Source organism: Olea europaea, unplaced genomic scaffold, assembly GCF_002742605.1.
Source record: "Olea europaea var. sylvestris unplaced genomic scaffold, O_europaea_v1 scaffold927, whole genome shotgun sequence".
Lineage (NCBI taxonomy): Eukaryota > Viridiplantae > Streptophyta > Magnoliopsida > Lamiales > Oleaceae > Olea > Olea europaea.
Genome location: NW_019267756.1, coordinates 110,674 through 182,762, shown reverse-complemented (window position 1 = coordinate 182,762; position 72,089 = coordinate 110,674). Strand labels below are relative to the sequence as shown.

General features: G+C 33.1%; 5 protein-coding genes across 8 annotated transcripts; 4 read left to right on the top strand and 1 right to left on the bottom strand.

Annotated features, from left to right (window-relative positions):
* Positions 1 to 9,916: 9,916 nt before the first annotated feature.
* On the bottom strand, positions 9,917 to 14,187 carry LOC111392394 (uncharacterized protein At5g41620-like). Its single transcript, XM_023017732.1, has 3 exons — positions 13,533 to 14,187; positions 12,736 to 12,861; positions 9,917 to 11,611 (listed from the first exon to the last, which is right to left on the bottom strand). The coding sequence occupies exons 1-3, from the start codon at positions 13,938 to 13,940 to the stop codon at positions 10,121 to 10,123; spliced, it is 2,025 nt and encodes a 674-aa protein (XP_022873500.1). The 5' UTR covers positions 13,941 to 14,187; the 3' UTR covers positions 9,917 to 10,120.
* A 16,193-nt stretch (positions 14,188 to 30,380) lies between these two features.
* Positions 30,381 to 35,672, top strand: LOC111392397 (cation/H(+) antiporter 18-like). 4 transcript variants are annotated; one of them, XM_023017737.1, is made up of 6 exons: positions 30,381 to 30,566; positions 31,131 to 31,268; positions 31,357 to 31,730; positions 32,521 to 32,746; positions 33,205 to 34,206; positions 34,302 to 35,672. In XM_023017737.1, the coding sequence occupies exons 4-6, from the start codon at positions 32,552 to 32,554 to the stop codon at positions 35,511 to 35,513; spliced, it is 2,409 nt and encodes an 802-aa protein (XP_022873505.1). In that variant the 5' UTR covers positions 30,381 to 30,566; positions 31,131 to 31,268; positions 31,357 to 31,730; positions 32,521 to 32,551; the 3' UTR covers positions 35,514 to 35,672. The 4 variants fall into 4 exon arrangements, with proteins under 4 accessions (XP_022873505.1, XP_022873507.1, XP_022873506.1 ...); XM_023017739.1 differs by lacking the exon at positions 31,131 to 31,268; XM_023017738.1 differs by lacking the exon at positions 31,357 to 31,730.
* A 16,969-nt stretch (positions 35,673 to 52,641) lies between these two features.
* LOC111392390 (cation/H(+) antiporter 18-like) lies at positions 52,642 to 55,979 on the top strand. The gene is given in 3 exon segments (XM_023017726.1): positions 52,642 to 53,001; positions 53,593 to 54,594; positions 54,685 to 55,979. Coding segments are annotated over 3 exon segments (2,400 nt in total). The 5' UTR covers positions 52,642 to 52,800; the 3' UTR covers positions 55,882 to 55,979.
* A 3,515-nt stretch (positions 55,980 to 59,494) lies between these two features.
* Positions 59,495 to 60,141, top strand: LOC111392399 (dirigent protein 5-like). Its single transcript, XM_023017740.1, has one exon. It carries the CDS (start codon positions 59,495 to 59,497, stop codon positions 60,041 to 60,043), a length of 549 nt encoding a protein of 182 aa, XP_022873508.1. The 3' UTR covers positions 60,044 to 60,141.
* Positions 60,142 to 62,980: 2,839 nt separating this feature from the next.
* Positions 62,981 to 63,853, top strand: LOC111392405 (disease resistance response protein 206-like). The gene has a single exon (XM_023017745.1). The coding sequence runs from the start codon at positions 63,051 to 63,053 to the stop codon at positions 63,609 to 63,611; it is 561 nt and encodes a 186-aa protein (XP_022873513.1). The 5' UTR covers positions 62,981 to 63,050; the 3' UTR covers positions 63,612 to 63,853.
* The last annotated feature ends 8,236 nt before the right edge of the window (positions 63,854 to 72,089 follow it).

Here is a 72,089-nt window from a genome sequence, read left to right as displayed (position 1 = left end):
CCAATACAATGCATCTCATATTGAAAAGCGTTTAAACAAAAAATAAAAAAATGAAGTGCATATGTGGGATACACTTACTTTGACGACGCTTTCCCATCAGAAGTAGACTTTTTTCATTTTTCGGGTGTAGATTATTCATAATTTTTCTTCCTCTTCCCCTCATCTTTTCTTTTTCGAAGTTTTCTATATCAGTCGAATGAGCATCCGTATTGACACTTCGAGTTAACACCATTTTCTTCAACAATATTTTGTGAATGTTACTTAATCAAAAATTTTAATGCTGTGAAGTTTCAATGGAAGTTTGACTGAAAGCACTGTAGATAGAGAAAGGTGATAATGTAGTTTCAATGGAAGTTTCGGGAAAGGTATTGTTGCAGTTTCAATTGAAGATTCGATGGAGGTTGGGGATGAAAAGCAAAGGTAGAGGGAGAAAGTAATGGAGCGGTTTAAAGGAAATTAGGCCTTCATTCACATTATTTGGAAAAAATACTTTTTTAAATAGTAATTTGATATTATTTCAATCACTCATTCTTCAATAAAATAATATTACACACAAATTCAAATTTTTTTCTTATTTTTTAACCATACAATTTCTATTTTCTATTTTGAAAAAAAAAATGATTTTCTCACTTTGGTTTGAATATTGAAGATAATCTCTAGAAAAACTAATTACATATTAATTATCCTTATTTATTTTATATTATCATAAATTTATTAATATATTAATGATATTAAAATATAAATTAACACATGCTTTATTAAAATATAAGTTTTCTTGTAAATGATAAGTTTATTAGTGAATGATAATTGTACTCTTACAGTTCTAGAAATTATTATCGTTGTATCCCTCATCTTACTTATAAATATAGAGATTTTGTTCTTAATAAAACACACAAAAATTTATTGACTTTCATTTTCTTTTTCTTTTTCTTTTTCTTTTTCTCTCTTTCTATAACACATTATCAGTACGAAAGCTTAATTTTTCAAAGTTTAATGAAGGTATTAATTTTTTTTAAGCATAACTATCTATCACATGTACCAAAGTTAATTTGGTAATATGTGATTTTTTTTCATACAACACATTAATTTGTGTGCATCTAAATTTTTTAACATAATATTTGTGTACAATCATACATGTAACTAACTTCTTGAAGCTATAACCATCTGCTGCAATCAATTTGGGTTTATCAATTTATGTGCATCATCATATGTTTCTTATATTCATTATTTTCTACTGCCACTGAAATCACTCTCATTTTGATTTTTGCTTGCAATTTACTTATACCTTTAATTATTACTTTTTAAGTTAGTTTTTTTATTCATGTCTAATTATGTCTGCATGCCGTTTGCTTGTATCAATTAATTAATTATGTTTGCGTTTAATCTTGCTACAACCAATTACATTTGCTTCTAGAAATCAATTTATGTTTGAACTCTCTTTTGCATGTTTGGTAATTAATAAATTTATATTATGTCTCTGTGGCAATTAATATTTTTAATCTTGTTAAATATTTTTAGATGTTCTTATATAAATTTTAAGTTGAAAATCTATCATATTGTTGTATAATTAATATTCTTAAAGAATATTGTTTGTCACTGCAGAGCATAAATTATAATTTTCAATATTTCAAAAGAATATTAACATATTGCTCTTAAAGAAGCAATAGTAAAATACAACATGCTCCCAAAGTAACATATATTTTGAAAAATATATTACTTTAAATTAGTGTTTATCCATGAAGGAAAATACGTAACTTATATCATGTTGATATTACTTGATTAACCATTATGTGATATTTAATCACATTATTCAAAATTAATTGTATTTTATTTATTGTGTAGTTAATAAAATGGCAAACATTACAAAACTTGAATTTACTGCAATTGACGTATCTAATAAAAACTAACTATCATAGGTGCTCGATGTTGACACTCATCTTGTCTCAAAAGGTTTGGGAGGGACAATAAATGAAGGAAACAAAGATTTCCTACAGAATCGTGCAAAAGCACTCATCTTTCTTCGTCGTCATCTTCACGATAAATTGAAAATTGAATATCTCACCGAGAAAGATTCATAGCTTCTTTGAAAAAAATTAACTGAAAGATTTGATCATTGGAGGACTATAGTCCTCCCTAGAGTCTGCTATGAGTGGATGTAATTTTGTTTGCAAGACTTTAACACTGTTAGTGAGTACCATTTTAAACTGTTCAAAATATGTTCAAAATTAACTCTATGTGGAGAAAAATCACCAATAAAGATATGTAGAAGAAAACTTTTTCCACTTTTTCATGCATCTAATGTGCTCCTGCAACAGCAATATCGTCAGCATGGCTTCAAAAGGTACTCGGAACTCATATATTGCCTGCTTATGACTTAAAAAAACAATGAACTGCTGATGAAAAATCATGTATTACGTTTAAGTGGTTCTGTACCGTTGTTTGAAGTAAATGGTATTACGCTGCCTGAAGCAAATGCAATATCAAGGCAAAGACGTGTGGACATATTATAAATCATGGACGAACTAATCAACAAAGTTATCAGCAACAAGGAAATCATTTCAAAAAAGTACAAAATAAACGAAAGCGGTGAATCCAAAAAAGAACACGAAGACGGTTGCTTTGGATGTTGAATGAAAAAGGCATTGGACATGTACCTGTTGTACGACAAAACATATTGTGGATTTTTTTACCAAAAATCATTCAAGCGAAGCGGAAAAGTGGAAATAAATTTTGCTGATTATGATGGCCCAGTCAATGTGACTCATTTAGATGTTTCTGATTTCTTTGTTGATCCAAATGAGAATATTGACCATTTGATTGTGGGTGGTGTCATGAAAGATATATATTAACTTATTTTTCTATGTATATAGTATTTTCCTTTATTTTAGAAATTTAGTTTAAAATATATTTTTACTTGTCATTAATTTTACAATATTGAATTATGTTTACCCTTTTAGATTTAAATTCAAGATTTTTTAAATATATCTATTTAATTATATTGTTAGATTCATGATGGATTGTCAAGATATTTTCTTGATTTATAATACATCAACACATACCGTTCTTCAAAACAAAATTTTTTTTGACTTAATATAATATCAAGTACATTGAATATCGTTGAAAGCTCTGAAAGAGCTTATATTATTTTACCAAATGATTCAAAATTAGATATTGACTGTGTACTTTATTCTAGCAAATTCAAAATAAATTTTCTTAGTTTTAAAAATATCTGCTGCAATGGATATCACATTGAGACGATACAAGAAAATAATGCTGAATATCTATACATAACTTTTTTTTGCATCTGGTCAGAAGCAGATAAAAGAAAAAATCCATGCACTTCCATCTGAAATGTATTATACATTTATAAAAATGGTTGAATCAAATATTGTCATGAACAAGAAGTTTGCTGACTTAGACATCCAAGAGCTATAATGATACATCAAATAATAAACAACTCACATAGAAGCCTATAGGAGTTGAAATTTGTGTTGGATTTAAAGAGATCGAGATAAGGAAACTTTTAGGCATTCTATTTAATCTACAACTCTACTTTTAGAGCTTGAATAGTTCCCTGTATATATTTGACTCTTCTTTACAATGTAGTTAGGTTGTTTAATTTTATTATAAGTTAGGCAAATTAAAACACAAAATCTTTGTACTCTTTTCTCCACATTCTGCAAATTATTTTCTTATGTTTTTGTAATCTTTACTTTATATAATTGTCTTAATATCTTATCTTTTCATAATAAATTGGTATCGAAACTGTTCCACTTTCAATAAAGTGGTATCAAATCTAGTCCGATTCATAGCAGTATATGTTGGGTATAGTCACAACGTGATTGATGTAAGAACGCCATTATACGGAAGTTTAGAGAAATTTTGAATTCTGGCTCAGTTTACTTACCAAACAAACATCAATCGAGAATTGCTCCATCCACAACTATTTAACTTGGTTGCCACATGTTTTCACCCACAAAGGGTAAATTTGGTGGTGGTGATTTGCAAACCACATAGGAAAAGAACAAATGGAGGATAATTAATCTTGAAGTCACGAAGAAGAGAAAGAATTGGCAACCACTTTTCCTTCCTTGCAAACACGCAAAAGGCCATTGGAGGAAAAAATGTGGATTATATGCATTTATGTTACATCACCAATTTGGTCCTCCAACATAAGGGCAAATGTTAAGATAAATGGGCCAACCATAAAGACCACAAATAAATGGTCTTATACATATCACCTTCCAACAAATCCAACCACAATATGGGCCATCCAAAGTATGGGGCCACTCACAACATTAACTTAATTAAGCTACTTCTAGTGGCTTCAATTGTTTTCAAGTCGAGTCATTACTAAGGTATTGATATAAAATTATTCAACATTATTTTAATATCATCTCCTGAAATTCATTAGATATCAAAATCCAACAAATTTTCACCTTGATACCCAATCAACTTGTAAGCAATCAAAACATAAAATTACTACTTGCATATCAAGATAACCAAAAAAATTGGAATTACTGACCTTACCTCGTATTTCGATCCTGAAACACACATCACAGCTACTCTATGTACTCACTAGGTCTAAAGTAAAAAACCATCCAAATTTGAACAAATGATCACAGTAATCAATCAAGAGCATATCATAAAGATATAATATAGGATAATATATAAATCTTTTCAAACACGTTCATAAAGAACCTCAAAATAACACCAAGTTAATTAATCAAATGGCCAAACACACATGCAATAAATGCATAAATGACCCTAACGAAAAGATTTCACCAAACTTACTCTATCACATTCCCTGTTGCTAATACCCCGAGAACACATATCTCATCTTATTACCCATCATGCTTACTAGACTTATCACTAAACTCATGTCTAACAGATAAACCATAATAGATCCTAAGTCCATGGTATAATCCTCTATCACAACATCACATATCTCAATTTACGTGAAAAATGGGTCTCTACGTAACAAAAGTGATAGAAGTATCACTCTTATACTCCACCTATATAGGGTCTTAATAGATAGATGATTACAACATTTAATCACCTCTATTCTCGTGATCCATATGTCACTTTGCACATCCCGTGCATATCACCAAAACACCCTCTGACATCTATACTCCACATTACCAAGAAAATACTGTACACTTACTGCTAATGTATCTCAACCCATTATGGTAAATCAACACCTTTGGCGGCTACAAAGGTTATGGCTAAATTTAAATCGACCCACGTACCACAAGGTTACTCCAACACCAACTCTTAAAAAATCCACAAAGGATTTATCCTACAAAGAGAAAGATGAAGGTGATACTAACTAAGAGAATAGAAAAAAGTGTTTATTACTTCACTACACTCGCAAAAGAAACCCACGAAGAAAAAGATAACCCACACATGGATGTTACATATAATCTCACAAATCACACAGGCTTACAAGGATAAAAGAGAAAATCGCTACCTCTCTTTCTTTTCACTACCATGCTGCCTCACACCACTCATAAAGCAAAAGGAATACACCATAGATCTCAACCTACAATGTGTGCAAACACATTACACAAAGTAATGAAATCACTCTCAATTCATGCAATTACACACATCAAACAGAGTGAAAGTGTAACATATAATTATGTAACAGAATTAAGCAATCACACACATGCAGAATAGATTACAAACAGATGCTCATACAGTAACTAGGTTTACTCTTAATAAACCTGACCCGGGTCATAACTAGAACCAATGGCAACATTCATATCACTTCTCTCCTTATATTTCCTTCTTATTATCTTTTATAGAACAATCTCTTTAAACATGTCCAAAATTACAACAGTTAAAACACCTTTTACTTTTTGCTATTACTTTAGACATACATTTGCCATCAACAATTTTATAAAAACTCTTCGTTTTGCCAAATTGAAAAATCACATTTTCTCCTTAAAAAAAACCAACTCAAAAATGTGTTGCTATTTTACCAAAAATGCACAAAACATAAAAAAATGAAACCAACAACGACCACAAGCAAAGTACCGATACAATTCACATTAAATAATCAAATAAACTTTCCTAAAGTCACGTTCAATTCTAACAGTGAAGAAACAATTGACAACAAATTCACAAAGAATTTAGGATAAATAACAAACAAATAATTCCTAGGTTTAAAAACAAACAATAGTTACCTCATACGATAACCCCAAATCTAATGTCACCCCACAAGATAACTTCTAATGCGAAAGGTAAATGACTATCATTCATAATAATCTTAACTGCAATAATAAAAAGTAAAAAATACGATACCAAGCAGACCATGTCTGTGGGTCCATAGACTAGGAGAGATACGAATTCAATACTTTGGTGTTACCATTATTTGCCCTAAAGCTTCCAGCAACTGCGGTAACCAATCAACGAACTCAGCACCCAAATGTCGAAGGACAAAATAGTTCAAATTTCACAACATTGCTTCAAATAGAGAATAGACACCACTGTAGTGTCCATCTCAATGTCGGGAGAAAACTGCCTGAAGACCACTTTGTCGAAGGATGCTCCACACGTCCTCATGCACGTCTACAGGCATTGCATGGGCTTTATGCACCGACAACACACACGCCATGATGGTACCTCCAACCGATCAGTCGTTTGGCCAAAAAACACAGAAATAGGTCCAATGGTCTTGAAGAAAATCTGGACAACTTCTCATCTATTTTCTACTTGTTTTCCAGCTTCGTTTTAGACCATTTCAAACCATTTTTCACCAAAAAAAAATCATAGATTTCTCATCATCATGTACTCTAATACCAGTTTTTGCATGGAAGTTTCAAGAAATCTTGAATCCGAGCTTAGTTTACTCATCAATCGAACATCAACTGAGAATTGCTTGACCTATAACTATTCCACTTGGTTGCCACAAGTTTTCTTACCCACAAAGGTGCACCTGGTGATGGTGATTTGCAAGTCACAAAGGAAAGGAACAAATGGAGAATAATCTAATCTCAAAGTCACAAAGAGAAAAAATCAAGCAGCCACTTTTCCTTGGAAACACACACTTGGCCACTGGAAGAAAAAATGAGGATTATATGCATTTAGGTTACATCACCAATTTGGGCCTCTAACAAAGGGGCAAATTTTAGGATAAATGGCCAACCATAAAGACCACAAATAAATAAGCTTATACATATTACCATCCAACAATTCAACCACAACATGGGTCATTCAAAAGTATTGAGTGACGAGCAATATTAACTTAGTGGAAATTACATAAAACCCTAGCATTAAAATCATGAATTCTAAAATCAGGGGGAAAGTTTAATATTTCAAAAATCAAAAATTTTATTTTAATTAATATTTTTACTCACAAAAAACCCTAATTTTCTCTCTCACATTTCTCCCTTCTCCTTCAACCCCGTCGCCTCCTCTCTCTCTCTCAACCCGTCCCTGGTAAACGTCCAATGGCATTTGTAAGATTAGCGTCATCGGTAATGACCATCTCAAAAGCATCGCCTATTGCCAGATGCGGAGCCGCTACAATACCCTTGTCCCCTCCACGCATCCAAGTCGCGTTGCAACATCAGCATTGTGCCATCACCAACGATGTCAATCTCAAACGCACTGCCTATAGCCAGACACAGAGCCTATTGCTGCAATAGGTGTCGAAACCACTACCTTCCTCTCTCCGGCACCAGAACCAACAGAGGCGTCGCTGCCATGGCTCATAGTGACAACAACACTGCATGGTTGCACGACTTGCAGCGACGTCCCCACTGGGTTTTCTCGTGTAGTGACAATTGTTGGTGTTGTGGTGGTGGTGGGGTGCTACTGTGATGATGCACGGTGGTGGTGTTGTGCACGGTGGTAGTGCGGATTTTTATTTTTTTTGTTCAATTTTTGGATGACGATTTTATTGAGTTTTGGGTATTTTTTGTTGGTGATTGATGGTTTTGTGAACGTTGCGGTGGTAGTGGCGATTCAGTGGTGGGTTGTGGTGGTGTTGTTACAGGTGGTGATGGTGGTAGCACAAGCATTGGGTGACATTTCGATGGTGGCATAGGCATTGCGATGGTAATGGCAATTCGGTGGTTGGGCGATTTCTTTTTTTAATTTTTTTGGTGACGATTTTGTTGTTGTTTGGGCGACGGTTGTGATTTTGTGTGGTCTGGTGGTGCTAATAATGATAGTGATGATGATTGTGGTGGTTGTGAGATCGGATTGGATGCTTGTGACCAATTATTTGGCTCATTGTGACTAATAATTGTTAGTTTGTAATATGTGACCTAAAAATTGTGACTGTGATGTGACCAAAAAATTAATCATGACCAGTTAATCTAATAATTTGTAATAAATAAATGAGTTGTAACCGATAAAAGTTTTGATTCTGTGACAGTGTGATTCGTGATTGAAAAATAATATTTGACCTATAAAATTTTTGATTTGTGACTGAGAAATAAGTTGTGACCAACAATTTGATAAGTTGTGATTGAAAATTAATTTGTGACTAAATAATTTTCTAATTTGGGACCGATGAACAAACTATGACCTACAAATTTTTTGAATTGTGATCGTAAAATAATACGTGACATAAAATTTCTGATTTGTGACAAAAAAATAATAAATGACTAATTAAATTGTTCATTTGTGACCATATTTTATATATCTATGACCTAAATATATTTAATTAATAAAATAAATAATTAATTAAATCATACAAAAATCTTAATAAAAATCTAATCTCTGAAATTTGAAACTTGTTTTCTTGATTTTGAAATGTGTATACTTAAACTCTTACTTATGAAATTTTCACATTAACTTAATTAAGCTACTTTTTAGTGACCTCAATTATTTTTTGGTCAAGCCATCACTAAAGTATCGATATAAAATTATCCAACATCATTTTAATATAATTGTTCGAGACTTATTGGGTATCAAAACCCAACAAACACAAAGAATTGAACGTTGAAACTGCATCAAGAAATCGTTTTTCAATCTGCGAAGTGAGGACAGAAACATTCTTCCATGCTAATATATATCTTCATCTTCATGTTCAGCAGGCAGGTTTTACACAGCCCCATTTGCAAATAGCAGCAAAAGTCCAGTCTGTATACTGATGTTGAGCTTCTTTCTTTTCTTTTCATTCATTCATTCTTTCTTTAGTTTGATGATCCCAGTTTTTTCCCTTTATTATATGCATTGTTCAAACTAGGAAAATACTTCTACCATTGCTGGCCAAACTAATTTAAGCATTTTGAATTTTTCACCAATGAAGGCGCATGATGATTATTCACTGTGTAGAGAGGAAGGAGCTGCTTTGCTTCCAAAGGGATAAAAAAGTGACACTTATTTTTTTTTTTTTTAAACTCGGAAACAACAATGATGCAAAGTACCACATTTACAGGACAGGTAATTTAAGAGGAAATTTTGCTTTTCATGACATGTCCTGCGAGGTGAACTCAACAAACTGAATAATATTAAGGAAGAAAGAAAATAAAAATCTCGTTCATTGGTGTAGTGTTTTCCAAATACTTCATTTATGTTTTTTCTTGTTTTACGTATTTTTCAGGTCCATTACTTTACACCCTATGCACAGCAGTGATAGATCTAGATGAATAAACAATCTCAATCATAGAAGGGAGCCCAAAGGAAACAGAGGCCTCCTTTGTTTTCTCAATGTCTTCACAGTATTAGGTCATGGCAAAGCATTCAAAGTTGGAAGACTGGAATTTGTGTTCCAAGTACTTCATGCCTACAGCTCGTCAGATGAATTCAACTTAACTCTTTCACCATTAATACATCTCGATAGTCAATGTCAACTATCCGCAAACATGTAATCTACTCTTCTAGTTATAAGCTGAAATATAATTGGATAAGCAGCATCAGACTCAAAAAATTAAGGATACTACATGAAGATGGAATAGTTTCACTTTGAAAAATTATTTTATTGTTCGACTAGCCAAGAACGGTGCAGTAGATATATTGAATTGCCTCCCAAATTAGAGTATGAAGAAAATATCATATACCGATAGAGTAGCATTCAGGTTTGGACTTAACCTGGGATAATATTCACAAAGAAACAATATCTCAAGATGACAGGACATACATGGGATTTTCATTTCAACTGAGCAAATCATTCAACTCTAGAAGGAATAATTGAAGCTTTCAGGCGTGATCGTGATCGTTGACCCCTTGTCCTTGCCTCAAGTAGCTTTGCCTTTAAAGTGTGCTCCTTGGAGTCTGGAGGCAGTTTTGAAGATGACTCGGAAATGTCAAGATCATGAGATGGTAGTGTTGCCGTCCATTGGCGTACCGGACTAGCACGACTCCTCCAAATGGAAGCCTGACCAGTATCATTATCAGGTTGCAATTTCCCACTTTCTGACAACAAATAGTGATTTCTGATTAAATTGTCAATCATGTAGTTTGAATTCAATTCAGTTTCTCCTTCATATTTATTCTTTCTCCAAGAACTACTCTCTTCTGCTGCCTCACGTTTTCCAGACTTCTGCGAGATGCTTATTTCAACAGGATTGCCTTGTCTGGTCTTTATCGGCTCAGCATCTTCAACCTGGTCTGACATTGCTCGAGCCATCCGTTCTTCAAACTTCACTTGCAAACTGGATGGACTTGGACCTTTTGTCCTTTCAGATGACCCAATTTTTTTCTTTGCCGGCTTGTCCTTCAACGTTTCATCATATTCATTTTCTAGGGATTTTAGGTTAGATTCACTTGGTTTTGCTAGCTCAAAGCAGTTTGAATCACTACCTGCAGAGTCATCTTCATCATCCTCATCTTGAGGAGCGCTAACAGCCGCATTAAGAGGAATGGATTCCAGAGAATTTCTACGGATAGTGGGATCCCTTTGACCCAGATTACCATTAGTCTTGTTACCACTTCTTGCACGAAGAAAAGCCTCTATTTCCGCGCTCATTTTCTCCACAGTTAACTTCTTTTCCCCTGATGCACTGTCAGGTTCTAGCTTCATCTGCATCCGTTCATCAAGCCACGATTCAGAAACGTGAAGAATTAAACGATCTTGATCAGCTCTTTCTGCCCAGTCCTTGTCATATTTTTGTCTCACACTGTGCAATTCTTGTTCATAATCTCTTATTCCCAATGCAAACTCATCGCATAGATCTTCCAATAACTTACTTGATTTCCTTTCTTTCTCCAGTTCTTTGGAAGTGATATCAAGAGTTGTTTTCACCTCAGAAAGTTCCCGAGCTAACTTTCTGTGCAGACTCTCTGAACGCTTTCTCAACCTCCGTTCATTTTCCAGTTCCTCCCTCAGAGAAAGAATAGCGGCATTGATTCGATCCTGCTCCTTGTTCTTCCTAATGATAGTATCCTCTTTAATCTGCTTCATCAAATCATCCATTTCTAGTCGTTCAGTTTGCTGCTCTCGGACCAACTCTTTAATCCGAGAACGAGCATGATCTAGCTCCTTTTTTAATGCCCTGACAATTGACATATTGGACACGTGCTGTTCTTCCAGGGTCCATATACGATTCAAAACTTTTAACAGTTCTGTAGATGTTTTTAAACTCTGACTTGTCTCCCCGATCCTTCCCTTCAAATCTATGGAGCTCGTAGGGGTAACAGCAGGATTGTAAGGTGTGATCTGCAATGGAAATTATCGATAAAAACTGATATTAAAATGAGATTAGCAAAAGAAGAATGGTCCGAAGAGAAATTAAAGATGGAGTCTTGTTCCGAAGACTTTTACGAGAAGATGTGAAACCATGACGAGAAAAAGATTATCAGAAACCTTATCGTCCCTGTCTCATTTTCTTTTGATTTTTTTTCTTTTTCTTATTATAGTACATCATCAGACATAGGCAAGTAGAGCCTAAAGAACTGTGAATGAGTTCCATTTAAAAATCTTAGTTAGATTTAAATGATATTGTACATGGAAAATAAAAGAGAGGGACTATAGTACAATAATCATGCAAATGATGAAAAATCAGAATGAAAATGTAACTGAAAGAATTTCTAGGTGTTTACGTCCCAATTGAGACTTGTAATGGATGGAGGAACCCTGTATCCTATAAAGATTGTTTAGTAAATTTCAACAAGGAGATAATGACATGAGGTAGCACATATTTTTGAACTAATGATCATTAAAACCTCCGCAATCAAAATACAGAATTAATGACATAAAAACAAAACATCAACACCGTACATTGAAACATACTATATGAGAATTTTTCAGATGTTACATCAGTTGCTCCTACAAGATTGACTGATTAAATATATACTGTTAAACCAAAAACAATTTCTCTGTTTTTAAAAATCTTTTCGCTTGTGTATGTTGAGGGCAAATGAAGTTACAAGACCAACTAGGATATATATGGCCTAATGTAGCTTAAGATACATGAATGCACAATGAACAAGTAAGAGATGCCTAAGAAAATCAAGACAACAATTTTTGCAGAAGATGGACAAATGAGATCACAGAAGAAACTTTTAGGAAATTATTTCTTAAAAAATAGATTAATGGGGAAATTATATGTGGGTGGCAGATATTTTGTACGGAATTGCAGAAAAGTTTGCAGTGTAATGCTAAACGAACTTACATGCATATTCTAAGCTATTCGGCAAAGTCAAGGTTCATGTTACGACCAATTCCATCAATGAAGTTAGGAGCTTGCCGGTCAAAAACGTAGTATAGCATACACGATTACACAAGCAATCCCATCAACTAAGATGAGAAAAAACAAGAAAATTCTTAAGGCCGATAATTACCTCCATTGAACTACCATAACTTGCCGGTGAAACAGGTTGTATAGCACGATGACTCCTTTCAATTGATCGATGATGTTGCATCAGTGATGCAGCGACTTGCCTCCTCAAACTGCTAGCACTTCCTGGCTGTCATCAGTTGTAAAGAGAAAACATGAGTGAAAATTCACTTATCATTTATATTATCTGATGAATCCTCATAGACACGGGACAAGATACGAAGTTAAACAACAATTGCACGCCTCTAGCTGCACCCTCTATGCAATCCCAAGTTACAATATTCAAGCTTATTACAGTTAACCCAAATTCAGTTGAAATTCATGCTATAATGAATTATTCAAATCCAGAAATCCATTTGTAAAAGCTGACAGCTTATCAGGAGAAAAGAAACAAATAACGAATCCAATAAGCAGAAGTAAAAGATTAACACAAACAGATGTTATGAAGCTTATTATGTCCTTGAGATCAAACTAAGTACAAAAAGTATATACTGAAAACAACAAATAAATTAATAGAAAAATATTTACAAATATTGTAATTCAGATCAACGAGAACCAGTAATTGAATTGCACAATACATGACCATCGAAATAATCAAATTGTCTTTTTCTAAAAAAAAATAATATTAAATAATCTAGAACCCAGAAAAAGATCACTAAAAATAACAAAACTTTGATCAAAACTACTCATCTAAAACACACTCAAATATTAAAATTAGCATCTTTTTCTTTTTTTAAAGCAAGAATCCTTTTAACTTTATGAAAGATAAAAAAAAATAAAAAGGAATTTTTTGATCTTTACCAGGTCAGGTGAACAAGGTGAAGGATCAGGTGGTTCAAGACTGCCTTTATCCTTGTAAGGCTGGTGGTGGAGGCGGCGGAGGCGCGGAGGTGGAACACTAACACCATGGTGCATTTTAGAAAGTGGCAGCTTGTAGTGCTGCAATTCCCAAAGAGTAGCAGCAAGTTTTCTTGAAGAAACACAAGGAAGAGTAAAAGAGGTGTTCTTAAAAGTGCTATCTTGCACTTGAGCTCCACCAGTATGTGGAGGAGCAGCCTGTATTTGGAGTTGAAATTCTAATTGTTTTAGTCTCCAATAGGGTACCACTGGGGTGGTGTGTCCCCCTCTTTTACTCAATTTTCTCAACTTTTCCCCTAATTTTTCTTCCTTTTCTGCTGGCCCTTGCACACTTTTTTCTGCCCTTTTCATCTCTCTCTCCTCTCTCTAGACAACAAAAAATTGTTTCTTTTTTTCTCTTTTCCACTTACTTGCCATTCCCATCTAGCTCTTGTTGATTTTTGGTTTTCCAGTCCATTCTTGACTTATTTTTCTACTTTCTTACCTTTTTTCGATGAATACGGGTTCGGTCACAGTGTTCTTTCCAGTTTAGACTCTGGACTCATGGTTTTGAAAAGAAATGAGTGGTTGGCCGAAACTGAATCATTCCTGAGGGGCCTATTCTGTATTAGCAGTGAACATTCTACTTTCCTTGTTTGTATGCCATCTATTTACCATGGCTTGGTTAAAAATTCCTTAGACAAACCCAAAATGTAATGTTTTTATTGGGACGGTGCTAGCTAGAACTCAATCACTTGCTATCGTTCTCTTATGAGTGTGCGTGTTCAAATTAGAAGCGTGACAGATTTTTGGGTATCGTATTTTGTTATTTCCAATGGCATAACTAAATAGTTTAGAGTTTAAAGAACATTCATTATTTTCCATGTCTATAGGAACTATAGCTCATTTTTTCTTTTTAAATCACTTTTGAGAAAGGTGGAGATGTTAAGAGAAAGATATTGGAACAGAAAACACCTAGATGTTAGTTACTATTGACTCGAAGGGATTGTAGTGAATGAGATTAATGACATGATACGAAGTAATGAAAATCGCAACGATAAACAATATTTAAAAGTGAAGAAATTAACAAAGAGGGTTAATTGCAAAGGCACGACTTTTATTAATCGACAATATGGAGAGAAATACAAGAACTCAGCAATTCTTAGCTGAACAAAACTAAAAGAGAAGACCACTGGTTATAGCTACATGGCATAGCATAAAGATTGATATAATGTGGCATAATGAAATAATATATTTCCATAAAAATCACGTAAAATATAAGTAAACAAATTTTCCCACATGAAAATAAGGAAAAAATTTATTTCCAAAAAATTTTTACCCTAATTTGGGTCACAAACCCAACAATCTTCACTTTAACTCAAATTCTGATGCAACAAATGAAACTCAAAGATTTCAAATTCATCTGCATCGAAATAACCAATCTCGTCAACACAATAACTAAAACTCTCCAAACCAAACCGTTGTTCTCTACAAGGCATCCATAAACGACACCTGAACCCAAATCCTGGGTTCCCAAAATTTCACTGAGGAATTATTGTTAACCAAACAGGGTCGAAGAATATCTTATAGCAGAAATCATACCACATGTTGGATCAGAAAGGCCCCTTACTAGAACTGCTACCTCCAACATCTCCAAAAGCATCACAAACATTATTCAGTGTATCAACTGAAATTGATGGCAAAGCGGAATCACCAACGCTCTCCCTAGCAATATTCTTAACCAACTCAGAGCTTACCACGAGAGCCTATACCAAACTATATATCTACCACGGTATTGAACTTGTCCAAATATCTCTTAACTGGTTCTGCGTTCACCTGCAAGATGTACGACTGAGACATTCTCCGTCCCTCAAGTACAACCCGAATACCCATTCGGACTTTCAAAATTCCACCTTCACCAGAGAATTTATATCCTTTTACATCCAAAGTACTAATTGAAATGAGATTTCTTTTCAGGTCTACAACATGTTGAACCTGATCAATTGTTCTGATTGTCCCATCCCACAACCTTAATCTGACTCGACGATTCCTTCAATACGGTAAGACCGGTTGTTTCCCATCACAACTCCACCTTGCTTGACAGCCTCATATATCTAAAAAAATTTTGATTGGAACATATGATGTGAACATGCTGAATCGAGAATTCACTCCTCGTCAAGCCTAGATTTCATATCAGATACCACGGTTAACATCACATCTCCGCTATCTGAAAAATCTTCAACCACATTTGTTTTGTCTGAAGTCAAAGGTTGCCTCCACGATTTGCAGCTAAATCACCTTTAGCCTGCAACTTATTACAATCCTTCTGAATATGTCTCCTACGTCTACAGTAGAAGCAAAACAAATTGTTGTTATTCTTCGATCAACGCTTTCGCCAATCACCATGAGATACAAGAGCTTCCTCATCCTCTATGTAACTCCAACCAAATGCTTCAACTTCTCCTTTGAGTGCAAAGTATCATAGACGTCGTCTATAGTCAATGTATCCCGACTATATAAAATAATGTCTTGAAACAATGCATAAGAGTTAGATAGCGAACATAACAGGATCAAAGCAAGATCCTCTTCATCGTACTTAATCTCCAACGTCTTCAAATCTGCGATAATTTCCTTGAACACGGCAATATGGTCTTCCAATGACCATGCTTTCGCCATGCGATGAGAATACAGCTTCAGCTTTAGAGCCAATTTACTAGTAAGATTCTTGGTCATAAATAACTGCTCCATTTTCAACCACAAAGCAGCTGTTGTTTTCTCCTTCAAGACATCCTGCAGAATATTGTTGGATAAACGAAGATGAATTAACAACAAAGCCTTTCGATTTCTCCGTTATTTCTCTTTCGTTGTCCAATTAGCTAGCATTTTCTCAAAACCCAGCAACACATAATCCAAATCCAACGACGCCGAAATAGCTCTCATTTTTACTTGCCACAAAGAAAACCTTTATTGTGATCCAATTGCGGAATATCACACTTCAAAGCAGTCATTTCTTAAAAACCTCAGCAAATCCACAACAAAACCAATCTCTGATACCACTTTTTGGACCCGAAGGGATTGTAGTGAATAAAATTAATGACGCGATACAAAGTAATGAAGATTGCAACGAAAAACAAGATTTAAAAGTGAAGAAATTAACAAAGAGATTGGTGCATGACATAGCATAAAGATGGGATTAATGTGGAATAAGGAAATAATATATTTCTATAAAAATCAGGTGAAATATATAAGGAAACAAATTTTCCCACATAAAAATAAGGAAACAATTTATTTAAAAAAAATAATATCCTAATTTGGGTCACAAACCCAACAGTTACTCATGTCAAGTGTGCTCAAAAGATTCAAAAATTTTGGTGACTTCTCTAGAACAAGCATACACGACATTTATAATTTTCATTGATTAAAAATTTATCGTCTTCCCAATTTTTAGGTTGTATACATTCATAATACATGAGAAGACATCCCAAACTTCCCTGCTTTCTCAGAAAATGTTTGCAAAACGAGGGGAAAAAATGTAGATCTCTACGAGCAACACTTGCAATTTCTACTAGTATAATTTTATCTGTGATTTGTTAATGACAATCTTGTGCATGTTTGACACTTCAGCTGCTTCGAGTTCACTTCCAAAATCATTTTCGAGCAACATTCTAAATATGTTATTAATTAAATCTGTGAAATAAGACCTCGATAAATAGATGCCAAAATGTCTAATATATTATTGTAGAGTGGATAAAATTTTAGCTATTTTCATTTTCTAATGTTATCAAATAAATTGTGAGTGTCGAATACTTCTTTATGATATAAATTTTGATATTAACATTGTCAATTTAACGTTATAAGATTTACATTAAATTTCGAAATATATTATAACTTCAAATTAGTTACTTGACTTCATGGGTGATTTATTGAAAGAAATTTAAAAAAAAAATAAAAAAATAGAAGTTTGAAGTTAAATAAATAAAGAAAAATCCGAAAATCGTGTCTCCAGTAAAGCCCATTGGACTAACAGGTCGGGCCTTCAAGACTGACGAGGAATAATCCTACCTTGATAATTGGGTCTAAGTTGGGCCTCAGGCCCAATAAGTACTTTCGTAAACATTATCATTCTCCAGTTCTAGAAGATACCGTCGTAGTCGGAGTATCATTCGCTAGAACTTTTTAGAATTGAGAACTCTGAGTCGATGACTTCAAATTAATTTGATCTCGAGAAGTAGAATTTTATTTAAATTAAATTTTACAACATTATATAAAAATAGCTTAGCTCCTGTTTGGGCTCCATTAAAATGTGTTCTTAGGGAAAATGTATTTTGAAACAGTGATTTTTTTAAAAATGTGTGGTTAAAAAAGAAGAAAAAATTATGAAATTACGTGTAATATTATTTTATTGAAAAATGTGGTTAGAAAGAGAAAAATATATTTTGGATAAAATAGATCCCAATATTCATTATAATTGTAAATTTAACACGAAGAAATACCATCGAAGACTATATTTAATATTGTTTTTAAAAAACAAAAACAAAGAAACAATGCGTGTAGTATTGATTAATAGAAAGAAGAAATAGGCGAAGACTTAATGCGTAGAAGTCCTTATCATAGCCAAGTTGCTTATTAGAAATTAAGTGATTTCGAAGTAAGACAATTGACTAACCCAATTTCAATTTATGTATATAATAGTGTACACATTGATGACATGAAAGAGACAGAAATAGAAAGATATGACGGAAAGAAAAAAAATATATCGATTATTATAATCTCTTTCTTTTTCATGTCACCTATCTGTATATCATTTATGTACACAATGATATACAACTACTCTTTCTTTTAATATTGTTTAATTTTTCTTCTTAATTCACGGATGAGATGTAAGTGTATAGAAATTGAACGATCTATTTGGCATATAACATCTATAATGCCCCGATCCCTAGTGGACCGGAACGCTACTTACTTTATTTAACTTAACCGGTGGTTTAGTAACAAGTGTATACGTCTTAGTAGAAGCTTACATCTTTGGATAATAATTTAAATAACAATACTTCAAATACTTTAAACAAAAACACTGAATTATTTTTCAAAACAAACAAATGTAATTTATTTGAAAAAAAACATAACTTGTTCTCGCTTTCTGCGTTATTCAAAACTTTAAAAAAATAACATTGAAAAATATTTTATAAAAATAAATCCAAATCACTTATTCACCGGATTTTCATGGACTCGTTGCATCACTCTCCATCTTCCTCTCCATCCATGCCCGATGTAGAATTCCTTCAATCTGTAGAGATGGGATTAAACCTGTTTCGCGCGTGTTAATTCGCTAACAATTAAAGAGGATCAGACGATTGTGTAAGGGACGAAACCTCTTGAGACAAAGTCCCAAAAAGGGGTGTTCCTTTTATTGGCGATGAACTTTACAATTGGAAACGGAAAACAACGTGTCTTCAAGGGGCGCAAGCACACGAGTTACAGAAAATGAAGTGTTTAAGTCTAAAAGCTAAAGAAATGAAAATTACATATTCTCTGTTCGAGAGTTTTGGATTCGGTCCTTTGCTTCTATGTTCTTTCTCCCTTTTATACTTCATAGGCGATCCCTTTGTGATTAACTGCTCTAAAAAAACTGTTTGATCGCCCTATAACTACCCACTTTCTTTGTAGTGGCCATTTTGTCATGAAACTGTCATTTTAACTGCTGCCATTATCTTGCATCGTTCAACCGCTTTCGATTGAACCCCTTGAGTCGTGGAACGTGGTAAGGTTACTTTAGCAACTGCCTCAATAACTGCATTTCTTGATAATCATAATGCGTTATGTTTGTTGATACCTTGGGCGACTTGAAGATTTGGGCGAGACTCCGGGCGACCGTATGCCACTCTATTCGTTCAGACTCTGAGCGACTTGCAAACTTGGGCGATGGCGTTACCGCACTATTGGGCCCCTTATTTGGGCCTTCACTTTGATTCGTTCAATTGGATTTCGTTCTTTGGGCTATCTGATTTGGGGATCCTCCAATTGGGCTTTACTCTCTGGACTGTTCGATTTGGGCTAAATTTTTATGTGTCAACAAAACCCGTGAGTTGAAAAACTCAATAGGTGTCATAGGTGTATTCATGATCCAGCTATACATTTCAAAACATTAACTTTATAACTTTTCATATATGCCGTACCCGGAGGCACCATTTGACATGAAGGGGTATGCCGTACCCGATGGCACCATTTGATATACGAACATTTCTTCAACATAGAGGGGTATGCCGTACCGGAGTACCATTTGACATACAACCATTAACATAGAGGGATATGCCCTACCGGAGTACCATTTGACATACAAACATTAACATGAATCGAAACTTATAACTTAACACGATTAAACACATTGCACCTCTACCTACTTTGATTGATACTTTTGAAACTTTGAAAATTTGGATTGAAAACTTCGATGAAACTTGGACGTTGAAAGAAATGCACTTTTTGGATGTTTGAAAACCGTTGAGAATTGATGCTTGAAAACGCTTCTTAAACTTCTAGGAAAAATAGTTTTCCTCCCTCTCTTTTTTTTCTTGGAAACTCTGTCTCTATTTATAGGTAAATATCCCATAACTTAAAGCAAATGAAGGGTCAAATTTCATTTAAGAGAGAAAACATGGGTGCCATTTAAGTTTGAGGTTAAATGCTTCAATTTAGTGGGGTTTTTATTACCAAAAATGTGGGTGGCCCTTTGAGAAAATAATTGATGAAAATAAATATTTAAATTATAGAGAAAAACGAGAATTTTTCATTTCAGGCAGTTTCGGTCGACTGGTTGTAGTCCGGTTCACACTGCACAGCTTTCAGTGTTTCTATCATAACTTCTTCTCCCGATATCCGATTGAGGTAATTCAAAGTGCATTGGAAAGCTAAATCAAAGAGTTACAACTTTTATTTAGATATCATTTTTCAAATCGAATGTTTCCTATATCAAAAATGGGTCTCAAATGAGACTAAAAATGTGAAGTATACTTTAGTCATCCAATATTCATGTTTTAGTACCACTAAGGTATCTAGAATTATTTGGGATTCTACAACATCAACAATGTAACTCAAAAAATTATTTTTGGGTTAGAATGGAGTTCAAGAATCATTTGGACTTGTTTCGAAAGACAATTGCAAGATAAGAGTCAAGACTAAGTTTAAAATAAACGATTTTTGGTTTAATCGAATTAAAATAAATAAAAGTTATTTATTTTGAAAATAATTAACTTCATTTTACTTGTAAAAGAAGAAGGAGAGAGAAAGAGAGAGACATGTTCAAAAACGCTAGTTTACTTAAAAGTAAATTTGACTTACTTTAATTCTTAAGAAACACTAAAATACACCAAAATTTGATACAAAAAACTCTCCAATGTGGTGCCAAAGTTTGCACAATTTCGATGCAAAGTGAATAGTGCTGCATTATATGGTTTGCACCATTTTGCTCCAAAGGGTGCAAAGTCAAATTTACTCTTTTTTCCATTTGTCGAACTAATTGATGGATGGTATTTGTATCATTTGTGTTATATATTTTTTAATGCAATAAATTATTATTATTATTATTATTATTATTATTATTATTATTATTATTTGCATTTAAAAATAATTTTAAAAATTTTAAAAATAATAATTAGTGAATTAATTAAAATAAGAATACAAAAATTAAAATATAACAAACACGATTATTTAAAGTTAACATGAATTTTTTTATATTAATTGTACTATATTTTCTATATTTATTAATGAATTTAATAATTTTCATTAATTTAACTTAATTATTTATTTAGTAATTAATGTATATATAAAATAAATAAAGAAATAAATTTTCAAATAAACAAATTATTAAAAATAAAAAAGAGAAGAAAATGACTAATCAGTATTCATTTGGTGTAAGTTTTGATATAATGGTTATAGATGATTTTTAGTTTGGTACAAGATTTTGTGTAAAATAATGCAAAACTCATCTCAAATTTTGGTGTAAGACTGGAAATTGCCTTAGAAAATGTTTAATGAGCCTAACCAAAAAGTAAAATTATTTTTAAGTAACTTTTCATCTTTAAATATATTCAATAATATACATTTAGATAGATAAAAATAGCTTTATTTAAAATTATAACTATTATTTTAAGTTATGAGTAAATATGTTTTGACTTTTGAAATTAAGTTACTTTCATAATTAACCATTGTTTGAGCCCCATTTTAGGGGGAAAAAATGCATTTTGAATAATAGATTATAGAGAATGTGTGGTTAAAAATTAAGGAAAAATTTTGAATTTGAGTGTAATATTATTTTATTATGAATGTGTGGTTGAAAATGAATTTTGAAAAAATGAAATTTTAGAAGAATGAGGCTTAAACAACAACTTAATGAAATATAAAATCAAATGACTTATTTTCTACTTATCGTTTACTGACATTTAGAATTATCTAAATTGGTGTTATAATATATATGGTGCTAAGTGGCCTTACTTATTTGATAAATATATTAACAGACTCATTTTTAATGTTCCCCGTGCTCGAAAGTGATGAAATTATGATATTCCAATAAAAGAGCCTCAAATAAATTATAAAAAAGCATTACTTTAAGGTGTATATTATATTTTTTTTTCAAATATTTTAAAACAAAAGGTTTATAAAAATTTATAACTTATCATTTCTTTCCGTGGTGGAAACAACACTATTGATGTTCCAAAAGTCTCCTAATTTGTCGGTCTTTGATAACATGTTAATTGTCTCATTAAAAAATTTAGGTTGTTTAGAAACAGAAAGAAAACTAATGTTGTTATATTTTTAATTACAAAATAATTGACAAAAGATATTTAATGTGGATGTTTTTAATTTGAAATTTCCACACTGAAAAATTCCAAGCAAATATTCCTTTGGTCATGACTTGAATCCACTCATTGCACATTAGGATTTGTAATTGACAAAATTAAGATATGGATAGCATCGAGTAAAAAGTTTGGATAGTCACCAAACTTCCCCCTTTGTAACATTGTGGTCACTGAACTCACTATTGCGGCTGGAAGGTCACCGAACTCCCAAACCCACCGCCCCGTCCATCACCCGGCGTCCCAGTCGTTTGGAACCGTCCAACGTGGCTTCACGGCAGCTGACGTGGCAATCGACGGCGTCAAACTCGGCCAACATGGACGCGATTTCAAGCTGAAAAACATGATCCTTCACTCAAAAAACTTCAAAATCCCCAACCCCTACTCTAAAATCCCGAATTCGATTTGCAGAGCGTCGCCATCTTCCAAGCGACCTGGTAGCCGTCCACGCTCGGAACCACATCCCAATAGGCTTGAAGGTTCTTTGACATCACGAAAGAGGTAATGTCATCAAGTTCCACACACTATTTTGAATCTGGCTGAATCTGAGTTTGTTAATGCAATGTGGTGGTTTGAAATTAGATGTCGAAAATCATGAATTTGGGCTTACTGGTATTATCTTTTATTTACCATTATTGAATTTGTATAAATAAATTAGAATTTAACAGTTGGGAGAATTCCTCAAAAGCTTGGGAGAATTTCTTTAATCAAATTCTTTTGGTTATAGCTTACAGATTAACTTAAAACAAACTAACTAAAGACAATATCAAATTCCAAAAAGCTTAATATCCTAAATAACTCAGAAACCTGCATATAGACGCATAAGAGAAAACGCAGAACCTTTTTGTATAACATTTGTTATATTTTCAACTATGCATAGATACTGATTTACCTATGATTTATTCTGCAAAATTCTGGTTGTAGTTTCCTATACATGCTCCCCAACCGGCTTCTGAAGTCGACTTATCTAGCAATGACTTTCCAACTTCTTGTCCTCCTCTTCCTCCATGCTATCACCACCATAGATCGAGGACCCTTTGTGGTTTAACGAGCTACTTGATACACCAGCTGAGGAACTTTAATGCTTTTGTAATTGAAGCCTGTATTTCTGAAAATTACCCAAATTTTCATGCTTGATAGAGAGCATCAAATAAGGCTCAATTATAGGAAAAAAAAAGTTAATATCTATTAGTGTCCAATCCTACCCAATATTGTTTATCATAATTCTGAAAAGGATTCAACTACAATGCAAAATCAGATTGATTTTAGAATATTTAAAAATATATCCTCTGTTTAGTGTTTACGTACCATATATTTTTAAAATTTACAATTTTAATTATCCATTTTATATTATGCAGAAATTTGATTAAAGAAATTAAAAACTGTTCATTCTGCACCTCTTGCTTGCTTTCCTGCTAGAAGAGAAACATTACAAGCCTATGAAGTAGAACTAAATACGCCATTACCCTAAACATGTATCGAAACAGAAGTCATTGATGCTATTTTGATGGAAGTTGCCTGTTAAATGAAACTGCATGCACCCTCTTTTGAAGCACACACAACAAGGGCAGGGGAGAAATAAAAATAATAGGGGTGGAGGGGGTTGAGGGAAGGGACATTCTGCTTCCCACTTTTAAGGTTTAAGGTTAATTGTCCTTCTAATGTTGTTTTCTCTAGCAGCTACTTTGAATCTGATGGCTGGAAGCTGGGATGGTAATTATGATCCTGGTGGTCAATCTGATGACAGCCTCCATTTTGATAGTCTACGTATTGAACCTATTTATGATGCATTAATTTGCACTCTAACTAAACAAGTAATGCCATAAAGAGTTGGAAACTGAAAACTGAAAACTCATGAAGTTCTATGTTTTTTCATGAAGTTAATATGATGAAGTCCCAGTGTTGGTGTTGTCTTTCCCTCAATTTACTGTTATTGAATTTTTTTGGAAGTGGATGCATAAGTATGGTACAATGGTTATTGTTAATGTTGCTTGAAGAGGCTGATTACGTTGTGCACCTTCCACTCTTCGAAATTTTTGAATCTTTTATATTGAAGAGGCTGATTATATTGAATTTTTGGCCATTTTTATTAGTTTCCTGATTACATTACATTGTCACAGTTGTAGGAAGCCGGGGCACTTCTTGTATGATTGCCCGACAAAAAAACAGTGCACTTCTTGGAAAGATAAAGACAAGTCGAGAGGTGAATCAAGTGAAGGCAAGTGAATGTTACGTTCCGCAAGGGTAAAGGAGTTGCCGAGGATGAAGGAAACTAAAAGAGAATCTCCATGGATTATTTTTGCTTAATATTTTGCTTTGTTTGAAAACTTTCTTCTAGATTTAAGTTGATGTATGTATTTATGCAAGGTTTTATGTACCTTTATTTGTAATGACATTAACCTTTAACTAAGTTAATGAGGCAAGAGCTTACCTACTATTTTGGCTTAGTATTTTACTTCGTTTGTATTGTTAGGTGGCTTGCCTATATAATTGAATGAGTAATAGGAAAGGTCAGGAAATTGGTGATAGCATCCTACCATTTGATTGTCCATAGAAGTGGCTTTAGGAAGTGATATTCTAGGTTTTCAACAGGAAGCTGCAAATTGTTAACAGGAAGCTGCAAATTGTGTGCAGAATCATCCCAAGTAATTAAAAGGCAAAATTCTAGCATTTAATACATAAAGGCAGAATCATCCCATAATCTCCCAAGTAATTAAAAGTCTGCCTATATTTGCTGTGACAGAAACCGAGCACCCAATTTACAATGTTCAAAAGAAGTCCATTTCATTGATATCACTAATCAAAAGGCATGCACCCAATTTACAATGTTCATTTCCATGTACAGCCATCAATGAACTAATTCTACCACTACAAAATATATTAGAGGACATCCAATAAACAATCTAACAAAAGCACGAGGATTCCATTGACAAAAAGGCCACCATGGAGATGTCACTCCATTGACGCTGTCGATTGCCACTTCAGCTGCCGTGAAGCCACGTCGGACGATTCCAAACGGCTGGGACGCCGGGTGATGGACGGGGCGGTGGGTTTGGGAGTTCGGTGACCCTCCAGCCGCAATAATGAGTTCAGTGACCACAATGTTACAAAGGGGGAAGTTTGATGACTGTCCAAACTTTTTACTCGGATAGTATCCACTTTTACATATGTAAACATTAGCGATTTTTTATTTATTTTTAAATAATTGTTTAGATTAAATAATATCAAAAGTATTTCTTGCGTAAGTAAGTTACATTATATATATATTTTATTATTATTATTATTATTATTATTTTCCAAATAATTGAGGAACATGGTATTATTTTCTCGCATTGCCTATTAATATGTCACGAATGGATAAGTCAATTGTTTTAACGTTGATAAAATATTATTAAACTTCTTTTCACCTTAAATGAGACTAATTCAATTGCTTAAATTTGGATTTTGGAGGAAAAAAATTATTGTTCATGCGTGGCTTAGATAAGGACATTTGTCCTTAATAATTTGGAAAAAATTTGTTTGTAAAAGTATGAGGTCATAATTAATTATTGATAAAATAAAGGATAATTATATTCACAAAATAATTTTTATTTTCTACATCACATTTTAATTACGCTTAAAGTTCTTAGTCTTTACTCATTATAATATTTATGTCCCTAATGATTTTTCATGACACTCTTATCGTTAAATTTATTATTAGTTAACACATTTTATATATGATAATAGTTTATGTCCAAAAAGTTCGTTAAAATAGTGTACAAAAACTTATTTTTTTCATCATATTTTAAAAAAAAAATAAAAAAGTACGAAAAATATTTTTCCATCATTCCGAAGCATAAAAACAAAGTATTTTGACATATATTTAGGAGTGGGCTTGTATTGTATTGGGTAGATTTTTGTTCCAACCCAAACCAACCTAACATGATCAGTTTGATATGAAATTAAACGTACCCATGCAAAGGTCGAAACCCAACCCAACCAAGTTTTGGTCGGGTCGGGTCGGGTTGGTCAGCTCACCAAATATCCATAAAAAACTTAGCAACGAATCATTCCAATAATAGCTCAAAACATCGATAAAAGTAGAGCCTAAACCTCCTACATTGCAGTCAAAGTTTCAACTCACAGTCAACAATTTTCCCCAACTCCAATAGCATTATTGGTATTTAAACTCAAAAAAATAGACAGTAGGATAAAACTTTCAACGTTGCATAACACCAGCATAAAAAGAAGCAACAAGGTATGATAAAAAATCATTAAAACATATGATAATATATGTATCTTAAAATAGCACAGTTAATGGAGACTCTTAAAAAATTACGGACTTGATATCAGGAATGAACTACAGAGTCATAATTATTTGGACTGAAAATACTATTCAAGGAAATAGCAACCGATGTCGACAATTTGATCGGAAATAGAGTCGACGACGAGATTAGGTCTTTAACATTTGGCATTTGGCAAGAGAGAATGAGAGAGGCAGAGAGCGTTTAGGTTTAAGGCTTTATTGCTTCAACATTTGAGTGGATAGAATTTGAGGGAAGTACGAGATTTTACCTTTTTTATGTTTTTTTTTTTTTTCATTTTTTAAAATTTTTTCTAATTATGCAGTCCGGGTTGGGTGATTTTTGTCGGTTTTGATGGTTCAACCCATAATCCAACCCACCCCGACCCATGCAAAAAAATCGAACCCACTTAAAAAATAAGCAAAAATCAACCCAAATTGGTCGGGTTGGTTCAATTCAATTGATTTTACACGGGTTGGTTTGATTTTTGCCCACCCCTATGATATATCATAATCAAGGATGAAATGTACTAATTAATGAAAAGTTGAAAATAAGAATTCGACCAAAAAAAAAAATTAAGAAAATAATTGCAACCATTTATTTTAGGGTGATTATGTTGTTACTATAATTTTTATTAGTTAGATTATATTTTAATTGTAGTTAAGCTCGTATTCATGTGTACAATTTATAAATATGCTGGCACTAAAAACTCATTAGAGACAAAATATAATTATTAAAAGACCCTAATACCCTTTCAAATGAGTGCTACAAGATCTATTTATTATTGTACATCTTAAATTCCTCTCCGCATGTTTCGTCGTTTTTAAACAGCTTATAAAATACACGAGTGTACAGAGCTGAAAATTGCATGTATGGGGGCCCACGAAAAAAGATTGACTTTTTGATGGTATATTCTGGTGGGCTAGGCCTGATACTCGTTTATTGATCATGGATCATGGGTGCATGAACATGGGATCTGCAAGAAAATTATGCAAAGGGCACAGGGGGAATGTGATTTCTTTAGAAGGTAACTTCACCAGTTGAGGCACTTTTTATGTGAGGTTCAGAGTGAAACAGCTGTTAAAATTGACTTGACTTGCAAATTAACATGCTAACAAATTACAAAATCATAAAAAAATGGGACATGTGAATATTGACTTAGGCCATGTTCAATAGGATCAAATTCCATGAAAAATGGAAATTCTATTTTCTACCCATTTTGTGGTGTTTGATAGCAAAATTTTACATGAAATTTGGTTTTCTTACTTTTCTTGAAAATTGGAGTTTTCTTGATTTTCATTGAATATGGAAAATGTAGCATCATTAATCATAGTGTTCATGTGCTCACGCCATTCCTCACATTGAAAGGAAGATATTTCTAAATTTGGGCAAGCATAATTTAAATAATGGAGGACATTTCCCAATTAGCACAACGATAATTTAAATACTGGAGGACATTTCCCAATTAGGACAAGCATAATTTATATATTGCATATTATTTTGTACATATTATTATAATTTTTAAGCACGTGGAAAGGTTTGGCTTCAGGATCGAAAAAATAAAATTACAATAACAAGTACCTAATTTTGCCAACTCTTTCTTTTCTTTTACTTGTTGCTACTTACAATTGTTCTCAAAAAGTACAAATAAATTCCAAATAAATAATTAAAAAATGTAATTTTATTTGTACTTTTTTGAAAAATTGAGACAATTTGTTCTTTATTTTTCTTTTCTTTATTTTTGTTTCATTTAAATAGGAGTGTATTTTATCATTTTATAGCTTTTAATTAAAAAAATGAATGAAAATGATGATTTTCGGCAATGAAATGTGAAAATATATGAAAATTTCAAAAATAAAAGGTATGAATGTTTAGATAATAATATTGACAGGTAATGACTTTTTGTGCTAATTGTCTTTTTAATAATTTATTTGGACTTATTTGTAATTTTTTAAAAAGTTTGAGAGTACAATCGTAATTTTTTAATTTCTTTTTTGTTTTATTTAAATAAGAGGATATATTTGTCATTTTACATTTTTTTACTGAGAAATTGGATGACAATGGCCTTTTCCATAATGAAATATGAAAATAGAGGTGAAAATGTCAAAAAATAAAAGGTTAGGATGTTTTGCATAATAATATTGAAAGGTAAAGACCTTTTTGTACTAATTGCCCGATTTTAAAATTAATTAATACACGTTATTGGGTTTATTTTAAATTCTTTCAACCATTAGTAATCAAGATTTCGGGTTTAGGAATCATTAATGAAAATAGAATCTTCTCAATTTAAACTATAGAAATTTTAAAAATTATTGTAATGGCAAAAGATCCGAAACCAATCGTACTGAAACAAAATTGATCGGCCTGGTGAGATTCTGCTTAAAATTTAAACGATCATGGTTCCTTGAACCAAGAACCTAGAACTTGTAATCCATCTATTTTTAATTAATTAAGTTTATTTGTTATTATGGCGAATTATTTTTATAGACAATTTTTTGTATGAAGACGAAACTTTTCTTTTGCCATTGAATGAGGCTTATTGTTATGATTTTGGATGTGATTATTAACTTTTAAGACAATCATTGGTGCTTAGTTCGATTTTCATTCTTTTTGAAATCGAACCATTCGGAGGGGTAACATCACTCAACGAAGTACCAAACTCGAAACTGAGCATTTTTTTATACATACTAATGCTATGCATCACAGATTTTGTTTACGTTTCAACATAGATACCAATAAACGACATATAAAATGAGTGATATTAAATGATAGGTACAATAAATTGGTTGTTCCTATCATTTAATGTCACATGTGTGCCACAGAGAAATGAAATATATTTCATAATATTAAAGTGTCGCGTACCAAATTTGTTATTTAATTGACAGTCGATCATTCATTTTTGACACCTTGGATCATCACATGTTCCTAACAAATAAAAAGACGACACCATATTTGTTAAAGAAAAATAATGTGGTAAAGTGTGAAAAAATTATTAAAGATATAACAAATTTCACACAACAGATTTCAACTCCATTAGGCCATCTCCAACCTACACTAAATTTTGAGGTAAGTTTTGCATCAAATATTACATCAAACTAAAAATTATCTACAAACCATTACCCCAAATAAATGGTGTTTAATCATTTTTTATTTATAACAATTTATTTATCGAAAAAATTATTTATTTATTTAATTTACAACCACTTATATAATTACGTTTCATTAATGAAAATATTAAATTCGTCAACAAATTAAAAAAAGTAGTACAATTGATAAAATAGCCACAATTAAGAAATTATTAAATCATGTTATTAAAAAACAACGTATTAAAATAACACAGATAATAAATTAATTAATTAAGAATTTTAAAATTTATGTATAATATAAAATGATACAGATACTCTTAACTTTATTTGGTGCTAAATAAAAATATGGAAAAAAGGATTTTAATCAAATATGATGTAAAATGGTGTAAGTAAATATTATTGCACATTGCAATATTTGGTGTAACACAGGGAAAAATGGTGTTTTAGCGTAAGAGTTGGAAATGTCCAAGTTCATTCGTATCGGTCAAAAGTATTTCTGGTAGTCAACAAGGGCATTATAGGTATATCAAAAATATTAACTGCTCTACAAATATGTAACAATGGAAGGACCGTGTGTTCAACTCTACGAGTCACCTTCTCCCTCCCTTTCCATTCCATAATCTGTGGATCTCTTTTCTCTGTCCCCTTAAAACTTCTCTCTTTCTCTAGCGGCTAACCCTTTTACGAAGTTGAATGGAAGGGAATTTTAAAAAAATGTTGGCGGTGATGATAAACAAATCCTCGTAAATGTAAATCTTCTCTGATAGTTCACGGGTTCAGGTTTATTCTCTTTCTATCCTATGCATGTATAAATTCACGTATATATGGGTTTTGTAGTGTTCGGAATGGGGGATGAATACGCCATACATTCATGTGTTCTTTAACAAATATCTTTTTGGTTAAGTTTGTTATGGGAATTTAACGCAAACGAAATTAAAGTTTGTTTACGAGGGCTTGATAGAAAGACCCAGAATTTGAAGAATTGGAATTGGAATAGAATTGGAAGAAGATACGTCGGTTTTGTGAATTTAATGGTAGGGTAAGGCCAGGGTATTACTGACATTATCTACTTTTTTGGAACTACTGCATAATTTGATCTTGGAAATGGAAACCCAGAATTAGAAAATTTTGTCATGTTTTGGCTCGAATGAAGACACGTAATCTGCACACTGCAAGTTTTGAATTAAATTCATATGTATAAAGACGAATATGCCACTGTTTTTGTATTTTTTTTTGCATTCAAATATCTTTTCACAATTTTCATGGGATGATCGGCTATGCGACCCACATGTGGAATTACGATATGGTCAAATAATTTTTATTTTATTGTCGTCTTCTCCACAGCATCCGAAGGAACAAAAACGCGTGACTTGGTGATCATTTAGATTGCAAAATTGTTGAATAGTTTCTCCTTTTCAGACTTTTGAGGGTCTCTTTGTGATTTCCCCCCGTATCATTTAGACACTATAGAAAATGAGTTAGGTAATTGATTTTTTCCTTTTCATTCTGTGGCTTATGAGCAAGTTGATTAGTTGTTAATGAACTTTTGCGACTCTTGACGAATTGGCAGATTAGTAGGCTTGCAGCTATTAGTTATCGCCTAAAACGCACTGTGCTCCGAATGGACAAATGAGAGTTTTTCGGTGCAACAAGTGAACCAGGCAATCAGGGGCGAGCATACTTGAGGCCCAGAGGGGTCGGCCACCCTCACACGATTTTCAGATTTTCAATTGTTCTCTAGGCTATTTTAGGTTTTCAGAATTTTTTCTTAAGATATTTTGGTTTCACCTGCACTGAATTTTCCTCCTGGGTCCACCCCTGCACGCGGTCGTGGGACAGAGGGAGGCTTCATACGTGCAAGTTCTGGTTTTACTGGCCAATGATAAAGTTGAAGCAGTGTTTTAGCACATTAGACCAAGACAGGAAGTTGACAAACTGTTCAATGTAGTCCTTGTATTACTCTTATTGCAAAAGTTACATATCATACCTAGTTAAAACTATTTTTGTATCAAACAGTCGAAGCCTAATGGATGAACAGATTCTATCTTTCACCTAATAATTTAGATGGTAGTAGTATTTATGTTGAAGTTAGTTAAAGAGGGGGGGGGGGGGGGTAGTAGTAGTCAAGTCAGCCTTCCTTTAGTTAACCTTTTCTTCCCTTTTTTTAATTCTACGCATGACGAAATAATCTGAAAACTGGGAGCTCTAAGTTTTGAATTTCTGTGAAGGACGTATGCCTATAATAATAAATATGTTTTCTTGTACAACTTGAACTTGTATACGCGTTGGACTTGGAAATAGGAGCACTTTTATATGTATAAACTTGCTTTTCTCTTTTGAGGTCAATATTTAATAGTCAACTAATAAATCACCCCATAATGGTTGTTCATTACACGGTATAGAGTTAAAAATAGCATAATGTGGTATTTTGAAATTTTATCTTAGGCACCGTTGAAAAAGTGAGAATACTGTAAACGAATGCTTGTGACTTCTTAATTGTTATTCTCATTTGTCCAAGGGCAAGTCAAAATCATAGCCTCTTAATTATTAGGAATTAGGTTAGACTTTCCCATTTTTCTAACAAAAGACACTTGATTGAGTTCCATTTTGCTAAAAACTTGATTATATTTAGAATTTGGAACATAATACTTGTATCTGTGGAAATGGAATAATTTGTTAATATATTGAGGGAATTTATTTTCTGATTGTTACCTGCTAATGGTCTTCCACGCAGGCATTGAAGTGAAAATCTGCTGATTCTGGAAATGGCTTCCAATACAACAGTGAAATGTCCAGCACCCATGAAAGCCACATCTGATGGGGCTTTTCAAGGGGACAATCCTCTTGATTATGCACTTCCTCTAGTGATGTTGCAAATATGCCTGGTTGCAGTGCTATCCCGAGTGCTCGCCTATCTTCTCAGACCATTAAGACAGCCTCGTGTGATTGCTGAGATAGTTGTAATTTTCTATAACCTCCACTCATTTTCTTATGGTACAACAATTTTATAATTTTGCACCTCATTATTGTCTGATGTGATTCTTTTTTCCCTAGTCCTGATTATTATTCTTCAAGGGGAAAAAACATTTTCTCTAAGTTTTGCGATTATAGAAACTTCATTGGGAAGATATTTTTCAGTGTCAGTATTGTTGTTTTATTACACCACTGGTACTTTTAAATTCAAAAGATTCAATACTTCTATGGTCATATTAGTTTCATTGAAGTGTTGGAATTTTTTGTTCGGAAATTTTTTATGCTTAATGTTACACGAGTACCTTTGTAATTTCATTGTGCTCCTCTTGTTCTTATATTGCATCATATGTACATTTTCCACATACAAAAAGCTAATTTTGTGCAAGGCATGATTTATGTACCGCCAATTACTATGAAGATTTAACTTATGATACTGTTTGTGTAGGGAGGAGTCCTGCTTGGTCCTTCGGCTTTAGGGCGCAACCATACGTATCTTCAGGCCCTTTTTCCACCCAGAAGCCTTACAGTTTTGGATACCCTTGCCAACCTTGGTCTCCTTTTCTTTCTGTTCCTTGTTGGCCTTGAGTTGGATCCAAGGTCTCTAAAAAGTACTGGGAAAAAGGCGTTAAGCATTGCCCTTTCAGGAATCAGTGTTCCATTTATTTTAGGAATTGGGACCTCATACGTGCTTCGAGGAACTATCTCCCAAGGTGTAAGCCAGGGTCCATTTTTGGTTTTCATGGGAGTGGCACTTTCTATCACTGCCTTTCCTGTCTTGGCACGTATTTTGGCAGAACTTAAGCTTTTAACCACCACTGTTGGACAAATAGCCATGTCCGCTGCAGCAGTCAATGATGTGGCTGCTTGGATTCTACTTGCTCTGGCTATTGCCCTGTCAGGCAAAGACAGTTCTCCCCTCGTTTCATTGTGGGTCTTCTTGTGTGGGTCTGGTTTCGTAATTCTGTGCATATTTGTTGCCCCACCTATCTTCAAATGGATGGCACGACGCTGCCCTGAGGGTGAACCAGTAAATGAGATATATGTATGTGGTACACTGGTTGCTGTTTTGGCTGCTGGATTTGTGACAGATTCCATAGGAATTCATGCTCTCTTTGGGGCATTTGTTCTTGGAGTTCTTGTCCCAAAGGAGGGACCCTTTGCAGGCGCTCTTGTGGAAAAGGTTGAGGATCTTGTGTCTGGCCTATTTCTTCCATTGTATTTTGTCTCAAGTGGACTGAAGACAAATGTAGCCACCATTCAAGGCGCTCAATCATGGGGTCTTCTTGTTTTGGTCATTTTTACAGCTTGTTTCGGAAAGATTGTTGGTACTGTTGTAGTCTCAATGCTCTACAAGGTGCCTTTTAAAGAGGCGGTTACTCTAGGTTTCCTCATGAATACTAAAGGTTTAGTGGAGCTCATTGTCCTTAACATTGGGAGAGACCGAGGCGTAAGTTCATGTTCGACTATTTGAGTAACTCAAGATTGAACTGGAATTCACAATTCCATATTTGAGTTCATTTTCCTTTTTCTTTTACTTTTCAGGTTCTGAATGATCAAACGTTTGCAATCATGGTTTTAATGGCTTTATTCACGACATTTATGACAACACCTCTTGTTATATCAGTATACAAGCCGGCTCAAATGGCTACATCACAATACAAGAACCGAACTATTAAGAGGAAGGACACAAGTAGTCAACTTCGCATATTGACCTGTTTCCAGAGTACAAGAAACGTTCCCACATTGATTAATCTCATGGAGGCTTCACGTGGCATTGGAAAGAGGGAAGGACTTCGCGTCTATGCTATGCACTTGATGGAGCTTTCCGAACGATCATCTGCAATATTAATGGTCCATAAGGCGAGGAAAAATGGGATGCCATTTTGGAATAAGTGGCAAGATTCTGATCCAAATCAAATTGTCGTTGCTTTTGAGGCATTCCAGCACCTTAGCCAAGTGTCTATCCGACCAACAACTGCAATCTCAGCAATGTCCAGCATGCACGAGGACATCTGTTCGAGCGCTGAGAAGAAGAGGGTAGCAATGATAATTCTTCCCTTCCATAAGCATCAGAGACTTGATGGACATTTAGAAACAACACGAGCTGACTTGAGACATGTAAACCGAAGGGTTCTTGAGCATGCGCCGTGTTCTGTTGGTATTTTAGTTGACCGGGGGCTTGGTGGGACTTCACATGTGTCTGCAAGCAATGTTGAGTATACTGTTGCAGTCTTCTTCTTTGGAGGCAATGATGATCGTGAAGCTCTTTCGTACGGTGCACGGATGGCTGAGCACCCTGGCATCAATTTGAACGTCGTTCAATTCACTACAGACCATAAGGTAGCCGGGGAGACTGTAAGACTTGATATTAACGATCAAGATCGTCCTGAAGCTAGATCAGAGGATGAAGAATTCCTTGCAGAGGTCAAGGAGAAAGTATCAAACGACAGCTCAATCAAATTTGAAGAGAAGATGATAAAAGATGCTCAGGAAACTATTGACGTGATTCGCTCGTATAGCCGTTGCAATCTCTTCCTCGTGGGGAGAATGCCGGAGGGTCAATTAGTGGCAGCTTTTAACAGAAGGAGGGAATGCCCGGAATTGGGGCCAGTCGGGAACTTATTAATTTCCCCAGATTTTTCGACCACGGCATCAGTTCTGGTAGTGCAGCAGTACCGGAGCCAGCTTCCACTGGAATCACTGAATTCCCTGAAGGAACATGACACGACTGAGGGCGAGTATGACTCGCAGTAACTGTCTTTTCTTTACAGGATTTGAATCATGTGTAGGTTATATCTTCTAAGTACAAGAATACACAAGCCAACCAACTGTATTTCTTAATCTTTCCATTGCATTTCTGCTGTGTAGTTCAGTAAAATGCATAATAAAAGTTCAAAGATCATTTGCTGTCTATCAGAGTTTTAATTTATTTGAATCTTTATTATTATCATCTATCTCGTCATCCAAGTGCAAATTGGGAAGTAATATTACTAGAAGTTATCGCTTATTCATAACTATGCAATGGAAGATTCTCAACTGTTGCATACGACTAGACAAGTGGCACAAGATTTATGTAACATGCTTGATGAACTTAACTGATGTGCCGAGACACGAACGTATAAATTTAATAAAATCGAACAACATAACAAAAGTCGAACTTTTCTATAAACTAGCATACTCCACACAATTGTTTGTTAACCTACCGAATTAAAGCCACTTAAAAAATGGAAAAAAAAAAGTTTCGAAACAATAATAATGATAATTTATAATCATAGTGCCGAACAATGACTTCATTTATTCTTTAAAATAATTTATTTATTTATTTCAATTAACATCTTAATTTTTATGCAAGGACACCATATAACCTTTGAACAAAAAATAAAGTCGCACTTAATCCAACAATAATTATGAGAATTAAAACGCTTTAATTAACTATAATAGTTTTTAATCTTCTTAATATTGATGAAGCATCATGGTGTTGTAACGTTTGAAGAAAATTAAATTCGCACTTCTCCCGTATTGTGGTTGATCCGACACTGCTAATGAGACTTCACACACTTTTAATGCGCTTGTTAATTAATTATAGATCGACAGTTCTGTAGCTTTAACGACCCCTACCTCCACAATTCGCGTAAAGCAAAAGCAATTAAATTTAAAAAAAAAAAAAGGATATAAAAAGAAGTAACAACCGATTACTACGTTTGTCCAATATATAAAGGACCATACTACACAAACATAATGGTTAACATGCAGGATGATCGAACACTCACATCTAGAGGATCAGGCATTATTTTATTCACGTGGGGTTCACGCTCCATGTGAGAGTCGGTCACCCAATTTCAGGCACTTCGACATTATTCATATATAAATATACTGAACAACTAAACAATTTGTCACATAGGCTACTCATACCAGACATTCTAAATAGAGAGTATTATTAAAGGAGAAAATCTACCATACAAATATCCGAACAATCGCTGCTTCAATCTTGAATTATTTCCTATTGACAGCAACTGCTGTTTCAATCTTGAATATCGATCTTCAACCTTCTAGATTCCAATCCTGGGATCTTCTTCGAGAGTCTCCAAAACTGCAGTTAGTGAATGAACACGTCATGAATAAAATTATAAGTTTTTTGATCAGAACAAGAAGCCAAGAGAACAATTCCCTCGTTTCTATTCTAGGGGACGGCCACAATGATGAACTACGGTGGTCGTACTCCAGTTCTATTTAGTCCTTTTTGTATCTATTATTAGTAATGAGATTAAGTTTATAGTTTTTACTGAAATTATCAAAGGGATTTGACTGGACTAATATTATTTAAGCTACAATAATTATATTCAGTCAATCCCATTCGAGATTGTTCAGTTAATTTTCAGTTTTCATTTTTTTCACTACAGGTGAAAATTTGAACTCTTAAATTATATAAAAAATCATATACACAATATAAATTAATTCCCTACAAATTATATCATCTTGACTCGTCATCTATGTATATTACTTTCGTTGGTTGAATAACTGATTTTTCGACCCTGGTAGAGTGCCAATTTCTATAATGCATTCTAAGATAAATCCTTATTGATCGAAATATGAGTTTATATCTTTTGTACTTCTCTACACAGTTACAAAAGTCTCATATTATCACGATGTTATCGATCACCCTTGGTTGCACTGTTGAGGACCTATCCGATAATTATGTATTTGTGGGACTTACATTTTTTTTTTGCGGGGGGACCGGGGGGGGGGGGGGTGTTTAGGAGAATCTAAGGTAGATGGTTGTCTTTATTTTGTTAGGACGATGTTGTATTGCCAGGGCAGAACCCTCACAGGCTCCTTACAAACAAAGGGTGAGTGGGCATTTTTGGAATATTTTGTTAATGAAGTGTGGAACCCACCTTATGTGTGAGGCCCGTACACCCATCTTTATCCATCTTGTTATGGTGCATTGCATTAAAAAGTGCTTCACTTTGATCGGTTGTCAGTGCCAAACTTTCATTCAAATTTCATAAATAAATGAATGTAACTTTCCTCCATTTTTCAATATTGAAGAGATGAATAGATATAATTAACTAACACTCTTCTCGCGTTTGAAAAATATTTAAAACCTTGATAACTAGCACAAAAATCTTCATAGTTTGTATTCATTGCACAAATTGTCCCTATCGTTTCAAACTTGACATTTACACTCTCGTTTTAGCCTTTCCTTGTGGAGTTGGTCATTTCCGTCTCATTCCTTCAAATATGAGTAATTTGTGAAATTTTTTTTGACCTTTTGTTTTTATTTTTCAAATCATTCCTATCATTTCAATTTTAGCACTTGGACTCTCAGATCGACCTTTCTTTGCCCAAAAGGTCCTTACCATTTATTTCCTCCATCAAAGCATCGTAAAATGATTGATTTACCATCCTCTTTAAAAATAAAAAAATGGTGATTATATACACACACACACACTCTACATTTTAATTATACTAAAAGTTATTAACCTTTTATTCATTACAACATTTATATCTTTAACTTTTTATTTCATCATATTTGTATTTTTAACATTTCATTAATCAAAAAAATTTGTCCTTAATCATGGTTTTTGTCAAAAAAATTTGGTTAACCTGCTTCAAAATGAGTGTAAAATATTTAATTACATTTTTACATTATTATTTGTTTTGCTTATTCATAAATACAATGGTCAAATTAGTCTTTTTATTACATCTTAATTTTATTTTTATTTTTTGAAAAGAAACCATAATTTGAAATAATTTATGTTAATTTAAAAATAAGAATGCGCTAAAAAAAGTCTAAGATATAAATGTGATAATGTGTAAATGTTATGAACCTCTACATTAAATAGTCTAGTTATTAAAAATTGTGGTGTGAATATATATAGCCACAAACAAATAGAAAAGAAAAAGATATATGAAAAAGAAATAATTGTAGTCAAAATCCTAAGTTTTTCAGATAGTTCAAACGAGTCCCATTTCAAGTAATTTAAAACATATTAACAAATAAATTTATCTTCCAAAAAAAAAGGGATTTATTTTCCTCTTAGATGAGTTTGAATTAGAATAGTTGCGATTGGAGTTTGAATTAAGATCTTAAACGATCCATGTAATGGAAGATGAAATCTCGTCTTCTGATATAATTTTGTGAGGAAAAAAAATTGAACAAAATCAAAGAAAAATTCAAAAGTCGATGCAGTGGATATATACAATATAAATATATTTCTAGAATCAGCAACAAGAATATAGAAATAAGACTTTGCTGGAACATATTTAAATCCTTAAAAAATTCTTGTAACTTTATTGAAAACAAAAAGATATTTCAACATGAAACATGATTGCAAAAAAAAAAAGAAAAGAAAAAAAGGCTAAATTCTTGGATTGTGTCGCAATGGGATAGGAGAATGGGTGGAAGAGGTGGTGGTGGTGGTTGAGGGGAGGGAGAGGGAATAGGCATATGGGTAGGGGTAGATGTTGTCAATTGGGAAGATGAAATGTTTTTCTTTTATTAGTACGTTTGATATTTTTTTATGTGAAACCCGTTTGTACTTTTTAAAAAGATTAGAACTCTAGCTGTAATAATACACACACACATTCATTCTTTCTTTTCTATTTGTTTGTTTAAAGAGGATGACAAATTAGTTGTTTTAAATACTTTAATGGAGAAAATAGTCGGTACGAACCTTTTGTGCAAATAAAAGTCGATATGAGGTCTAAAATGTTAAAATTGAAGCGACAAGGACAATTTATGCAATAAAGGCAAAATATAGGAAGTTTTACGCCAATTGCTTTTCATTCATTTCCGCCACAAAATACGAGAATTTCTATGTTCTTTCATTTCAATTATCCATATTTAATGGAAGGAAATGACACGATGAGACGAAAATTCTCAACTTCGCAAAAAATTGTTGAAATAAGAGTGCAAATGTCAAGTTTAAACCAATAGGAATAATTTGGGCAATGAATGTAAATGATGATGACGTTTTGTGCTAATTATTCTTTAAGACCTTCTCTATTTCAACTTTAGAATTGCAAATTTCATTTATTTCGATCTATAATACTATGCAACTAAACTATTCCTTATTTCGATATGTCACATTCTTCTAATTTTCAATTAAAGAAAAATGTAAAACAGTCTCTTCTTTTAATTCAACTAGTAGTGGTGTCATACAATGACCTCATAGCGGAGTATAAATTCTCATTCTATTAGACGTTCTTAAATTTCCGTCAATTTCCCTTCTATTAACCTTTGATTTTCTTTTCAGAATGTTACCACTCTTAGTTTGATGAGCTTTATTTGCCACAATTCTTTCCCCGCTGATATTAGTTGAAAGATTTCTTTCACGACGTACATAACACACCATTAAATGCCACAATTGGACCACTAACATTGAGTCCATATCGACTCAAACAGGTTGTAGATTATATGACTTGTACACTCATACCCTATAAAGAAGATTTTGAATAATTTTTTAATATGAAACCAATTCATCTTTCTAAATGAAACTATTAATCTATTTGATGTGATCCATGGAACGAGGGCAACGAATACAAATCCACGCAAGGATCCGTTGATTGTCGAAAAAGGACCGATGACTTGGTCGCAAGCGACGAGGGTCAAAGAAGTGATGAGATTGCTTGTTCAAGCTGCAATGGATGAAACGTCGATCTTGGCAGACAAAAGAACAAGTTTCATGTTGGGCTCGTGAATGAAAACCTGTTGATTTAACTTGGTTTACGTAATGGATGAAGAGACCGAGCGAATAGCGGTTGCATAGCTTACTTATGCATGCGATTGTATGTTGGTAAAACAGTGAATCTCTGGGTGGATTTTACTTAGTCTATGCGACCGCTCGTTGAGACTATGTGATCGCAAAGTGCATGTTCGAGATGGAATTTTTCCAAATTCTGCAAATTTTCTAATTATGTTAGAACTCTAATTTTTTGGCATATTTGTAATTTTTTAGACTTTATTTTCGTTTAAAGTAGAGATTTATGAGTTTTCTATATATAAGACTCATTATTCTACATTGTAAATAACTTTCATTCATATAAATTGAGAGCTTAATTTTGTGAGCATATTTTGCTTTCAATTCTTTATTCTTCATTGAACAAATTATGAACTTATCAAAAATTATTTCTTGTGGCATTCAAACAATTCGAGTGAGATTCGTGAGCCTTGTGATCAAGGGGTAACATATTGTTGACGGTTGTGTTGATTACTTGGTTCAATATTTTTGAATCAAAATCAAAACTTTGATTTATTGGCTTTCTCATTTTTGATTCAATCTCTTGTGGGTTTCATAGCTACTATTATTATGTGGGTTCGCATTAATTGGTATCAGAGTCTGGACTTCAAAAATCAAGATTAAATCATTTTTTTTCTCTTTTCCTTTGTTCTTCGCGTTTTTTGTTCTTCTTGAGTCTTTAATTATAAAACTACAAAAAAAATCCAAAAGTTCTTTTTGTGCTCATCTAGCATCCAAATCAGTTTCCATTTCTTTCGTTGGTATCATAGTTGAATTTTCGAGCAAAAAAATATTATTATTATTTATTTCGAAAATTACCAGCAGTATACGATTTCATCTTCTTTGAGTAAAAAAAAGCAGAGAAAATACATATGTATATCAGTCTTGTCAAACCCAAAATTCAAGAACTACAACCTTGAATTAATATTGTTCTCATTCAAAACTGTCCAAATTTCTTTGCTCGTTTCTTCTTTATTAGTCTTCTAAATTATAAATTCTCACCTTTATCCTAGTCTGAATTCTTCAAAAAATAAAACTTGGTTGAGTTTAAATTAATTTTTTAAAGTACTTAGGTGAAAGCACAGAGTAGAAAAAGACAAGAATGGTGAGACTGTTAGAGAAAAAAAGCCAATTTGAGTGATGAATGAGTGTAAGCACATGAGGCATATATTACTTTAGATTAGGATGTCAAATTGAGATGATTCAACATCAAGCAGGAACAACCAAGTCAACATGTTGGAGGAGGTGGTACGATGGTTTAAGAGGTTGTTTGAAGATGTGACAAACAGGTTGGATAAGCATGAGGCGTAGATGGAACGACAAGACCCATTGCTTGCCAATTTACGTAGGGGAGTTCCCAATGCAAGGAGACAGGGTAGGCACGAGCCTAGGATAGAGAATTACGTAAAATATGAAGTGGGTAATGACATTGATGAATGGACATTGGTGGATGCGGAGTTAGGAAGAATAAGAGATAGATGAGATAGGCATGAAAAGAGGGGTAGATAACCTATTAGAGATAGAGTTGATGGCAATATAGGCAATATCAAAATGACAATTCCGTCATTCAAAGGATGGAGTGATCCGAAAGCCTACTTGGAGTGGGAGAAAAATGTAGAATTGATATTTGATTGTTACAACTATTCGGAGGAAAAGAAGGTAAAGATTACGATACTTGAGTTCACCGATTATGCTATTACTTAGCAGGATCAAGTAGTGATATTTAGGAGGAGGAATCATGAAAGGCCAATTAACACGTGAAGAATTGAAGGCTATCACGAGGAAAATGTTCGTGCCTAGTCATTACTATAGGAAGAAGATTCATCAAAAATTACAAAGTATCTACCAAGTGTCTAGGAGTGTGGAGGACTACCATAAGGAGATGAAGATAATGATGATTAAAGTGAATGTTGAGGAGGATCACTATAGCTCGATTTTTTAATGGTTTGAATAGAGAAATAGCAGATGTAGTGGAATTGCAACATTATGTGGAGCTAGAGGACGTGCAACATGAAGCTATAAATGTGGAAAAGCAATTGAAGAGGGGGGACAACTAGGTATCCATCTAGTTCTAACCCTTTTTGAAAATCGAAGTGGAACAACAACGAGAAAGGTAGTGCTGTTTTGAAGGGTAGAACTGAACCCCCAAAGGGAAAAGAAAAAAGTGCTACCAAGGTCATATCCAATGCGAAGTTCTAATCATCTAGGAGTCAAGACATCAAATGCTTCAGGCGTTTGGGGTCAGGATATATTGCTTCTCAATGTCTAAATAAAAGGGCAATGATTTTGTAAGACATTGGAAAAATGGTGAGCGATAGTGACGAGGACTATAGTGACATGTCGGAATTGGAAGAAGCTAGTGATGGAGAAAAGGTTGGAGTATGTTGTGGGAGAGTCATTAATTACGAGGCAAGCTCTTAGTACTCAAATCAAGGCCGATGACTTGGAGCAACAAAGGGAGAACGTATTCCATACGAGGTGCCACATCAACAACAAGGTATGTAGCATGATTATTAATGGTAGTAATTGTACTAATGTAACTAACACTACACTTGTTGAGAAATTTGGGTTAACCATGCTAAAACGAGGGATGGCAATTGAGCCAAGTGACTCAAGCTCGTATTTGGACGAGCCTGAGTATGAACTAAGCGAGCCTAGTTTCTAAGCTAGCTGCACCTGCTCGACTCTCTTATGGACGAGCGGCTCGTGGGCCTCGTAGGCAAAGGCCCACGAGCCTAAAGCTCATGAGCCTATGAGCTCGTAAAAAAATGGGAACAAAAGAGTCAAAAAAATAAAAAACTCTTGAGCTAGTAAGCTCACGAGCTTGTGGATCGATCCGAGCTCGTGGATAGATAGGTTGAGCGGCTCGGCCCATTGCCAACCCTAGCTAAGATATCCTAAACCTTACAGATTGCAATGGTTAAATGAATATAGAGAGGTTAAGGTCAATAGGAGAGTATTTGTGAGCTTGTCAATTGGAAGCTATTATGATAAAGTGATGTGCAATGTGGTGGTTTCTATGCACGCGGGCACATTTTGTTGGGAAAATCATGACAAAAATAGGAAGATGATATATGATGGTTACAAAAATAGGTATAGCTTCAACAAGGATGAAAAACCTATTACTCTTACGTTATTAACACCAGCACAAGTGTATGAAAATCAAATTGAATTAAAATGTGAGAAAGAAAAAAGATTGAGAGAACTAGAGAGCAAAAGAGAAAATACTAAGGTGGTTAATAGTGAGAAAAAAGAGTAGAACCACAAAAGCAAAAAAAAAAAGGTGTCTTCTAAAAGGAGAAAAAAATCAGAAGTGAATTTATTTGCAAAAGGGGGTGAGTTGAAGAGAGGCAATAGTTGAGAGACAACAAATGATCTTGTTGGTCTATAAAGAATTACTCATCAATTTTGAGGAATCTAACATACTCGTTCCTAGTTTGGCTACTTCTTTGTTGCAGGAATTCCAAAATGTGTTCAAGAAAGACATGCCCAGTGGGTTACAACCCATTCGGGGTATTAAACACCAAATTGATTTTGTACCAGAGTTTTCATTCCAAATCGACCTACTTACCCAAATAATCTCGAGGAGACCAAGGAACTTCAAAAGCAAGTAGAGGAATTGATGAGCAAAGGGTTTGTGAGAAAAAGTATGAATCCATGTATCGTGCCAATGCTACTTGTGCCAAAGAAAGATGGAATCTGGAAGATGTGTGTGGATTGTCGAGCCATCAATAATATAAAGGTAAAGTATCATGATCCTATCCCTAGTTTAGATGATATGTTAGACGAATTACATGGCGCGTGCATATTTTGTAAAATTGATCTTAAAAGTGGCTATCATCAAATTAGGATGAGGGAAGGAGATGAATGAAAAATTGCTCTTAAAACTAAATATGGGTTGTATGAGTTGTTAGTTATACCATTTGGACTTACTAATGCACCTGGCACATTTATACGATTAATGAACTATGTTTTGCATGCATTCGTAGAAGTTTACTTTGATGATATTTTGATCTATAGTAAGGGCCTTGATGAGCATATATGGCATTTAAGATGAGTGTTTATAGTCTTAAGGCAAGAACAACTTTAAGCTAACTTTAAAAAGTGTACAATTTGCATGGAAATTTTTTTTCTTGGGTATGTGGTTAGTGCAAAGGAAATAGAAGTAGATGAGGAGAAAATTAAGGCTATCAAAGAATGGCCAACACCTAAAAACATAATTGGGGTAAGGAGCTTTTACATCTTGGCTAGTTTCTATAGGCAATTTGTTAAAATTTTTAGCACAATTGCCATACCACTCACGAAAATTGTCAAAGAGAGTGTAGGATTTCAATGAGGCGTTGAACAAGAACATTTGTTTAACACTATTAAAGATAAGTAGTGTAAAACACCAGTTTTAGAACTCCCTGACTTTGACAAAACTTTTGAGATTGAATGTGATGTCTCAAGAATAGGTATTGAAGCTATTTTAATGTAGAATAAAAGATCGATAGCTCACTTTAGTGAAAAGCAAAGTGGAGCAACTCTTAATTATCCTATATATGATAAGAAGTTGTATGCACTTATTCGAGTCTATGTGTGCTAATGATCCAGATTTTTTCAACATATATGAATCATGTAATAAAGGGGCTGTAGATATGTTCTTTAGACATGATAAGTATTTATTTCAAAAAAATAAACTGTGTGTTTCTGAGTGTTCAATGAGAAAATTATTGGTAAGAGAAACACATAGTGTGGGGGGAGGGGGGGGTTAATGAGGTATTTTGGGGATTCAGAAGGCTTTAGAGATGTTATGTGAACATTTTTATTGGCCTAGGATGAAAATTGACGTTGATCGAGTTTGTAGTCGATGCATCACTCGTAAAAAGGCTAAGTCTAAGGTTTTATCTCAAGGGTTGTGTACACTATTGCCTGTTCTTAGTGAACCTTGGGTTGACATATCTATGAATTTTATATTGGGTTTACCTAAGACTAAGAAGGGACGAGATTTAATATTGGTGTTGGTAGATAAATTCAGTCAAATGACACATTTCATTCCATGTCATTAAACTGACGATGCCACTAATATTTCAAATTTATTCTTTAAGAAAGTAGTGCGATTACAAGAGGTTCCTAGAAGCATTGTGTCGGATAGGGATGTCAAATTTTTTAGCCACTTTTGGAGGGTTTTGTGAAATAAGCTAGGTACAAAATTATTGTTTTCTACAACTTGTCATCTACAAACCGATGGACAAATTGGGGTGGTGAATATGACATGATACAATTGCTACGCACTATAGTTAATAAAAATTTGAAGAGTTGGAAAGGGCACTTACCATTTATTGATTTTTCATACAATAGGGCCACACATTCTACTAATTCATTTTCACTTTTTGAAATTGTGTATGGTTTTCAGTCACTAACACCTTTGGATTTAATTCTTTTACTTGTTAATGAACGAGATAATTTAGATGGAAAGAAGAAGGCTTAGTGAAGTCACTTCATGAGAAGGTAAGAATGCAAATTGAAAAGAAAAACAAACACTATATGTTGCAAGTAAAGAAAGGTCGGAAGTGCATTACATTTGAACTCGGTGATTGGGTTTGGATACACTTGAGAAATGAACACTTTTCAGAACAAAGAAATCAAAAGTTATAATCATGGGGAGATGGTCCATTTCAAATCCTTGAAAGGATTAATAACAATGCCTACAAATTATATCTTTCTGGTGAGTATAATATTTCAGCTACTTTTTAATGTGTTTAATATTTCTCTCTTTGATATAGGTACGGATTCGAAGAATCGAGGTCCAATCATTTCGAAGAGGGAGTGGATAATGTGATCCAAGGAACAAGGGCATCGAATACAAGTTCTGGTAAGGAAGCATTGATTGTTGAAATATGGTCATGACTCAATCGGGAGCAAAGAAGGTCAAAGAAGCGATGTAATTGTCATTCAAGCTGCAATTGATGAAATGTCGATTTTGGCGAACAAAGGAACAAGTTTCATATTGGGTTCGGGAGCGGATACCCGTTGGTTCAACTTGGTTTACGCAATGGATGAAGAGATCGGGCGAATAAGTTATGCGGTCACATAGCTTATCCATGCATGAGACGACATGCAGTGAAGCAAGGAATCACTAGTTGAATTTTACTTAGTCTATGCGACCGCAAGCTGAGACACTATGTGGTCGCATAATGCATGTTCCAGACGGAATTTAAAAAAATTCCAAAAGTTTCTAATTATTTCAGAACTCCTTTTTTGGTATCTTTGTAACCTTTTAGATTTTATTTCCATTTAAGCTAGGGATTTATGGGTTATCTATATATAGGACTTATTATTCTATAATATAAATAACTTTCATACATATCAATAGAGAGATTAATTTTGTGAGCATATTTTGCTTTCAATTTCTTGTTCTTCATTGAACAAATTTTGAATTTATCAAGAATTATTTCTTGTGGCATTCAAATAATCTGGGTGAGATTCGTGAGTCTTGTAATCAAAAGGTCAATATATTGTCGATGATTGCATTGGTTACTTGGTTCAATTTTCAAATCAAACTCAAAACTTTGATTTATTGACTTTTTTGGGTTCAATTCAATCTCTTGTGGATTTCATAGCTAATATTGTTATTTTGGTTTGCATCACTACTTATCAAAGTTTAATTTTTTAGTAAAAAAACTATTTATATTAAAATTACTTAGCCTTTGTTCGATGTAATTAAAAATTAGATTTTTACTAGACTTCGATAAAAATTAATAAAATGTATGATTAAAAATTTGTGAATCTCATAAAATATGCGATTTAAATTAATTTTTTATTTTAAAATTATGAGATAGTTATTAATGAAATTTAGTCTTATTATAATACATAGATAAGTCCTATTTACCCAGAAGAACCGATTCTACTGAGATTGTATCTTTCATTTTGAACACTATAAATGCAGATCTTGATTCTCATTAAAATGTACAATTGAGTTTTTACCTCTTCTTGTTCTATTACTTTTATGTCCTAATACTTTATTAGTATGAAAAAAGCTCATCAAAAAAGAGAGAAAATTCAAGATCAACGTTGCAAGAATTCGCAAGATCTAGATAGCCTGTGCACTGTTATCAAAACATTTATATCTCATCATTCAATGGTCCGATCATCATGTAATTTAAATAGAACGTTCCTAATTCATTTATCTTCAAATCCAGTGGTTATGATTAAATTTAACGATTCATTTTTGATAAACATCTACGTGAACAGTAGAGAACTTCTAAAATATTACAAAAATTTTCAAATTGACTTCTTTGAAAAATATGAGATTTGTCAACTCTTCAGAATTTTCTAAAGTTTTCAAATTCAAGTAAGTCTATTTTTTAAAAGTCTTTCTATTTCTATTATATATTATATTTGTGAAGCTTTTGATTAGTTAAATCTTTTTTATTTACAATACTCCTGAATAAGCAAATATGAAATTGTATTTGTAAAAATGAATATGATGTCGATGCTCTAGAAAACACAACACACCTTATAAAAATGTTCTAGAAAGAATATCATTTGCTCTTGAAGAGTAGAACATTACAATTTCAATATTCAAGAAGCTTAACGTATTGTGTTCCTGAATAAGCACAAATTTGAACATATTAATAGTTTAGAAGAATATTATGATTAATTTAAATGTATCAATATTCATAAAGAATAATATTCTATTACTCATGAGTAATTATAACCAAGTATATATCAATATTTCAGAAGAATATTGTTTTGATATTATAGAAATGTTAATACTTCATTATGTGGAAAAATAAAATTTTACTATTGATAATAATTTATTCTTGATTAAATATAAATATACTAAGCTTCTAAAATATGTGATACAATTGAATCAAATATTATATTGAATTAGAAGTTCAATTATTAAATGTATTATTGGTTGAAAAGACCAATTGGACAATCACTAGATAAGTAATGATATAGAATTGAGAATGCAATGGACATTTGACGGAGAATCGAAAGATTTTTCAATCCAATTAATTCCTATATAATGTTGTTCTTTTTATTGAAAATTGCCCATTAACCATCACTAATTAAAGTATGGTTTGAATTCTCTATATTCTTTAAAATTAATTAGGGTGATAAAGGGTACTGTCATCCTCCATGTTGACCATCTAAATATTATCTATACCTAATAGGTTTGATACATCTATTATGTGATTACATAATGTTCACAACTTGATGTTTGAAAATTTACTGCTTAAATTTTAAATTACGACCATAATTTTAGATTATACAATCAAGACAGTGTGTCTTGTTAATGTTAATGAACATAAATCTCAATATTTTAATGTGTTAGTTGAAATGTCAATAAATGCTTTAAAACTATTATTTTAAGTACTTCCAAATTAATTTATTTATCAATACTATTTAGAACAAAGTATTTCTCATTTTTATTTAGGGAATGCTATTACGCTTCATATTGATATCAAAGTTCTTTCAATTACAATTAGCTTATGGTCAAATCTTAATATTTTACGTACAATGATTTTTGAAAGTGTCACACATCTATAATTGTTCCAACAAAATGCACTGAAACATATATTACAAATGCTTTGAATTTGAACCCTTACAAAATATCTTAAACATAAAGGAGTGATATTTTATTGTGCGGTTTGCTAACTATCAATTTGATTGAACAATTTTTTTCAATATCAGGGGGAGAAATTAAGAAGCAGAAAATAATGCACAAAATTATCATTATATTATCTAGATACTCGTAAAAGATAATTCGAACAAGAAGTTCGAAAGACAATTCATTTAGATACATTTTCTAATAAAAGAGATTAACATTATCTCACATAAAAGCTTTAAAATGCTACAACTCAAATTAAAGTCCAGTTCGATAATATCATATCCAATAAATCGGGGGCACGCTTGAAGCATGAATACGTTCGATTCTAAGAAAAAAATTCCAAAAGAAAAATTGAGCATATAAGGAAGATGGTCCCATTAAGAGGATATCCTCTTGGAGAGTAGTAACAAAATGTAAAATTGCAAAAAGAGGTCGAGGTACCTTAAATATTGCAAATTGAGATATCTCAATAAGTTATATCTTTAAGAGAAAGAAATAGAATTGAAAAGAAAAAGTTGTCAGCAATATTTTTGTACAAATGTACTATTTCATATTTATGAACAACAAGGATATCAAAATAAATTCATTGAAGTATATCGATCCAAGAAATAATTGACCAAATAAATGACGCAATCCTAGTAAAATTGATTTTACTAGAGAAACTTGAAATTTTGATAGCAGTAATCCAAAAATCGAAAGATGTATATTCATATGAAAAGTAAATGAGAAAAATGAAATTGTAGCATTTAATGCATGGCTTTTTAACATAATAAATTTTGCGAAGATAGCGATGGATACAATCACAAGTCCATATCTTGTCAACCTAATGATACATGAAATTTGAAATGTAATTATAGTCAATTCATCTTGCATGACTATTAATGTTATCCTTAAAGTGTTTTATATGCTTGAAACATATATTTCAAGTGATATTATCGTAAGGGGAGTAAATACTTTTTGTACTCTATTTTTCTTGCGAGATTTTGTCCTATCAAATTTTCCTGACAAGATTTTTTTAATGGGATAACTTATATAGTGTACTCAAAAGAATAATGTACTATTGTTTCTTTATTAGAATTTTCCCATAAATTGTTTCTTAATAAGTTTTAACAAGACATATTCTTTTATATATTGAATATCCATAACATACAAGATATTTACATTCAAAATAATAATTTTAGATGTATAAGACTACTAAAAAGAATAATGAGAGCTGTTTTTCGAATCATCATATTTCTACAGTCATTAAATGTTGATAAATATATCACGAGAAGATGATATTGCTAGGAGGCTATAACAAAACAACACTAAACATGTTTTATCAGAATTGTATATTGAAGACATTAGCATACAAGACATAGATGACTTGAAACAAGAATTTTCATTTATTAAAATCAAGAGGAGCATCTGTACTATTTTTTCTTAGCTCAAGTTTTATCTCATTGGATTTTCTTAGCAAGGTTTTAACGATGCAGTATTTTATTACTCTAATTTTGTTATAATTATTTGTACTTTTTTTGTTTGGTATTTTTATTCCACTGAATTTTTGCCAAACTAGATTTTTAAATGAGACAGTCATTGACTCATTATACAAATAATCATTAAAAGGGGAGGGTTGCTAAACATGTGATAATTATTGATGCTTATTTAGTCTTACTATAATAGATAGATAAGTCCTATCTATACTAGAAGAATTGATTCTACTATGATTGTAATTCTCATTTTGAATCTTATAATTACTAGCTTTGATTTTCGATAAAATACACAACTAAATTTTGATACTTATATTTTCTTCTCTTATTGTTTAATTACTTTTATTTTATAAATTTTATGGAGATGTCCTCAATTAAGATTTTGATGAATTTTAAAAGATTACAAATCCTAATGAATTTTGTGGATTTGAATAAAATTCAACAAATTCCATAAGAATCCCATCAAATATGGTGAAATTTTAAAAGATTTGACTATATCAATTTTTAAGCTTCAAATTCACCCAAATCTATAAAAATTATTCTATTAATGAAACTTTTATAAATTCACCGGTTATTGATGATACCTAAATTTTATAGGATTTCATTGAATTTCATTAAAATCTCAATTGAAAACATCTAAATTTTAATGAATTTATTAAAATCTCAATTAAAGATATCTAAATTTAATTTATTTATTTTTTTAAATTCATCACAATTTCAATTCAAGAGACCGTTGCACCATTTAAGATAGGCTTATTTTGCCATCTTTGCAGTTTGCAAGCATCCTTGAGAAACCGAAAACCTCAGCCAAGGCGGTGAGATAGATTTGAACTAAATCTCCTTACTGTCGCTGATCTTCATCTTTAACTCCAGCTACAGTCCAACGATTTCTTCCGGTAATTCTTCTCTCTTTACGCTCTATCCCTCCAGCTACAGTCCAACGATTTCTTCCGGTAATTCTTCTCTCTTTACGCTCTATCCACTTATGTGTGTGTCTCTCTCTCTCTCTCTCTCTCTCTCTATATATATATGTGTGTGTGTGTGTGTGTGTGTGTGTGTGTGTGCGTGCGTGCGTGCGTGCGTTTGTATTGCGGGTTAAGTTATTGATGGTTACATTATGAATTTGTTTTATGAGGGATTAAAGTAGCTTTTGGGGGTTGCCCATTTTTGAATCTTTGAACCGTTGCAGAAAGAATTTGATCTTAAGGACCTGTGATTAGTCAATCGGCGATGAGTTTCTTAGTCAACATGCACTACAACTTTAGTGGAATTTTGTTTTTAAATGAATCGTGCTTAATTTGGGTTTTATTGATAATCGAGCAAAACAACTGAGAAACTATCAAGATGATGCGGAAGATGATAATTCCAATTACTTCTTGTAGTCACAACTCCTCCACCCCACATAAAAATTTTGGCGTCCTACCATTTTTATGTACTTAATGTTTTTTCGACTTGATTTTACATTTAATTAATACTAAACATTACCAACTCTGCTTATGTAGATTTGTAGACGCTTAGAGGATCAAGCTTCTGAGATGCTATTGTTAGGATGTAATTTGGCAACCATTTGGAATGAAGAATCCTTGTAGATACCTACTCAGTTAGAAGAAAAGTTATATAGAATAAATTAACTTTTAGGAATTGAGTATTTTGGCTATTCAAGTACAAAATATCCAGAAACCGAACTTGAGAAAAATGTGGATCTCGATATGATGCGAAGCTATTCTATAACGGATAAAACAAGTAATGGATATACATTCCAGTAGAGGTGAGAGCAATTAAGGAGAAATTATGGGGGAAGGCGATTGAGATGGTTAAATTTGTTTTGAAAGAGTTAAAGAAACCTTACGTCCGTATCCCAGCAATAAGTTGGTAAATAGATTGATCAATCAAAATTAACACCAAAAGTTTCAACTTCATTTTCATTTCATCAAGTGTCATAAATATTGGAGTATTATTTGAGGGGACTAGATTTTTGCATTTGGTCCCAATTGTTACACAAGCTGTTTATTAATTAATTTATTTCTTTCCTGAAGTAGATTAACTAATGTTTAGGGAAAATAGAATATTTGTACTTGTATGGTATACTATGTGATCTCTATGTAAATGGGGGCCTTTTTAAGTGGAATTAATATCCAGACACATAAAGGTGTCAACCTGAATGATTCATGTTGCACAGGATTGGAGTGAGAAATTGATCTTCTTCTTAATACGGGATTCTTGCTGCAATGGCATTAAATGGTACAGCAGGGCATACCTGCCCTTCTCCAATGAAGGCCACATCTAATGGTGTATTCCAGGGGGATAATCCACTGGATTTTGCGCTTCCGCTTGCAATCTTGCAGATATGCTTAGTTGTTGTGGTCACCAGAGGTCTTGCTTTTCTGCTGAGGCCGCTTAGACAGCCTCGAGTTATTGCTGAGATTATTGTAAGTTCTTTTTTGCTTTTGGCTTCTGCTGAATTTAAATGCATACATGCCTAGAAAAACTCATCTTGTGAGGGATATGAGAAGAACAAGTACAACGGTAATGAATCTAATGTGGATTCGGTAATAAACAGTGTTTGTTGTTTCACTAGAAAGACTTGAGATCATAATTTTGTAATATCTAGTCTCTTTAACTTTGGCTTGCACCTATTGGTAATAAGTTACCATGATAAATTAAGAACTGTGCTTGCGAGAAGAACTTTTGTCTTATCCATGAACAGTACATAAATTAGTATAGTAACTAAATAGGCTTATATATTTGAATGGTCACGTGAAGGCACAATGTCTTATGACTTTTCATATGTTGAGGCATATACTAATGAAGCTCACACCAAGAAGTCATGTAGTTTTGACTTAAAAGTCACATCAAACGTGCTTGGTTGCACAGGATCATTTTCTTGTATGTAAATTTGTCTGGTGCACATTATTCATGAAATTCATAAATTTTCCTTTCCCTTCCCATTTGCATTAGTATGTCACCAAAAAACAGTTAAGCTGGTGTTGCTGGCAACTAAGAGTGATCTTACTGTTCAGGGAGGAATATTACTCGGACCATCTGCTCTTGGAAGAAACAAAAGCTATTTGGCTGCAATATTCCCACCAAAAAGCATTACTGTGTTAGATACTCTAGCAAATATTGGACTCATGTTCTTTCTTTTTCTCGCTGGTTTAGAACTGGATACTAAATCCCTATCGCGAACAGGAAAAAAAGCTCTCAGCATTGCAATTGCAGGGATCAGCCTCCCATTTACATTAGGAATTGGTTCATCATTTATCCTTCGAGCAACAATTGCGAAAGGTGTAAACGCAACCTCATTTCTCGTTTTTATGGGTGTAGCCCTTTCAATAACTGCATTCCCTGTTTTGGCTCGAATCTTGGCTGAGCTGAAGCTTTTAACAACTGATGTTGGAAGAATGGCCATGTCTGCAGCGGCAGTAAATGATGTTGCCGCATGGATCCTGCTTGCTCTTGCCATTGCATTATCTGGCAATAATCTTTCGCCAGTTGTCCCATTATGGGTTTTCCTCAGTGGTAGTGGTTTTGTCATTTGTGCATACCTCATCATCACAAAAATATTTAATTGGATGGGCTGGCGCTGCCATGAAGGGGAGCCTGTTGATGAGATGTATATATGTCTTGCTTTAGCTTCTGTGCTTGCAGCAGGTTTTGTTACTGATACTATTGGGATTCATGCTTTGTTTGGAGCTTTTGTGGTTGGTATACTTTTCCCAAAGGAAGGGCCATATGCTGGTGCAATAGTTGAAAAGGTTGAGGATTTCGTATCTGGCCTTTTCCTCCCGCTGTACTTTGTTTCAAGCGGATTGAAAACTAATGTGGCAACAATCCAAGGGATTCAGTCATGGGGTCTCCTGGCATTGGTCATATTCACGGTTTGCTTTGGGAAGATTGTTGGAACTGTTGTAGTTTCCCTTATCTGCAAAATACCTATTAGTGAAGCTCTTGCTCTTGGCTTTCTTATGAACAGTAAAGGCTTAGTAAAGCTCATTGTTCTCAACATTGGCAAAGATAGAAAGGTAACTTTTTTCTTGATAGCATTGCGAACTTACTTCTGAGTTGTGGTTACTGAAGATCTCATGGAGTGTGCAATATTTATTAAAATGCAGGTTTTGAATGATCAGACATTTGCTATCATGGTTTTAATGGCTTTCTTCACTACTTCCATCACAACTCCGGTGGTAATGGGTGTTTATAAACCGGCAAAAAGGGTAAACAAAAAAAATTATAAGCATAGAACAATAGAAAGGAAAAGCCTGAACACTCAACTTCGGATATTGGTCTGTTTTCATAGTTCTAGGAACATCCCATCTATCATTAACCTCATGGAATCCTCACGTGGAACTGAGAAACATGGAGGCCTGTTTGTTTATGCAATGCATCTCATGGAGCTCTCTGAGAGGTCATCAGCAATATTGATGGTGCATAAAGCCAGAAAAAATGGTCTTCCCTTCTAGAATAAAGGCCAGAGGTCAAATGCCAACCATGTCATGGTTGCTTTTGAGGCGTTTCAGCGGTTGAGCAAAGTCTCTGTGCGACCAATGACTTCAATCTCATCACTGTCTGACATGCATGATGATATTTGCACAACTACTGAGAGGAAGAGTGCAGCAATCATCATTTTACCATTTTACAAGCATCAGAGGTTGGATGGCTCCCTGGAGACTACTCGAGCAGATTTTCGTTGGGTTAACCGTAGGGTCCTGCAGCATGCTTTGTGTTCAGTAGGGATATTGGTTGATCATGGACTTGGAGGAAGCACCCACATATCGGCTAGTAATGTTTGCTACTCAATTACTGTTCTCTTCTTTGGTGGCTGCGATGACCGTGAAGCCCTTGCCTACGGAATTCGCATGTCTGAGGACCCTAGAATCAAGATGGCAATCATTCGCTTTTCTGTAGAACCTGAGCATTTGGGGGAAATTGTTAGCATAGATGCAGATAGCCATGCAGACAAAGCGGTCTCAAAAGATGAGGAGTTTCTTGCTAATTTCAAGGAGAAAATATTAGAAGACAGCTCTATCACATATGAAGAGAAAACTGTAAAAAATGGTTCAGAATCTATTGATATGATTCATAGTTACGCTTGTTGCAATTTATTTTTGGTAGGTCGCATGCCTGATGGTGAAGTTGCTCTGGCACTAAATGGAAGGAGCGAATGCCCAGAGCTAGGTCCTGTTGGGAGTTTGTTAATATCACCAGAGTTCTCTACCACATCATCAGTCCTGGTGGTCCAACAATATCAGGAAAAGTTATCTCAGAATTTGACTTTAGAGACGCTAGATGAGTCGCCTATAGGGACTTAGGATCATTGACTGAAACGTTTTTACAGTTGTTTTCCAAGAAGTTTATTCTTTAATACAGAATTTTGGTTCATTGTTTTCAGAAACTGATTTCTAATAAGTTCATGCAAGCAATTAATAATAAGGTATCTTGTTTTTTTCTTTCTCGGAATATTTTTTTGCTGTTACTTGCGGTATTGGCTCACTACCACCTTTGTTTACTATCTTATGCTGTTTCGCACAAGGAAACAAAGATATTAATATCTTGGCAGCATTCCGAGCAACTCTTAAATATTCATCGACCTCAGTTTATAGAACCTATGAAAAATTATGCACGTTCATTTACAATTATTGATGATCTCTGGTTTTTCTTGAATAACCCAAAATTTTCTTGATCTTCCTCCAAAGATTTTACTTAAAATTTCCGACAATAAGTGGAGAGTGAGAGTGGAGATAGAAAAGTGAGGTGTTGCTTAAATTTTTGAGGGTACTCTTGTCCAAACCTATCAAAAGTTGCTTATCATTTAACTTAAAAAATGGACTTAAACTTGCAAGAGAAGCAATTTCTTCACATTGCCAAGGCCGCTAGGGTCCAACCAACCTTACAGGACAACATAGAATACTTAAATCTAGGCAAATTATGTAGCTTCTCAGGTCCTACTTTTGTAAGAATTTTGATGCATTAGTAAAAAATATGAAAATTGGGTACGAAACAAAGGTTGCATTTCGTACTTTTCAACATACTAACATGCAATAATCATAGGTGAACACATAGCTCGTACGGTGTCCTCAAAAGCGGCTACATGATTACACTTGTGTTAGGAAATTTCCAAGTTTGTTACGTTGAGTTTAATTGTGATCATACTAAGAATCAAGAATCACAAAATAATATATTGATAAATCAAATTCATACTTGCGGAAACCATTGTTGTTATAAATAATAGTAGCTAGATCTTCCCCTTCTTACTCCTCACAAAATATTGGACGTCAATAGGACAAACTAATAAAATTAATACGGAGAGGAGATGGGATCTAACATTTATATATGAAATTATCAAGCCGTCTCATTACGACTTAAACTCTAATTAGGGTTTACATATATTTTCGGCTCACATACTTAAAATTACCACATTATATTAAATACAACAAGTAAGGTGTAAAAGACCCAATTGATCACTTAATAAATTTGGCCCAATCACAAATATCATTATGAACCATAAACCTAACCCGTAAAATTTACAATCAAATGTGAAGCCCATATTTGAAATTATTTCAACATGTTAGAATTCAAGATTTGGGTCTCATTTTCTAATCTCATTAGAAGCTCGCCTTTAGGTCATATATACAAATTAGGTATCTTTTCAAGGTCTCGATGTGTAATTCATTACTAACATATAAGGCTAAACAATGAAATCATTAAACAGAGTCGAAACTGCTTTTTCGCAATTGTTGGTTTGAATCTACATGGATCCCTCAATATTTTGCTATTGAACTAAACCAAATCGCTTTGAAGTGTTTTGATTTAGGTTTCAATTTTTTCAAATTGTCAAACTGTTTACAAAATAAAATAATTTAAATTATCTAACCCAATTAAAATTAAACACATTCCAATCAAAATGATTTAGTGGATTACTTAAAATTATTGTTGTGAAAATTTGATTATTGAGCATTTCGACATGTTATTTTGGTGGAAATTGAATGCAAATAAAGAAAACACTGTCTCCCAAATTGTCAAAGATGTCTTGAGAATTCAAATATCCACGGTTGCTTCTAAGTCAACATCCTCTACTAGTGGTCGGATATTCGATTCTTTTAAGAGTTTATTAAGTGCAAAGATGATTGGGGAGGTGATTCGCAATAAGAATTTGTTCCATATTAATAAGGAACCTAGAGTGATTTGTCAATATTTGGATGAAGTAGAAGTATTAGATGATTTAGAGAAAGACGTGTAAGATATTATTGTATTTGACACTTCTACCCATATCCTTGTATTAGTTATTTTATTATCGTTTAATTATAACCAATGAGAATATTTACTATATTCTTATCTTTACACATAGGATGAATCAAGTGTTACAACTGAAAATATTGTGCCAATTAGCATCGATTAAGAGGTTAACACTAAATTGTTATCATTTTGTTGCATTGTAATGATTATAATTGTGAATTTTTATTTATAATATTTGTAATGATAATAATATTTACGTTTTAACTTGATATTTTAAACTAAGGACCTGTTTGATAACTACATTTTCTTCCACCCAAAATGTGGTGTTTGATCATCAAAATTTTCCATGGAATTCCTTTTGAAGCCTACCCCCCACGTGACCCATTTTCTACCTTTTTAAGGAAAACCAATTCCCATGGTTTTGGTGAGATTTGGGTTTTCCAACTTTTTTTTCTTTTTCATTTTAATTTTATTTTCAGCAATGGGAACAAATTCTATTCATAATTGTAAAAATAAAAAAAATAAATAAATAAATATTCCTTTAATTAACAATTTCCATGAAAAACAAAGTCAAACGAATACCAAAAAATAAAAAATTTCAATATTTTTCAAGTGAAAAATTATACCAATCAAATACATTAAATTGACAATTTTCAAGAAAACAATTTCTAGGCAATTCAATTCTTCGTTTTCTTTCCACCCAATTCTTAAAATCAAACGGACTTTAAACTTGTTTGTTTTGGTGTGATATAGGTCTATCCACGAGGTTTGATCATTTCACCGTTAGAGATTTAATTTTTGTCAGTGCTCGTTGTTCATTTCTTTTGTAATGTCCCCGCGATTGAGACTTTGCAGTCCATTTGCCGTCTAATATGGCATTCTTTTATTACTTGCTTGAAAAATTAATTGATTTTTATCACGATCTTTTCCATCTAGAACCTAGTGAAATCAACCGGGTTTTTAGCTTTGTGATATTGCATAAGAATCTTTGGGATTTGTACATCAAACGTCACACAAGATTAAGCTATACTAATCCAATCACAGTACAGATTATATTCTTCAGTTTTGTTGAAGACAATGTCTTAATAAATAAATGTGTCATTTATCTCTTTTAAACTGAGTTTAACATGATATGATGTCAAACCTGAGTTCAGATCTCTCCCCCATGCGTTTATGAAAAATTGTTACATGTTTAGGAGAAAATGAACGTGGTTTGCATACGAGATGATGTGCTCAAGATAATATTTGAATAATTAAATTTATCGTGTCCTTAACAGTTTAAGCTATAAAATTAATTAATTAGCAAGTTTCAACACTGATTTCAATCATAGTTTTTAATTCATAATATCTTGAATATGAATAGCAAGAAGGACAAAGACGCCCTTGTTTGTTTATTGCTAGTCTAAGTCTCTCTCACTATTTTTCATCAATCTTTAATTTGTGGTGTTAAGAACATCATATAGGACATGATCACCTAAAAAGTATGACTTGGCTGATTCAACTTGTGGACTTGGATAGTGTACAAGTGCAAGTAGGACCATAAATTAACTTTTTTTTTTTTTTTTACTGTCTAATATTATCAAATCCACCATCTAGAATATGCCATGATGATAAGGTTTAGCACGTAACTAGTCCTTTATGTTATATATATAGTCCTTCATGTAACTGGTCCTTTACGACTACATAGCCATGATTCAGTTTGTGAAGAAATCTTGTTGCATTCTTTTCTTTGTCCTCCTTATCTGTTGTGTTTCTATCCATTCCAAGACACTAAAACCAGACGAACCATGCAAGCGAATCGTGCTCTATTACCATGACATCCTATTCAATGGCACAGATCTTGCTAATGCAACTTCTGTAAAAATTACAAATGACACTCAATTTGGTTTCCATTTTGGCATGATGGTTGTTTTTGATGATCCCATGACGAAAGACGGTAATCTTAATTCACCTCCAGCGGCACGAGCTCAAGGCTTCTATTTCTATGACAAGAAGGACACTTTCAATGCTTGGTTTGCCTACACATTGATATTCAACTCTACTGAGTATAAAGGGACCTTAAACATCATGGGTGCTGATCCGCTGCCAGAGAAAACACGCGACCTCTCAGTTGTTGGAGGGACTGGTGATTTCTTCATGGCAAGAGGGATTGCAACATTTAGAACAGAAGATGCGCAGGGTGATTACTATTTTAGGCTCCAGATGGATATCAAGTTGTATGAATGCTATAAGACTTAGGGTACAAGTTAGGTATGGTTCTATTTTATGTGGCATTTTGGCATGTGAATCTAGTCATCTGCATTAATAATGGAATGTTTTAAATGTCTATTTTATCACATGATATAAGTATATCTATGTTTGCAGAAATGGTCGCAATCAAGGTGTTGTTTGACAAAACTTTTGATAAAAGTTTTAGTATATTTTGGTGATTGTTGTTGAAAAATTGATAAAAGTTGTGAATCCATGAAATATTGTTAAAATCAAAGTTTTATCAAACAAATGCCAAATAGAAAGAAATATATATATATATATATATATATATATATATTTTCAATCTTACTACATGTATACTTTTTTGACATTAAGGGCATGTTTGAGCTACATTAAAAATAAATAAATAAATAAAATTATTAAACAGTAATTTGACATCATTTCAACTTCACATTCTTCAATATTACACGAAAATTCAAAATTTTTATTTATTTTTTAACCACACATTTTCCATCAATCACTATTCAAAAATTCATTCTAAGGAAAATAATATGACTCAAATAAGGGCTAAGTTTGACACTGTGCCACTTGATGCAACACAAATGGCCAATTTTAAAATGAAAAACACTTTCCCATCCATTCATTTTTGAATTTATAAGTAATGTCAAACTACATGTACAACATGTAGTGTAGAAGGAGCATTATTCTTTATTTTTACCATGTTTGATCCCTATTTTCTAAAATTCGTTTTTAACCATACATTTTATGAGACACGCAATTTTTATCAAAATCTATTAAGTAAATGATTTTTAACTAAACCAGCAAGGGTCTTAAAAAACCAAATAGAGTCCCAAGCATGCACAAACAGTGTTCGCCGAAAATTGTACTCTAATCAAGAGACTAATTACTGTTATTTTATCCAAGTCTTCTACTTATTACTCATGGCCCATACTATTCGAACTTATATTTTAGTCCATCAACTATCAAGAATACTCATAGGTCCATTTAACTATTAAGCCAAGCAAAATGGCTTGCATAATGACTAGACATGACAATTCTATCCGTCAATATGCGACAAAATTTATAAAAGTTCAAGACTCTACAATCTTACCCTCAAAATAATTTCGTCCTCAAAATTTATCTGACTCTTGAATACCTGACTTTCATCTTATCTTTATTTTTCCAAATTGACTCTTTAATGAATTTGAGCATACTGACCAAAAATGACATAAAGAGAAAATAAAAATACAAAAAGACTAGTAGACGAGAGAGCAACCAATAATCAAGGATGAAAACTATAGTGAATAATACAGCAATCTTTCTACTCGGAATTGGCCAAATAGTTTCTCTTTAATGGATTTTATTTTAAAAATTTCTAATAGGAACTAATATTCTCTTAAATTAGTTATTCATCTAATTTTGTGTTAGGTATAAAGAATTAATGGAATTGTTTCCATATATCAATATGTGTGTGGTAGTAAAGAAACCAGCGGCATTTGTATGCACTTATTCCATGATTCAGTTTGAATAAGGAAACTCCATGGTTGACTTCAACAGTGACTGCACCTACCTCCGTCTTCGTCAAAGTGTTTGGCTAAGTTTAAAAGTAATGAAAGTGTAATTTTAAGTAGATTTTATTTTGACATGTATTTATAAATAACTTAATTTTTTCTTAATAATAAGTTACTTATTTTAGTGGTGATGCAACAAATAATTTTAATTTGGGCAACTTATATGCTGCGAATTTGCTTGATAAAAGCTAATTGTTAAACTTATTTACTTATGAGTGTTTTTATTTGGCATTTATAGCCAAATACAACTGGTTTGAACCTAATGATCATCTTCTCTACATGTATTATCGTCGAGAGAGATACATACAAAAGACAAATAGCAAAATAATTTCTCACAAAGCAAAACGCCATTCTTTTACAATTGTGTATGCTGAAAATATTCTAAAGAAAATCAATCACACCAAACTACAAGAGTACATACAATTATTTTACATTAAAAACTTTTCCCATGTCAGGAATAAATTATAAATATCACGAGATTCAGTCCAGTTGAAACCTCCACTATCAATTAAATAATAGGTACACTAAGTCTTCTCTAGTCATAATTAGAGGCTACAACGTGTTTTTCTTCAAGATAACAACAATCTCGACAAAATAATATGAAAATAGAAAAATATACCCAAAAAATCTGGTTATTGTTCATGCATATTAACCAATGTTCCCGAACTCAAAATCTGATCTCCACCGTTCAGATTGTAACTCTATGTCATGTGAACCTCCCCTCCAAATTTCAGCTCGATCAGATCATGAATGACTTGAGATCGGATCTTCGATGAAATCTGGGCGTAGGGAAAAAATATTTTTCTCTTTTTTCAAAAACGGGTTGGACTCTTATTTTCTCCAATCTCTTTGTATTTATATTCATCATTAGGGTTAGCATCTTAACGAACTTTGGGCTATAATATAAAACTTCAAACATGGTCTTTCCTCCTCGTAAGAGGAAATAACCAACAATTATTTGGTCGTTTACATAGTTTATGCACATGTGTGTGATTCAATATAAGGAAGAGGGTTAAAGATGAGATTAGGGTCTTAAATTATGAGACAAATACAAAATTACTTCGTCAACTTTATATAATTAAGCCCCTTCTTTTATGGCCTTTAATTCAAAATTCTTTTTTTTTTAAATATACTTATTTTCAACAACACATTCATATAATAAAATATTCTATACGTAAATCTAATTTTTTTTTCTAATTTTTAATCATATATTCTTCAAAAATTCACTATTAAAAACATTTTTTTTCCCCAAATAATGGACAGGCTATGTTTTAATCCTATCAATTCACATAAAGTTACAATCAGTCACCAACTCCAGCCACCCCATCCCCACCACACCCCAAGTTCTGACCCTATATAATGAGAGTAGAGTAAACACTTAAGCCTCGTCACTTGAAGACTGTTTTGATATAGTAGCATTTTAAATTACTACTAGTCTCCTCTCCACTTTCATTGTACCAATAATGGCTTCTAAAACACAAATAATAGCTCTTTTCCTTTGCTTCCTCTCCTCCACCTCCTCCGCCACCTACTTCAAAAAGCGCCGCCATTATCGACCTTGCAAAGAACTCGTGTTCTATTTTCACGACATACTTTACAATGGTGATAATTACAACAATGCAACTTCGGCCATAGTTGGGTCCCCGGAATGGGGCAACAAGACTGCCGTCGCACAACCAAACAATTTTGGTGACGTAGTTGTCTTTGATGATCCCATTACCTTAGACAACAATCTGTATTCGCCCCCGGTGGGTCGAGCACAAGGGATGTACCTCTACGATCAAAAGAGTATGTACAATGCATGGCTGGGGTTCTCATTTTTGTTCAATTCTACTAAGCTTGTAGGAACCTTGAACTTTATTGGGGCTGATCCATTGTTGAACAAGACCAGGGACATATCCGTCATTGGTGGAACCGGCGACTTCTTCATGGCTAGAGGGATTGCCACTTTGATGACCGATGCTTTCGAAGGGGATGTGTATTTTAGGCTTCGTGTTGATATTAAGTTGTATGAATGTTGGTAAACAATTTAGCCCCACCTAAGTATACCTATTACATATCTTCAACGAGTTTAATAATGAGCGTGAAAGTCATAATGTTCTATTGAGAGAAAAAACACTTATAATTAGCTTTTCAATAATAAAAATTAGTTTGTGGTGCTTTTGTAAATCAATAATTGTCATATGTTGAAGATGATCTCCAATGTTCAAGCATTTTCCTACTTTCGGTTCTTGAAAGTGTGATCAGATTTTTCTGAATTCTATAAGATTATCATATTATCCATGTATTAAGTGCACGTGCCACTTAAAGATTATAGTAAAGTTTAACAAATTTAATTAAAAATATGGATTTTGTGTACAACACTTATATGCCAACATTTATATATGCCACATATGAGAAGTTGAGACCCAACATATGGAATATGTATATCTAAACTGCAAAAATCCTTTATTTATAACTTATAAATAATACCATTAACCTTATAATTGATTAGAGATTCTAAATTTTATAATTATTTGCGAGTATCCTGTGCAAACTCTCGAGGAGCTATTTTTTGCATCGCGTTGAAACAAATTATAACTTAATTTATCCCTTTCAAAAAAAAAAATAATAATAATAATAAATAAATAAATTATAAAAGAAATTATCATCATTGAATTATAAATATAAATAGAATGTCATATGTATCGTGAATAAAGATTCATCTTTAAACTCTAAAACGTGGCATTTATTCGGGTACAAATGATGATAACAATAATAAAAAATAGGGTTTTTTAATAAACAACACAAATTTTCGATCGAGACAACCTCGATTAATTATATGAATTATTTATTATCTTGTCGTCAAGAAGCGTTGGCTCATACCTAGTCGACCCTACTTCTTGGGTTGGTTTTCGACTTCGATTACAATACCATCTAATGCCTGATTATTGGCAACGGCAGAATTAACCGTATCACACCTACCAGTCACCCGCCCAACTACCAACTAAGGACAGTGACTGATTAAGTACTCAACATGAAATCAAAGATTAATTATCAATCTTTTGCATAATTGGGATATTAACTAACTTTCCAAATAAAAGAGATCTACCCACGTCAATGTAATCTGCTGGAGATTTGGATGGATTGGTTTTCTTTTGGCTTACAAGTAACTAATTAAGAAAGGGAGGAGATGTTTGCAAAAGAAACCATCAATATAAATCTGAGTTTTCAGATGTCTTTTTTTTATTCTAGTAGCGTCCATCCTCTCATTTACTAAGCCAAAGGATGGTTATACAGTCTTCACTTTTTAATTGCACTAAAGGTCGTTGACTTTCGTTCAATATTGCATTTATATTCATAATCCTTTTTCCATCACATTCTTAAACTCAACTTTCCATATCTCTAATAACGTTTTTTTTTCAAAGTTTATTAAATTTATGCGCTTCATCTCAAGCCCCAAAAAGCACGGGTCCAATCTAGGTATAATTAAAGAGTGAAGGAACAAAAGAAAATTGTGATGACAATATAAGTATAACCACTCTTAAGTCAAATTATTAAAGGGTGCAAGGTATTGTAAAAATGTAATTCAGGATATAATTATTAATCGGAATATTTCTTGTTTATATTTACTATTTACCCTACTCTTATTAATACGGATTTAGCATTTGTTTGGAGAGATTTTTTCAAGTGAAAATGATTTTATTAATATTTGAGAATTTCGGTTGAAAAGTAGGTTAAGTAATGGATTCCATAAAATGTGTGATTAAAAGTAAATTTAGGGAAAATGATAATAAAACATATTCTCCAAACAAAATGTGTTAATTGCCGATGCCTAATCGCAAATTGTAAACAACAATTTCTTACCATATGATATCTAATGTGTAAAAGAAAGTTACCTTCAATGCATTTTGATACTGATAATTTCAAAATTCAAACACGCAATAACCTTAATGATTCATTTCGTGATCTCATCTATTGACAAATCTTTAGATGTATCGGACCAAAGAATCTAAGTAATATTGTCTAATCAGTCTTAAGAGGATATATTGTTGAAAAAATATCCATTTCAAGATAATAATGTGGAGGACGAATAAGTTATACGATGTCATTTAATTCTCACATTATAAAATTATTAGTCTTCAATAATTAAGCTCTTCAGAGACCAGCACGAGAAGAAAAATTTGCTTTTGAATATTCAAATAGAATGATGCAATAGAATAGGCTACCAAAAATGTCATGATCCCCACCTAATCTCCACCAACTTCTCACCAAAATTGTTAGGAGCGTCAGGGAATGTGTTGAATAATAAAAAAACGAATATTTTTGGTCCATTTTTTATATTTAAAAAGTCGTAAATTTGTGTGGACTGTATATAATAAAAGTTAAAAGCACTCGAGTTGTGTTGAATTTGGTACTCAGACTTTCAAGTTAGCAATTAACTCGTGTAAATAATGACATTTGAGTTGTATTCGAAAATAAAATGAATAAGAATTTAATTTTTTTTTCTTCCATAACACTGTATAATGTTTCCTACTCCAATTTACTAAACACGTAGTTCATGATTAATGTAATCGACAAATGTTCGGTTTGATTCATACATAATTATAATTAGAATTTTGCTTAATGTGATTTCTCTCTAAGTAATTAACATTTAAGAACTATACATATTTAATTCATAAATTACACATCAAGATCGCTAATTTCCTAAAATATCGAAATAACTTATATTGCGTCTGAAGTCACTTGTTACAACTTTAATGAATATTTTTGGGTTAATTTCACAAACGATCACTGAACTTACCTAAAAATATCGAAACGGTCACTGAACTTATGGGCGCTTTCACTAACGATCACTGAAGGACCTTTATGATTTTAATTCAAACTTAAAGGACCAAAACACTTGAAGATAAAACCTTGAGGACCAAACAGCTCTAACCAGAAATTGCGAAATTCCTCCCACTTACACCATATTTCGCCGACGTCGAAAATTGCCAAATTCAACAACCATACCGCCTGATTTACTACCAGCTTTTTACACTACCAACACCTCCTTATCCCTCTCCGCAATCCTATACCAATAAGCAACCAAAACACATTAAAAATCAAATGAACTTCAGGTTCAAAAAACCATCCCCACGCACAGTTTTACCTCCAATTCCGACCAATCCATCATCATCATCCATGCCAAAACTCCATCACAGGCTGTTAGTACTCCCCAAGATGAACAGGAACATGGTTAATGCCATCACAAAACAATTTAAATCAGAATCTAACTCATACCAGTTCTCCGGTAGTGAACAACAAACTTTTTGCCCCAATTTTCGACGCCGATGTCAACAATTACGGTCGCTCACCACCACCATTACCTTCTACTCATCATGGCAAACAAAATGCACATATGGGTCCTCACCAATTTCTCGAATAGGCCGGAATGATTTTTTGAGCCTGAATTTCATTTGATTTTTGATGTGTTTTGGTTGCTTGTTGGAATAGGATTGTGGAAGGAATGAGGAGGTGTTGGTGGTGTAAAAATTCAGTGGTTTATCTGGCGGTATGGTGGTCGAATTTGGCAATTTCTGGAGCCGGCTCCATATGGTGTAGGTGGGAAGGAAAAGGCTAGATTTCTAAATTTCAGGGATAAATTTTGAGCAAATGAAATTAGATGAAATTTACACTTGAGATCCTCAAGGATCCAATTCACGTGTTTTGGTCCTTCAGTGACCGGTAGTGAAAGCACCTGTAAGTTCAGTAACCGTTTCTACAAGTTTTAAATTTTAGTTACCGTTTTGAGATTTTTAGGTAAGTTCAGTGATCGTTTGTGAAATTAACCCGAATATTTTTTATTTGACATGAAAATGGACAAATTGAGCCAAGGGGTTCCTATCTTGCAGTAAGGTACAAACAAAATATTTTTTTCACTCTCCCCACCCCACCCCACCCCACCCCACCAAAATAATAAATAATCAAAAAATAAAATAAAAATTTTCCTATAATAAATTTTAATATATATAATAAAAAATTTGTCATTAAATTCATTCCATAGCCAAAAAACTTGAACTCAGCAACCTGACTCGAAAACTGACGACCAGATCGACTTGAAAATAGGCCTCGAGGAGCTTGGTACTAATAGGATTGCGATCATATGTGTGACCCAACAAACCAACATTCCTAAGAGTGCACAAAAGTTGTGTGAAATAAGCGCAGACACTTGAAGTGATTCAACGTCCCAAATGACATCAAAATTACTGAAGCTTCACATTCCCATCTTGATTGTTATGGACTTTGTTGGAAAATTAGTGCAAGAGAGAAGGAGAAATGAAAGAACAACAAAAGGAAGAATATAGATTAAACGACGAAGGCTTGAATACGAAATTAATTTCGCTGTCTTCAAACGTTATTTGCCTCCGTTTCAAATGCTTTTAAGAAATTTCGACAAACTGTTCGTAGGATTAAAGAAGCCTTGATGTGAAGAACACCAAGAGCAAAAATGTAACTTCACAATGAACAAGTGATAATTGGAATGATTATGTGATAATTTCCTCAATATTTGGAAGAATAATTTTGGGATAAATTTCAATGGAATTCAATATGTCTTTCTTACACTTGGATCACCTATTTATAGGCTGGTGCAAAACAAGGATGAAAAGCCACCAATTTCAAATAAAAAATGGCTCATAATAGTCACAAACATCAACCATACAACCGCATATGCTATAGCCATTCGGTTGCATGGTTATAGCATAGGCCCCCCTCAAATTCTCGAGAGGCCCTTATGCGACTGCATGGGTTTAATCCATGAGGTCGCATAATTAAGCTTTTTTTCGATTTTTTTGATTTTGAACAGCAAATAAATTTTCATGAATCCCCCACTTGTTCAAAATCTGTTTTAATCACATAATCAAATATCAACACTTATGCATAAGAATTCGATATCTTTCGATTTAAATCTATTCATAAGTATTATCAGAATTCCAGGTGGCTAGTGTGCCTTGAACCAATTATTCTTTGTGACAATACCAATAAAATCACACACACAAGTGTTAAGCTTTCACTAGTTCTTCTAACTCGCTTCATTCTAATATGGTCTTGTAGTAATCCTATTTCATTGAACTTTTAAAGAGAGAAAATTATAACTCTCTAATGAGGCGGCACCACCTCGAAGTTCACATAGGTGAAGTTCTTCCAGTATCTTTGTTACTTTTACAGATACTTGTACTCCGTACTGAACTTCATTACGAGTTTATTTTAACTCATCTCTCCAACAGTAACAACAAACACTTATTTTCCAAAGATAGTAGTAGATATATTTAATAGTGTTGAATCCATCTACTTATCGAATAACTTGTTGTTACCTCTTGAACCTATACATATACTAGTTTAGTATATTTTGGTGAGGTTGCAGTTATTGGTAGATCTATTTGAAAAGTTTTAATCTCATTTTACTTGATGTTGATCTCACTAACTCTTTTGTGAGAGGTTTTGTAAATGGATCGGCTAAGTTCTCACTAGACCTAACAAATGTAATAGAAATTATTCCATGCTTGATTAATTTCCTTACATATCGTGTCTTAGACTCATGTGTTTAGACTCTCCATTGTATACTTCATTATATGCTCGTTGTATTCTTGGTGAGGTTGCAATTATTGGTGGATCTATTTGAGGAGTTTTAATCCCATTTTACTTGATGTTGATCTCACTAACTCTTTTGTGAGAGGTTTTGTAAATGGATCGGCTAAGTTCTCACTAGACTTAACAAATGTAAGAGAAATTACTCCATGCTTGATTAATTTCCTTACATACTCGTGTCTTAGACGCATGTGTCTAGACTTTCCGTTGTATACTTCGTTATATGCTCGAGCTAGAGTGGTTTGACTATCACACAAGATAAGTATAAAAGAAATATCCTTTATATCTAAAGGTATTTCATATAATAAATCTCTTAGTCACTCAGCTTCTTTCCTAATTTCGGCCAATGCTAGAAACTCCGATTGCATAGTTGAATGAGCAATACAAGTTTGTTTCTTAGACTTCCAAGAAACTGCACCACCTTCAAGAGTGAATATCCAACCTGAAGTAGATTTATTCTCTCCTGCACTCGATATCCAACTTGCGTCGATATATTTTTCCAAGATTTTAGGAAATTTTGTATATTGTAGCCCAAGATTTTTTGTTTTGTTTAGGTAACCAAGAACCCTACCGATGGCCTTCCAATGTTCTAAAATTAGATTGCTAGTAAACCTACTTAGTTTACGTACAGTAAATGCTACATCAAGTCTTGTACAGTGTGATGCGTACATAAGACTTCCAATTGCACTTGCATATTTTATTTGTACAATTGCCCTACCTTCATTTTTTATCAATTTAATATGTGGATCTATAAGAGTGTTAGCCTCCTTAATATTCAAATGTTTGAATTTGTTTATCACACTATCAAATAGTGTGATTGGTTTAATGTAAAATCCTCACTATCCTTTTTAACTTTGATACCAAGGATAGTATCAACTTCTCCACAATCCTTCATTTTGAAAGTAGAGGATAGATACAATTTTGCTTCTTTGATCCTATCTATATTATTGCTAATGATTAACATATCATCAACATATAAATATACTAACATGAATATATTATCATTCACTTTCGTGTAGAGGCATTTATCTACCGAATTGTGATTAAATCCATTTGACATTATTTTAGAGTCAAATTTCTCATGCCACTTTTTGGGAGTTTGCTTTAGTCCATATAAAGATTTAATTAATTTGCACACCTTATATTCATTTTCCGGTAGAACGAACCCTTCTGATTGTTCCATATAGACCTCTTCTTCGAGATCTCCATTTAGAAATGCCGTCTCGACGTCCATTTGATGAACATGTAGATTATAGATGGATGCTAACGCAAATAAGATCTTGATCGAGGTTATCCTAGCTACGGGAGCATATGTGTCAAAGTAATCAATTCCTTCTCTTTGACGATACCCTTAACCACTAATCTAGCCTTGTAGGTATTAAGTGATCCATCAAAATTGTATTTCTTCCTAAACACCCACTTGCAACCAATAGCCTTAGATCCTGTTGGCAAGTTAACTATTTCCCAAGTGTTATTCGAAATAATAGAATACATTTCGTTGTTTATATCTTCTTTCCAGAACATGCAATTTCTAGATTGCACCACTTCCTTATAAGTCTTAGGATCACTTTTCACTTGAAAAACAAAGGGAATTGTTCTTACAACATCCTTTCTATCTCCTTCTACTAAGTAAAAAGAAATAAGTTGGGGATTTATTTCATCTGGTCCTAAGTTCTTTTCTTTTCTAATTCTTTCACTTCTTCAAGGTTCAACTTCTACATCTTTTATGGATGTCTCTTCTAGTGAGCTTCTAAAGATTGAAATATCCTTATTATTATTTTCATATTTCCTAGCCACCATTATATCCTCGAAAAGTTCCACATCTCTTGATTCTATTATTACATCTGTTTCTAAATTTAATAATCTATAGGCTTTGCTGTTGAGAGCATATCCCACAAAAACACATTTGATACCTCTAGGACCTAACTTGGTTCTTTTAGGATCCATATTCTTATAATAGGCAAGGCACCCCCACACTTCAAATAATTAATATTTGGTTTTCTACGTTTTCAAGTTTTATATGGGGAAATTTTATTCTCTTTCATAGGAATTCTGTTTGTTATATGGCAAGCACTAAGTAAGGTTTCACCCCATATGTTAAAAGATAATTCAGAATTTAACAACAGTTTATCATTTCCAAAAAGGTTCTATTCTTTCTTTCTACTAATCCATTTTGTTCCGATATTCTAGGTGCATAAGATTGATGTATTATTCCATTTTGTTCACAAAATATGTTAAATTCATTAGAAAATAATTCCTCACCTCTATCACTTCTTAAAGTCATTAATTTTCTTCCTGATTGATTTTCAACTTCAATCTTATAAATCTTAAAGGTACTAAAGACTTCATCCTTATATTTTAATAAGTACACATAGATATATATAGAACAATCATCAATAAAAGTAATAAAATATCTATTACCGCATCTAATTAACATTCCATTCAATTCACATATGTCGGAATGAACAAGTTCAAGTAATATTGTTGTTCTTACTACATTATGAAATGGCTTTTTTCATTTTTTATTTAACACATGCTTCACGTTTTTTCAAGTTGTCAATATCACATTGTATTAATCCATATTTAATCATTTTTTCACAGTATTAACTCCTATATGTGCTAATCTACCATGCCATAAATTAAATGAATTGGTAACATACGCAAAAGATTTAATTTTATTTGAGTTATCCTCAATAGTACATAGTTTGACAATTCTTTCAGTGGAATAGCCTTTCCAACAAAGTGTGCATTATGGGTTAATACAAACTTTTCAGATTCAAAAACAGATTTAATTCCAGATTTTTCCAAGAGTACACCACTTGCTAAGTTTTTATTCATTTCCGGTACATGCAAGACATTTGTCAAAGTGATTTTCTTTTCCGAAGAGAAAATGA

Bases quoted from the DNA above. Each gene is read 5' to 3' on its own strand.
- LOC111392405 (XM_023017745.1), top strand. From the start codon at position 63,051: ATGGCTTCTAAAACACAAATAATAGCTCTTTTCCTTTGCTTCCTCTCC.
- LOC111392394 (XM_023017732.1), bottom strand. From the start codon at position 13,940: ATGAAAAGGGCAGAAAAAAGTGTGCAAGGGCCAGCAGAAAAGGAAGAA. The intron at 12,862-13,532 runs GTAAAGATCAAA...AACTGATGACAG, and splicing joins CACCTTGTTCACCTGACCTG to CCAGGAAGTGCTAGCAGTTT. The intron at 11,612-12,735 runs GTAATTATCGGC...TTTCCATTGCAG, and splicing joins GTTATGGTAGTTCAATGGAG to ATCACACCTTACAATCCTGC.
- LOC111392399 (XM_023017740.1), top strand. From the start codon at position 59,495: ATGATTCAGTTTGTGAAGAAATCTTGTTGCATTCTTTTCTTTGTCCTC.
- LOC111392397 (XM_023017736.1), top strand. From the start codon at position 32,552: ATGGCTTCCAATACAACAGTGAAATGTCCAGCACCCATGAAAGCCACA. The intron at 32,747-33,204 runs GTAATTTTCTAT...CTGTTTGTGTAG, and splicing joins GTGTGATTGCTGAGATAGTT to GGAGGAGTCCTGCTTGGTCC. The intron at 34,207-34,301 runs GTAAGTTCATGT...TTTACTTTTCAG, and splicing joins ACATTGGGAGAGACCGAGGC to GTTCTGAATGATCAAACGTT.